This window comes from Cryptomeria japonica, chromosome 6 (genome assembly GCF_030272615.1).
Source record: "Cryptomeria japonica chromosome 6, Sugi_1.0, whole genome shotgun sequence".
Taxonomy (NCBI): Eukaryota; Viridiplantae; Streptophyta; class Pinopsida; order Cupressales; family Cupressaceae; genus Cryptomeria; species Cryptomeria japonica.
In genome coordinates, this window is record NC_081410.1 from 75,800,550 (window position 1) to 75,872,638 (window position 72,089).

General features: G+C 37.5%; 3 protein-coding genes across 3 annotated transcripts; all 3 read left to right on the forward strand.

Annotated features, from left to right (window-relative positions):
- Positions 1 to 21,525: 21,525 nt before the first annotated feature.
- LOC131064184 (GDSL esterase/lipase At4g10955) lies at positions 21,526 to 23,168 on the forward strand. The gene is made up of 2 exons (XM_057998216.2): positions 21,526 to 21,871; positions 21,968 to 23,168. Exons 1-2 carry the CDS (start codon positions 21,810 to 21,812, stop codon positions 22,947 to 22,949), a joined length of 1,044 nt encoding a protein of 347 aa, XP_057854199.2. The 5' UTR covers positions 21,526 to 21,809; the 3' UTR covers positions 22,950 to 23,168.
- A 6,664-nt stretch (positions 23,169 to 29,832) lies between these two features.
- LOC131064183 (probable receptor-like protein kinase At1g11050) lies at positions 29,833 to 32,807 on the forward strand. The gene has a single exon (XM_057998214.2). It carries the CDS (start codon positions 30,467 to 30,469, stop codon positions 32,429 to 32,431), a length of 1,965 nt encoding a protein of 654 aa, XP_057854197.1. The 5' UTR covers positions 29,833 to 30,466; the 3' UTR covers positions 32,432 to 32,807.
- Positions 32,808 to 59,921: 27,114 nt separating this feature from the next.
- On the forward strand, positions 59,922 to 62,550 carry LOC131064182 (probable receptor-like protein kinase At1g11050). The gene has a single exon (XM_057998213.2). It carries the CDS (start codon positions 60,415 to 60,417, stop codon positions 62,344 to 62,346), a length of 1,932 nt encoding a protein of 643 aa, XP_057854196.1. The 5' UTR covers positions 59,922 to 60,414; the 3' UTR covers positions 62,347 to 62,550.
- Positions 62,551 to 72,089: the final 9,539 nt, after the last annotated feature.

Sequence of the window (72,089 nt, forward strand, 5' to 3'; positions counted from 1 at the left end):
TCCTCACCCACTTGAAACCTTTAATGGTTTCCCTTAAAGTATTCAAACTTGATGGCTTTAAAGTCTTCAAACTTGATGGCTTCCTTCTATAGTCTTCTTAAAGACTTTAATGGTTTTCCTTAAAGTCTTCAAGCCTTTAATGGTTTCCCTCAAAGTCTTCAAGCATTTTAAATGCTTTATCTTCATTTTCTCATTTAAATAAATTAATATTTATTTGAATATTTATCCAAATGCAAATTACACCATTTAATTGAAATAAATGATTTTATTTTAATTGAAAATACCAAAATTTCTCCCACTTGCATTTTCCTACAAAATCCACTTGTATGCCTAAACCCCTTCTAGATTCTTCTAAACCCTTCCTAATTAGCCTAAATTCATCCCTTAAATATTGTCACATTCCTAAGCAAATTGGAGTCACTTCTCAAAGACTCCAAAGTCTTTGAAAAGCAATTAATGCTTTGTGTGTTCAACAAATTAACCCTCAAAGTCTTGGATAACCTTTGAAAGCTTCCAACCTTCAACCACTTAATCCCCAAAGTCTCCAATAACCATTAATGGTTACCTCAAACCCTCCCACATGGTTAAAACATTTGTTTTGACTCAACCTCTACCCAACCCAAAGGTCTCATCAAGCCTTTAATGCTTTGACCATGATTATCTCTTAAACATTTGCACAAAGGTTTATCCTTGGATTAACTCTTAATCCAATGGGTAATCTTAATTTAGACTTGACCCTTACCTTCTAGATAACCATGAGGTCTTCTCAGGCCTTTAATGCCTCCAACCTCTTCTCTCAACCCAATCCTATGTTGAAACTTGTCACCATTTTATTGGTGCCAATTGTGCACATGGATCCCCAACTTTCAATCCTAACCCTTGTTAAGATTGCTCAATCTTAACCCTTCATTTCCCTATTTCTTCTATAAATAGAACCCTTCTCCTCAAGCAAAAGGAGAAGCATTTTAGAGTATTGTTGTTATACTGGCATTAGCATAGAGCTTTTTCATAGCATCACTATCTACTCTTGCATAGTATTTGCTTATCATATTCAACCATCTTGAATCTCCATATGGCATCCATGGCTAGTGCTAAAAGCTGAGAGCTACACTCATTTGGGACTTGGAGAGGAGAGGAACAAGGGAGGAGCAACTATGAGCATCTTGATTAGCTATTTCATTCTATGTTTATATGCTTTCTATTTCATGCTTAATATCTCTCTTGATATGCCTGTTTAGGATAATCTTTTGTTGCTAACACTAACGTTTGTTTCTTGTGCTCTTATGTGTGTTGCCATCAAACAGATTTTCTAATCCTTTTTGCAGAGCATCATTTGGTGAACCCGACGTGAATCCAAACACCAAAAGGATCATTTTTTTTTTTTTTTAACCAATAACATGTTTGAATGTTGAAAATGTCACACAGGTTGCGATTTTGACACTGTTTTGGTGCGTTTGGCATTATTTTGGTGCTATTCCCCCTGTTTCAGTGCTTTTCCCTTCTCTGTCTTTCCCTTTCTTTTAATACGTTTGTGTTAAATAGTGCCTCTGTTCAAACGCAGACTAGCGCTATTGTAACAAAACGTTGTACAAATCACTTTGTAACCAAAAAAAAAAAAAAAACCAAAAAAAAAAAAAAATTTAGGCTTGTAGAAGCCCACCAAATAGGCGGATTTTACTAACTATTTTTCTCTTTTGTGCAGATTTAAATTAGATTAAAGAGTAGATTTATATTTTTTACTAACTTGTTTTTGAAGTTGGTTTTAAAAATGAATTCACTTTTTATTTCGGTTTAAAATTAACTTCACATTTCAAGTTTGGGCTTTTAAAAAAGAATCACACATTTGTTTGGGGCTCTTAAAAAGAATTTCATTGTTCAAAGGTAAAAAGAACCACAAACTTATACAAAAACAACTTTATTTTTTTTGCAAGTTAGAAAACAAACTTCGTTTTGGTGCTTAAAATCAACAAGGCAAATTTTATTTCTTGCATCAAGATAAAACTCACAATCCACACTTCCATTTTTGGTGCAAATAAAATTCACAATCAACTTGTCTCATTTTCAAAGCAATTTTCCTTCAAAGCAAAACGTGTTTTTCATTAAGTTGACCAGGATTTTCAAAATTCTAGATTACAAAACACATTGCCTTTGAAGTTAAAAAGAACACCATGACTGTTGGAGCAACATCTCCAAATAGTTAGATCATATTGCCATGATGGATTAAAAAGAACAAGTGAATTTCATGTTTGGCACGCTTGTGCACAAAAGTCAGTCGAGTGGACCTACTTCTAACACACACTATCCTCTCCCTTGGCTCTCGTGGTCCTAGGTGCAAGAGAAAAGTGTTAGTAACACTCAAAATTTTATTTTTTTTAAGAGAGGCCTGCCAAGGGATCGATACTCTTGGGAACGACCTCGAGCGGTAAATCCTTCGAGCCGCTATAGAAATCAGGTGAGAGCGAAAGCTGTAGCCTTGGGTATAGCTGTTCCTACAGTGTAACTGGCCGAAAGGACAAATGGGCCCCACCACCAGTTACAAGGCTCTTAAGTGAGTCACTGCAGAATGAACTTATGTCCAAAAACATCGAACATGACTAAACACCTTTAAGTAGTAGCCCACCCGTTCTATTGATTGAGGATATTTGAGGTATAATTTAGTGCAAGAGCATAGATGGTTTTGCTCCCAAGATACTCACCATACATATTTCCTTGAGTAGAAACATAGCTTTTTGAAAGGTCACTTGTGGCTTGATAAAAGTGGTGACTCCCCCATCATAGGGATCATCTATTTGTTATGCTCGTGCAAGACTTAGTATATCACATCCTTACCTGCCACGGCAGGATTGATAAGGTATGTAGTACCAAAGTCGAAGAAATATCAAGATGTGGGCTAAATTTATCACAACTGGCCATTTGACCTTAGGGATAAAGAGTGTTTGAAGTGTGTTCGTTTTACAGACCTAGTGCAAATTGAGCCGACTTCAGGCTTTGGAATTACACCTTAAAATAAATCTAAAGGAAGGGTCAAAAACAAGTCCAAGGATTGGGTTGATCTAGACCCATACTCATTTGTGCCTTTGAGGCTACAATCTTGTGTTTGTGTGCTTGCTTTGTTTTCTTGTCAAAGAAAAATCAGAAAATCAATCCCAAAAACAAAGTATTCATCCAACATCTGTCAACACAACCAAAAACATCAAAAACAAGGTACAAACAAACAAAGAATCAAAAATTTATGACCATTCTTCACATCTTGCGAAAGAAGAAGTGTCATCAGAATATCACCTTGAAAAGGAGACCACTAAGCTCAAAGGCTTTGATCAAAAGGAGGAAATTCTTCTATCTCAATAGACAAATCTTTGTCTCACATAGAGTCTTTCTACATCGCATGCGTCTCTATCTTCAAGGTAAAACAAACGAGTTTGATTCAGAATCACTGAACCGCAGAGCTTTTATGCAATATAGAGCTCTGAGTTATCACAAAAATCAAGGAGGAAAGATTAATCCCAACTTCTTCCCAAACATCTGTATCACCTACAACACAGCTCGAGAAGTGCCACCAACGCCTGAAAGGGAAGAGGTAGAGTTTGTCCCATCTGTGACACGGAGTTTTTATTGAAGTTGAAAACAAAAACATCCATCATCTCACTCATACATCATCACTTCATCATCAATCCATCCCAACTCTCAAAAACATTAAGAGGTTCTTGTCCCAAGTTCTCTTTTAGATATTGCTTGAAATCAAACACATCACATCACTTTTTAGATTGTTTCTACATCTAGGATAAGCTCATCCTAAGAGACACATCTACGCAGGTTAAAACTAGTTCATGAGTGAATCCTCTCATTGCTAGGTAGTTAAATTTGTAACACATCTCAGATTTCTCTGCACCTTATCACATCCAAACTTATCAAACAAACAAGCAAATCAAAGAAGGAATTTCGGTTACATCTACCTTAAAGTGCTAGAGATCCACATACAACACAAATCACCAATCATCAATCTTTCATTTCATCACCAACTCATCATCATCTTCAATCAACTTCAAAACAAACTTGCAAACAAAATGGCTCAAACCCGATCACGATCAAGGCAACGAGAAATAGAAATTGAGGAAGAAGAGGACAACCTCAATGAATTTCAAGAAGCACTTGGAGGAAATGTGAATGATGAAAACCCAAGTACTCCCACTCCTTCAACAATCGAAAGGGTTCAGCATAACCCTCATTTTAACAGATTATTTGATGAAATACTAAGGAGCAATGCGGATGCTCACTTCTTAAGACTTGCTCAAGAAGGAGCCAAACTCCCCTCAGACTTTGATCTTGCCCAATTAAGACAAGCATCAGAAAGACAAAGTCACCATGAGGAGGAAAGGCATAGAGATCACATTAGATATAACATTCCTCGAGGTAACCCACCACCTCCTCCTCCAAATGAAATAGAGATGTTGCGGCAACAAGTCGAGAATCTCGCCCAACAACTTCATAGTGGTGTTAAGACCAATCAATTCTCACTTAACGACATTTGTCCCTATCCTTTTGATAGGAATCTTTATATGCCACCCTTTCCACGCGGGTTCGAAACACCCAAATTTGAAAAATATAGAGGAAAGGGTGATCCCCGTGATCATGTCCGAGAATTTCATTCCGCTTGTCTTGAAGTGGCTTATGAGGACACATACCTAATGCGCCTTTTTCCCCAAAGCTTGGGAGGAACCACCACATCATGGTTTTCCCGATTACCAGGTGGCATTAGAACATTTGAGGAACTCATCCAGAAGTTCCTATCTCATTACTCTCATAATATTGAACGCGACATCACCATGGCTGATCTATGCAACACCAAACAAAAACCAGGTGAACTATTCTCAGTATTCCTGCAACGATGGCGCCAAATGTCTAGCAGACGTTCTCTTCAGTTACCTGAACGAGAACTAGTGGAAATTTTCATTTCCAACTTAAACGAAGAAATGGAATTTCACCTGGATGTCAAAGACACAGACTCTTTTAACGATATGATCACCAAGGGTATAAAATGTGAAAGGGCACTCATCAAAAAAGGACTCATCAAAATCTTTAATGAACCAAAAGATGCTCCTCGCCCGCGCTTCAATAGCGATAAACCGAACTTCTGGAACAAGAATAAGAACATCGTCAACGATGGAGTTGTGGATGCTCGGACTGTCCAAAATGCACAACCTGTGGTTCGGTTTGCAGGACAAAATCCTCCACCTCAAAATAACACAAATGTTCCTCTTAATCAAGGTCGCATCACATCTCATGATGAACCAAGACCTCGTCCACAAAAACAAAAACGCACATACACTCCCTTAGGGGAACCCATTGAAACAGTGTTGCGACAACTCCTCTCTCAGAATTTGATCACTCTACCTAAGTTATCGAATTATGAGCCTCAGGTCAAACCGGCATGGTGGAGAGATACTGAACATTGTGAATTCCATCAAGGAAGAGGACACAAAACAAGTAATTGTCACCGATTGAAAGATCTCATTCAGGATCTTATTGACCGAGGAGAAATTGAAATTGAAGGGCATGACCCAAAAACAACCAATAATGATCATCAGATGTTCAAGAATCCACTTCCATCACAAGATCAAAGGGTTCCTTCCACTTCCAGACGAGGTCCTGATACCACTGATTATACGCAAGCTGCGTATAACTACACTGTCAATCACCTGTATGATGCCAGTGAACAAATTGCAACTATCACCTTCAAAAATCCCACCTCAAATTGCAATGTTGTTACACGTCGTGGCAAGGTCACCATCAAGGCAGCTCCACAAGGCACCACCTCCAATCCAAAGCAGTACAATCTTGTGGAACAATTAGACAAAACCCCTGCGCTTATATCCATCTTGGAGCTTTTGCGTCTGTCACCCTCTCATAAAACAATCTTGGATCAAGCACTCCAAGAGGCGTCAGTCCCTGCAAACCTGAACACGGACCAATTTCAAGCCATGGTTGGAAGTCTAAAGTCATCACCTTGTCTCACTTTTTCCGAAAGTGATAACTCTTCCTTCCAGCAACCTCATAACGCCTCACTCCACATTGAAGGCTTTGTCAACCAACACAGGATCAAGCGAGTCTTGATTGATAATGGAGCAGGCCTAAACATTTGCACACTACAGTTGGTCACAGCATTGGGCTATGCAGTAGAATCAGTGGATCCTCGCAAGAAGATCACCATCAAGGCCTATGATGATGCAGAGCGTTCATCCAAAGGAGCTGTGGTACTACCAATCCGAGTAGGCCCTGTGGTAAAGCACATCATCTGTCAGGTTCTGGACCTTCCTCTGCCATATAATCTATTATTAGGGAGACCTTGGATACATGCCATGCAAGCCGTTCCATCTACCTACCATCAATGTATCAAGTTCCCACATAATGGTGCAGAGATCACAATCCTGGGCGATGCAAATCCCTTTGCATTTTGCCATAATATCAGCCATCAACCAGAAATTACTGTTCCTAATAATAGGGAAGCCATTTCCTCCACATCATATGTAAATCCCGCCTCTCTTGCTAGTTCAAACACCCCTATACCCAAGCAAGAAAAGCTTAAGATGAAAATCGCAGAGGAAGGTCCTGGAGAATACAACTTGAGTCAGCTCTTTTGTGTGGGACAAATGCCCACTTCTCCTAGAACACATGGTAAACCACAGCAGTTGCTCCAGCAACCACTAATCACGCCTCCATGTGCCTTAACGCCTTTCATCCTTGGAAAGAGTCAAGAGGAAGAGACACAAGATGAGGACCTAGCGGACTGGATCTACAAAGATCCCATCACCACTGACATACCGCGAGTTACACTTCCTACGGAACAATATGGCAAAGGCCTCCTTATTATGCAAAGAATGGGATATGATGGTCAGAGTGCTTTGGGATACTGCAAACAAGGACGACACGAACCGCTGCTACCAGAATTCAAGCCCAAAGGTAATACAGGCCTAGGTTTTGAAAAAGAGATTCTTCCTAAACTCAGATTCAAAGGAAAACCTAGCAAACCATTTTGCCCACCTACTGCAAAGAGGACACCTTTCATAATCAAAGCACCATCAAGCACTATCCCCACTGCCCCCTCAAGGCTCACAACTCCACCATCACCAATGTCACTCATCCCATCAAACGAACCAGTAATCCTATCAGCAACACCATTTGTAGCAGCAACTATATTGGAACCCGCAGCAGCATCTATGGCACCAGTAGTTCCAGCAGAAGCCACTGAGTCACCATTACCGATACTTCCAGTGACAAATCCATTAAACCCCATCACAATTCCTGCAACACCGATCACTACAAGGATACATAAACCAATCACACCTGTCGTGTTTAACTCCAAAGACATCCCAGTATGGTATAGCAATCGGATGCTGGAGAGTGATTCAGAGACCGACTCACATGAGTGGGAATTCGATTCAGTGCAACTTAACACTTCAGATGAGGAAGACACATCACCACCTCCACCCCGCAAAGACATCCCTGTTTACGGAGAAGCACAGATAAAGACCACTTGGGTACCTGAGCTGGAAACATCTTCCACAGACCCTACGTCTCATCCTACGCCTGATTCTGACAGGGAGAGTACCATCAACGACCTTCACCACACTGTCTTAACCCTCACTGATACATCTCCCGCACTTAACTTAATCGATGAAGTAATGCCCATTATCCACCCTGAACTCATTGAATGGAACCAACCAAATCCCCCATGTCTTGACGTCTTCCAGAACGATGAGGCTATCATTGACTTTTTGGAATTAAGGGATAATCTACCAAGCGGGGATCACAAAGCTGGATTCGCCATTGAACTTAATAGCGCAACATACTTCGGGGCGGATGCCAAATCCTTCAGCTGCAAAAATATAACAATAAAAAATGGATCTTCCAGTGAAAACCACACTGTGGCACTATTTGATCCGACAAAAGTAAAAAGAAAGAGCGTATCCAATGGTGAAAACCTCTTTGAGGCGCCTGAGGATGAAGGGTTTGACATCCTCCCTGCTAGTACACAACAGGAACGATCAATGATTCTTATCGAGGAAACCAAAGAATACAATGTGGGGACTCCTGAAAATCCTCATATCATACATCTGGCATCTCTTCTCACTCCAGAGGAACAGCCTCAATTTATAGAGTTCTTCCAACAGCGTCAGATCAACTTTGCATGGTCATATGCAGACATGCCTGGGCTTGATCCTGATTTAGTCATGCATCATCTCACAGTAGCAAAAGGAGCCAAACCTGTCAAGCAGAAGCTTCGTAAGATGCATCCTCAGATTGCCGTGCTAGTCAAAACAGAACTCAAGAAACTCCTGGATGTTGGTTTCATTAGACCAATTGATTATGCAGAATGGATCTCCAATATTGTGCCAGTTGGAAAACCAAAAGGGGGCATCCGCATTTGTACAGACTTCAGAGATCTAAATAAAGCATGTCCTAAGGATGACTTCCCTCTACCAAATATTGACATCATAGTAGATTTGACAGCAGGACATGCCATGCTTTCACTCATGGATGGCTTTTCAGGATACAATCAAATAAAGATCGCACCAGAGGACCAACATAAGACAGCCTTCACATGTCCATGGGGCACATACTGCTGGAATGTAATGCCTTTTGGTCTAAAGAATGCAGGAGCGACCTATCAAAGAGCAATGACCACCATCTTCCATGACATGATGCATACTATGATGGAAGATTATGTGGATGATTTACTAGCAAAATCACTTACTAGAGAAGGACATCTTCACATCTTAGATAAAATCTTTGATAGACTGGAACAATACCATGTTCGACTCAACCCAAAGAAATGTGTCTTCGGAGTGACCTCCGGGAAGCTTCTAGGATACATTGTCTCAAGCAAAGGTATTGAGGTCGATCCAGCAAAGGTTAAGGCAATCATGGACATGCCACCTCCAAGGAATATCAGTCAGCTAAGGACACTACAAGGACGGCTTCAATCCATCCGCAGATTCATTGCACAATTGGCTGATAAGTGTCACCCCTTCACACACCTGCTACACAAGAACATCCGCTTTCAGTGGGATGCCCGATGCCAGCAAGCATTTCAGGCGCTTAAAGACTATCTCATGAATCCACCATTGTTGATGCCACCAGATCCAAGTAGACCGTTGTTACTTTATATCTCAGCGACAAGTACAGCATTAGGTGTATTACTGGCACAACATAATGCAGAAGGCAAAGAGTGTGCTGTATACTACATCTCTCGTACACTGGTTGGCTATGAACTCAATTACACACCTATTGAGCGAGCTTGCCTAGCAGTAATCCTGGCAGCCACTAAATTGCGGCACTATCTATTAACACACAAGGTACAACTCATTGCAAAGATTGATCCACTCAAGTATTTACTCAGCAAAGCAGCATTGACAGGTCGCTTGGCCAAATGGGTAATGATTCTAAGTGAATTTGACATTGAGTATGTGGACCGTAAAGCTATCAAAGGTCAAGTTATTGCAGATCAGTTGGCTGATGCACCTCTCATAGGCGATCATCCTCTCATTTCCAATTTTCCAGATGAAGAGATATTCATGATTACAGAAGCACAGTCATGGAAATTATACTTTGATGGTTCATACACTAGGCACGGCTCGGGGGCAGGCATTCTGTTTATCACACCTCAAGGTGATAGCATCCCGAAGTCTTACAGGCTCACATTTCCATGCACAAACAACATAGCAGAGTATGAGGCCTTGATCACAGGACTCAGGTTAGCCGTACAATGGAAATTACAAGAACTACAAGTATATGGCGACTCACAACTGGTCATTCGACAAGCAACTAATGAATATCAGACCAAAGATGATAAACTCATGCCATACAAGCAAATGGTGGACAGTCTAAAGACATCATTTACTACTATCACTTTTGAGCAGATACCAAGAGATCAGAATCGAGCTGCTGACGCCATGGCTACCATCGCATCTCTACTAGATCTTCCACAGAATTCAACACGCTACGAGTTCTTGGTAGAACAGCTTTGGATTCCCGCTTACGATATCCCCGAATCCGAAACGATATGTCACCTTGTTGGTTCTGAATCCCCATGGTATGGTGAGTTCTACACCTATCTTCACGACCATACCCTTCCTCCCAACCAATCAAATAATCAACGTAAAACCTTCATTCGCCAAACTGCTCGATATACCATTATTGCCGAAACCCTATACCGACGCGGTCTTGATGGTACTCTCCTTCGATGTCTGGAACAAGGTGAGATAACAAAGGCTTTGGAAGAGGTACATGAAGGAATTTGCGGGACTCATTCAAGTGGTCCATCACTCGCCAAGAAACTCTTGCGAGCTGGATATTATTGGCCGTCTATGGAAAAGGATTCCTACTACTTTGTCAAAAAATGCAAGAAATGTCAAGTTCATGGTGACCTGATACATGCACCGGCCCAGGAACTGCAACCAATCACAACACCATGGCCTTTTTGTCAATGGGGCCTTGACCTTGTGGGTAAAATCCATCCATCTTCATCCAATGGCCATAAATTCATTATTACCGCCATCGAATATTTCACCAAGTGGATCGAAGCTGTTCCACTTACCCAAGTCACCGGCAAGCAGATCGCCTCATTCATCCTCAATTACATCATCTGTCGGTATGGTGTACCCATGTCCATTGTCACAGATAACGGTCTTCCTTTCAAAAATCAGGATGTTCGTGAGCTTTGTGAGAAATTTCATATCCAACACCGCTTTTCCACTCCCTATTACCCACAAGGCAATGGTCAGGCCGAAGCATCCAATAAAAACATATTGAGGATCCTAAAGAAGACAGTCAATGATGCCGGTCGTGATTGGCATGTTCAATTGAATCCAGCGCTATGGGCATATCGAACTAGCATTCGAACCCCTACAGGTGCAACTCCTTATTCATTGGTCTATGGTGCAGAAGCTATCTTGCCTATTGAGGTCGAGATACCATCCTTACGAGTTTCATTGCACAATCTCATCGATGATGAAGCATACAGAGTATCTCGTCTTCAGGACTTAGAGTTACTAGATGAGAAGCGACAAGTTGCATACAATCACCTCAAAGCCTATCAGCAGCGCATGAGTAGAAGCTACAATCACCGAGTTAGACCTCGTACATTTGAGGTAGGTGATCTTGTTCTTCGAGAGAATCCTCGCAACCAACCAAACAGAGAACATCAAGGCAAGTTTGAATCAAATTGGCTAGGCCCATATGTTGTCACTGCTGTATTTGGGTCCGGGGCATATCAGTTGGCTACATCAGACGGAGAACCGCTCGCAGATCCAATCAACAGCATGCACCTCAAACGGTTTTACACATAAGCTGTACAGAGCATCAGGCTCCCCTGCCTATCAGAAAATACCAAAAAACATTCAAAAAAATGTCCTGAAGAAAATATAAAAACATTCAAAAAAGTAAAGAAAAATCATGCATCCAAACGGTGAACAACCACTCCGGTGGCACCTTGGGTAAGAACGATGGTGAAAACCTGGCAAACAGGCGCCACTCGTAAAGGCTATGGCTCCATTATCTTTCAGACTTGTGGCGATCACATCTACTTCATACATACATCCATCCATCCATCAACCATGGCTTGTTATTCCTCTGCAATTATGATAGTACTCCATACATCTTGCATCCCGCTTTTTCATAGTCATGTCTAAAACTGGGGGCAATGCCTTTAACCTATTGATGGAAGTGGATTCTACATTGTCTTATGATTCATTAAGTTCTTCATTCAAACAATCATCAAAAATCCAAAAACATTCAAAAATATCTCGCAAAAATACCAAAAACATCGACAAAACCATTGAAAAATCACACAAAAACATGGCAACACCTTGTACATACTCATCCATGCAGATACCAAAACAAACATTGCGACAAACTACTCACACAATGACCATTTACCAAACAACCACACAATCCACATCAACAATCCAAAACTGTCTTTAAAACAAGGATGCATCCTTCCTTACCAAAACAAAGACAAGATGATGTTTTCTTTGACAAGAAAATTCTGTTAGGCTGTCAAATACTTGGTTGATTTGTGAGTAATTCATTTGTTTATCTGTATCGGGATCTTTTCAACATTGTTTTGTATCGTTTGTGCATTATTTCCGATGAAGTTCTGGGGCATGTACTAATGGTGTCTACGTGGGAAGTTCACCAAGCTACGTGATCTTATGCCAAATGCAGTCATAGATCACTACGGCTTGCTGACTACAGCGTATACCTCGACCATATGAGCATGAACCATTACCAAGGATCCATATTCTTTATTCTTTATGTATATACTGCTTGGTTACAGGTACAATGCTCATCCTTTGATTCCTCTTCCTCCAAACTGGATAAAATTTTTATCTCTTATTACGGTATGCACTTGTCTCAGGATATGATCAGTCTAAGATCAAGGAGGACGATCCAAGTCATGCATGAAAGGAGATAATCCTTGTCTGTTCCGCAAGCAATACTCAGGTCAACTTGATCCATTATATCAAGTTGCTTGTATTAACTTGCTATATCAAAATCCATGTAAGAAATACTCTGGTCATCTTGAATCTTTATGTCAAGTTGCTTGTATTTTCTTACAACATTTTAAAGCTCAATGATGAAAAATAAAGCACCATGGATAGTCATTCCATCTCATTTGTATATATTGCATTTCGTTGCATTCCACCCATCCATACATTCATAATAGCTGCATATCATGCATACGTAGTCATAATAATGCATACTCTATTTTACTCATCTTCTTCCATAGGACTCGATCCTAGTCCTCCATATCTTCTATCTAACATCAAATCCCCCCTCACCCTCCCTATCTTGATCATCAACATCATCCTAATCCCTTCATCGCTTCCCATCTTCACTCATCCACAAAATTAAGCCAGTTACCCTATCTACACAGATACATCGACTCCCACACACCTAGACTATCAACAGATACTCTGATCAAGTATCTTCGGGTCTCAACAGGTAATCAATTATGGTAATCCTAGACTACATCAGGCATTTATCACAATGACCTAGTCTCAATGGGGTTGCCATGATTCCCCACAACCATCCATCACACGCACATACTATCAATTGATTAGCCAATCAAACACAATCCAACGGACAATTACATCAATTGTCTACGTCTCAACGAGTATTTTGCTTCATATACCTTGACTTCATCGGGCAATTACATCAATTGTCTAAGTCACATCAGGTCACTTTGATTCACTTACTCAGACTTTATCATGTCCAAGCAACCAACTGACATCAACTGTCACGCTTTGACTTGACCGGGGCAATTAAACCGATTGCACCAGATTGTCCAAACAATTTTGATCAATTGTATAGCATCAATCCAAACCCCACACTACATCTGCTATGTATCTCTTGCATGACCTCAGGGTACTCGCTGGCTTGTTGTTTCTTCATATTCACTCCATTTTCTCCCATTCTTTCATCATTAGTTCTAATTTCTTCTATTCTACCTCCCCTCCACTTTTCATTCTTTTTCGAGAGATCGCCCGATTTTTCAAAAAAAAAAAAATCGGCCCATCCCTCGAGGGGGCATACCACCCATTAAATTTACATTTTATGGGGCATTTCTTCACACCTATTTTTCTTTCTTTGAAACGACGCGATAAACCGCACCGTCTCAAAGAGGGGCAAATGTAGTCACATAAATCTGTCCACTTAATTAAATGAATACTTAGTATTTATTTGATTATTTAACCATCAATTAATAATTAATTAAATTAATATTTAATTAATTCATCTTAACCCTATTCTCCTATTAATTAAATAAATTATTCAATTTATTTGATTTAATTCACTTAACCAAATTCAGACCATTAATTAAATAAATAAATCATATTTATTTAATTAAATCTTCTCTCACATTTAAATAAATTAATATTTATTTAAAACCCCCAAAATCCCACCTCTCACATTTAAATAAATAAATCATTTATTTAAATCACCTTTATCCTCCACCCACTTGCATTTTCCTACAAATGCAAGTTGCACAATTATTTTAAATAAATCATTTATTTAAATCACCTTTATCCTCCACCCACTTGCATTTTCCTACAAATGCAAGTTGCACAATTATTTTAAATAAATAATTTATTTAAATCACCTTTATCCTCCACCCACTTGTATTTTCCTACAAATACAAGTTGCACAATTATTTTAAATAAATAATTTATTTAAATCACCTTTATCCTCCACCCACTTGTATTTTCCTACAAAAGCAAGTTGCACAACTATTTTAAATAAATTATTTATTTAAAATCCTATTTATCCTCACCCACTTGAAACCTTTAATGGTTTCCCTTAAAGTATTCAAACTTGATGGCTTTAAAGTCTTCAAACTTGATGGCTTCCTTCTATAGTCTTCTTAAAGACTTTAATGGTTTTCCTTAAAGTCTTCAAGCCTTTAATGGTTTCCCTCAAAGTCTTCAAGCATTTTAAATGCTTTATCTTCATTTTCTCATTTAAATAAATTAATATTTATTTGAATATTTATCCAAATGCAAATTACACCATTTAATTGAAATAAATGATTTTATTTTAATTGAAAATACCAAAATTTCTCCCACTTGCATTTTCCTACAAAATCCACTTGTATGCCTAAACCCCTTCTAGATTCTTCTAAACCCTTCCTAATTAGCCTAAATTCATCCCTTAAATATTGTCACATTCCTAAGCAAATTGGAGTCACTTCTCAAAGACTCCAAAGTCTTTGAAAAGCAATTAATGCTTTGTGTGTTCAACAAATTAACCCTCAAAGTCTTGGATAACCTTTGAAAGCTTCCAACCTTCAACCACTTAATCCCCAAAGTCTCCAATAACCATTAATGGTTACCTCAAACCCTCCCACATGGTTAAAACATTTGTTTTGACTCAACCTCTACCCAACCCAAAGGTCTCATCAAGCCTTTAATGCTTTGACCATGATTATCTCTTAAACATTTGCACAAAGGTTTATCCTTGGATTAACTCTTAATCCAATGGGTAATCTTAATTTAGACTTGACCCTTACCTTCTAGATAACCATGAGGTCTTCTCAGGCCTTTAATGCCTCCAACCTCTTCTCTCAACCCAATCCTATGTTGAAACTTGTCACCATTTTATTGGTGCCAATTGTGCACATGGATCCCCAACTTTCAATCCTAACCCTTGTTAAGATTGCTCAATCTTAACCCTTCATTTCCCTATTTCTTCTATAAATAGAACCCTTCTCCTCAAGCAAAAGGAGAAGCATTTTAGAGTATTGTTGTTATACTGGCATTAGCATAGAGCTTTTTCATAGCATCACTATCTACTCTTGCATAGTATTTGCTTATCATATTCAACCATCTTGAATCTCCATATGGCATCCATGGCTAGTGCTAAAAGCTGAGAGCTACACTCATTTGGGACTTGGAGAGGAGAGGAACAAGGGAGGAGCAACTATGAGCATCTTGATTAGCTATTTCATTCTATGTTTATATGCTTTCTATTTCATGCTTAATATCTCTCTTGATATGCCTGTTTAGGATAATCTTTTGTTGCTAACACTAACGTTTGTTTCTTGTGCTCTTATGTGTGTTGCCATCAAACAGATTTTCTAATCCTTTTTGCAGAGCATCACTAACATATTCCAATTTGATCACATTTTTGTCTACCATGTCTCGCACATTATGGTATGGAATCTCAATATGCTTGGATCTGTCATGAAATACTGGATTTATAGAAAGATTTATGCAGCTCTGGTTGTCACAATGGATGACAGTGGGTTTCATAGGTTCACCAAATAGTCCCACAAGCAACTTCCTAAGCCATACTGCTTCTCGAGCAGCCATGGAAGCTGCAATGTACTTGGCCTTGGTGGAACTCTAGCTACAGAAGACTGTTTTCTGCTGATCCAAGATATCATGGTTGATCCCAAATTGAAGCAACACCCTGAAGTGCTTTTCCTGTTAGACACACTCCCAGCCCAATCTGAGTCTGTAGATTCGTGTAGGTCTAGATTGACTTTCTCATATTTGAGACCAAGGTTTAGAGTACCTTGTAAGTATCTCATAATGTGTTTCACTGCAATCAAGTGAATTTCCTTAGGCTCACACATAAACTGACTTAAGGCATTGACAACATAACAGATATCTGGCCTTGTATTCACTAGATACATCAGGGACCCAATCATCTGTCTGTAGAGTGTAGGATCAGTGGATTGTGACTCTATTGCTGCTTCTCTAAGTTTATGTAAATTTGTTTCCATAGGAGAGGTCATAGGTCTGCGGTTATGCATTCCAAATCTCTTCAAGATGTCCAAGGTATAATTTCTTTGGTTTAGTATAATATTGTTAGAATTCTGTCATACTTCCAATCCTAGGAAGTAATGAAGGAGTCCTAAGTCCTTCATATCCAATTCTTTGGATAGATCATTCTTGCATTGATCTATAGGTGTCAATTCTTTCATACTAGGCCCTGGGGGCCTGTTTAAGCCCATAGAGCTTTCTTGAGTCTGCACACATGAGACTCTGCATCATAAATTTCAAACCCTTCAGGTTGCTCTAGGTAGACTTCTTCTGAGATTTCACCATTTAGAAATGTTATCTTAACATCCATTTGGTGTACCTTCCTTCCTTTTGCTGCTGCAATGGCTAATACAACTCTTACTGATGTATACCTGGCAGCAGGTGCAAAAGTTTCTTCGTAGTCTATTCCCTCCCTTTGTGAGAAGCCTCTGGCCACAAATATGGCCTTGTGTTTCTCAATACTACTGTCTGCAGCATGTTTGATTTTGAATAACCATTTAGATGAAACCACAGATTTCTTGGTTGGCCTAGGAACAATTTCCCAAACATCATTTTTCATAATGGATTGATACTCTTCAGACATGGCATCCTTCCATACTTGATGTTTAAGTGCATCTGATACATTGTTTGGTTCATTTTTAGAGAGATCATTCATGAGAGCAACATAGCTAGTGAATTTATTAGGTCTTTTGCTTTCCCTAAAGGTTCCCGAAGGAGCAGCAAACTTCTGAGCTTCTGCTACAGTCTTGGTGGCCCATAGAGGTCTTTTCTTGAGGTTTTCTCTAGGTGGGATTGGAATTTCACCTATAGTTTCCTCAAGATTCTCCCTCTGAAGCTCAGGAGTAGGGTCTTCTTCTATGTTAGGAGTGGGGATATAGATTTCAGGCTCTATTGTACTTAAGGCTCTTTTGAAGGCTAAGTCTTCTTCGAAGATTACATCCCTACTAAGTTCAATATTTTTCTGACCATGTATATATATTCTATAGGCCTTGGATGTTTCACTATATCCTACAAGTATTCCCCATTTCCAGAAGGTTCTAGTTTTAGTCTTTTCTCTTTAGGTACATGTATATAGACAAGACACCCAAATATCCTAAGGTGGCTGATATCTAGTTTTAGTTTGGTAAATACTTCCTCAGGAGTTTTATCTTCAAGATGAGAGTGAGGACATCTGTTTTGTATATACACATTAGTGTTAGTTGCTTCTGCCCAAAGATTGATATTTAGATTCTGATCAAGAATCATGGCTTTGGCAGCTTCTACAATTGTCCTATTTTTCCTCTCAGCTACCCCATTTTGTTGAGGAATATAAGGTATTATTAACTCCCTCTTAATCCCTGAGTTTTTACAAAAATCTCTAAATAATTCTGATGTGTATTCCCCCCCCATTATCAGTCCTTAGGGTTTTGATTTTGCTACCTGTGTAGTTCTCTGTCAGTGATTTAAACTCTTTAAACCTACTAAGGATATCTTCTGATTCTTTGCACTTCAGAAAGTAGATCCAAGTTTTCCTAGAGTAGTCATCAACAAAAATTACATAATACAAACATCCTCCTAGAGAGGGAGTGGACATAGGTCCACATACATCAGAATGAACTAACTCTAATACTTTGCTTGTTTTCCTAGTACTATTATGGAAGGCACCCTTGATATTTTTACCTAGGGCACATCCCTTGCATGCCTCTGAATGATATTGTTGCAACTTAGGTAAACCTGTGACAAGGTTTTCTATAATTCAGGTGGCCTAGTCTTCTATGCCAGACCTCATTTGCATTTGCTGCTTCATGAATTAGGGCTAGGTTGGGCTCTGTGCACAACTCATACAAATAGCCTCGTCTTTGACCAATGACTTTAGCTTTCTTGATGGAAGAGTTTGTCGGCCAAGCCAACACTTTGTTCTCCATGAAGGTTGCTCTGTATCCGTTATCTTCTAGGGCTGATATGGAGACTAGATTTCTCTTGATGTCGGGGACATACAATACTCCTTCAAGTTGCAATGATACGCCTGTCTTTAGTTTGATGGTGCAGGAACCAATTCCTCTAACTGGATGTGAGGAGTCATCTCCGATGGTTACTTCCTCTTCATTATCCTCTATCATGGAGTCTAGCACTTCTCTAAACCCTGTAATGTGTCTGGATGAACCATTATCGATCACCCAGGAGTTAGATTTATTTGATGCATGGCTTGTAAGTGCTGAGTAGAGGACATAGTTCTGGGAGTCATCTTCTCTTTTAGATTTTCCTGCTCTGGCAAATGTGGCTTGTTTGGCTCTCTCTGGACATTTTGCAACAAAGTGTTCGAACTTATCGCACCTATAGCATTGAATATGTGATAGGTCTTTCTTTGAAGTGTTCTTGCCTTGATGACCCTTCCTCTTCCTAAATTGCTTCTTCTTGGTTGTCTTATTTGTGCTAGTATTTAGGACTTGAAGGTCTTCATCTATGTTCTTTTGTTTTATTCCCATCTTGTTCAATCTTGATTCTTCTTGAAGACAATCATCCCTTAATCTTTCAAACTTAGGATACTTGGACCTCACACTAATGTCTTGGATGAATGTACTCCATCCATTAGGCAACCCATCTAGAGCAATGAGTGTTAACTCTTTGCTTTGGATCTCGTAATCCAGAGTTGCTAGTTCATCTCTTAGAATTGATATCCGCATAAAGTAGGCATTGATTGTCTCCCCCTTGTTCATGGTGATATGATTTATTTCTTGTTTTAATGCCAGAGTTCGACTTGCATTTGATATCTCAAATGTGCTCTCAAGTGCTGTGAACATTTTATAGGCTATCTGATGTTTTCTTATGATGGGCATTATGTTGTTTCTCACCCCATCAACTATTATTTTGATTGCTTTTTCATTTCCTTCAATCCATGTGGTTTTGTCAGGTTCATTTTCAGGTTGATCATTTTTAGTTTGAACAAATGAATCCACTTTGTTCTCCTTTAAGATCATCTGGATTCTGAGCTTTCAGGCTGAAAAATCATCGCCACTTCCGAGTCTGTCTTCGAATTTGATTGCCCTGGCCATTGGAGGAATGTGATGTAGTATATAACCTTGTTCTTAAATTATTCACAAAATTGAATAGCCTCAAGTTCGATCAACTTGGCTCTGATACCATGTAAAGTTATATTCAATTGCAATAAAAGAACTATTATATATATGTGATAATATTGTCTAATATTTTATTGTTTTGTTTGCAGGTTGAAGGAGAGAGATCATTTACGTTTTTCTATGTCTTCTCCAAATGATTCATATCGGGCTTTATATGTTTAGAGGACCGGTCAATGGATGTCTTGACCGGTCATGTCATTTAGACATGACCGATCAAGGCACCCATTGATTGGTGCCTCTTCATAGCGCACATCCCAATCTATGTTATGTTTGATAACTAACATTAATAATTAAACTCTTGTTCGAAGCGGTGTTTAGTTAAGATGCTTTGTTAATGACCCAAATAGGTTTATGAACTAAACTCGATAACAACAACATTCTATATGCTATCGGGTTAATACCCCGATAGCATATTAATGTCGATCCATTTATGGATTGACATTAATGTGCTATTGGGTTACTAGCTCGATAGCATTAGATCGATGCTTAACTATGTTAAGCAAGTCATCGATCTAATCCTTCTTTTATCAATGTCAATATCATAATCATGATCAATGTTGTAATCCGATTAACATATTCAGTTCAGAAAGCATAATCAAAATAGAACAAAGGAGATTAATAGGTTAGAAGAGTCTTATCTTGCAGAAGCTACTAATGCATTAACAATTTTTAGGCAACAAAACCAAATGTGAGATTTGTATTGTCATTTTTTATATGATTTTCTCTAGGTTGTTGATTTAGAGTCTAAAAAGTGTAGAAGAGAGTGGATAACTTTGTTTGACACATGTGGTACTATAAAAATACTACAATTTGTAGTCATTCTTCATATTTTGCCAGCAATAGATTGATAGTGTTATTTGTAATGAAATTTATAGCAGTGGAAAAGTCAAAGCCTTAAGCTTGTCCACAAGCAAGTGTCGTGGGATTGTGTCAAATCACTTGTAAACTTTAACAAAATAACAATACTCTACACTTGGGTAATTTTGTCTCTAAATTTATTGTTAGGATGGTTGATATGGAAGTTCCAAGAATGTGAAAGTTTGTGAGTGGCCATATTATTAAATAGGTTAACATGGACTACTAGGACTTTGGGGTTGTGCTTAAATATTTTAGGTTCTCAACATCTTGAGATTTATTGGATTGAATTTTAAGGATAGTATTTGATGATAAAAAAGGGAAATGGCAATAGATAAGGTTTGGTTTGACTCAAATTCTTCCAAGTTAATTTAGAACATTATATATGCTAGAGGCTTAATCAAACCAAGTACATCTAGGTTAAATAGTATAGACATGAAATTTTTAAGGAAGAAAACTCCCAAAAAGTTTGGTCGTGGCTAAACTGGCTCCAAAAAGTGGTTATAAACTTCGTGTTATTGATTTTTCCGAAAAATCGAGATCTTTGATCGCGATCAGTAAAACAAGCCATGGCTTTGATTTTTCGAAAAAATCAATAACATGAAGTTTATAACCACTTTTTGGAGCTAGTTTCACTGTGTCCAAAAAGTTCAAGGGTGAACATAGGTTGATTGAGTATAGTTATATACTTGTTCAAGAGATAATTCCTTTTTTAATTTTTGAAAAGTAGCCCTTATATATTTTTTGTATATGCCTTAATTTGGAAAATCTACACATTATAATATATTTGATTACATAAACATTAATATCTTTATCTTTATATAGCAAATTATAACTTTTTGAGTGAGAATACATCTAAACTAGAAGTTGTCCTTTAACTAAGTTGCCTTGATTTAGCTTGTCAAAATCATTCGAAGGTCGAACCTAACTCAAAGCATCCTCCAAAATTTGAACTTTGATAGATAATGTAATCAATATATAATCAATTATAATATTTTTAAAATAAAAAATGTGTAGCTATGGACAACCAAATTCAATTGGACCATGTAAGTCATATTTTGAGAGAAGCCTTGTTATTACGAAAACAGCTATCCAACAAACTAAAATGCAACCCATGTGAAAGAAAACAGATAATTTTTTTTTTAAAAATCTCTCCTTCCTATAAATTAGGTTTTAGTTGGCTAGATAACGACTCCCTATAAAAAATGATGTACTCTTCATCAACATGATCGACAAAGTGGACCAGGTTGTATTCGCATTGGAATTAATGGGGGAAAATTCCAAGAACAACCTGAAAAAATGTTACCAGTCAACGAGAAATTTAGCAGAAGACAATGGCGAAATTGCCCCCACAACCAACGCGTTACACGCAATCTCGACATCCGCGGACATGGTCAGACGGCCGGCTGCTACAAGCAATTTTTTCGTCGTACTAAATACTGCACAGATCTCAAATGCAGCAAGTACGCATTTGATTTCTTTCAGAACAAATAACTGCAACGATTTGTACAATTGAATGGCAAGCGAGCGCGATAATTTCGATCTATCGGGACCCCGTAATCTTCACAATCTTGACTGGTAAATTCTCTGTTTCAAACCATCCCCTGTTTCAATCCCGAAATCCTTTATTTTGCAGCGTGAAAAACACGATTTTTGATTAATTTTGCTTCGCAGGAACGATCCTTCGCACAGACGAATCGTTGCGGGGGCTCTGGTGCAGGCAGTTTACGTTCTGGAAAGAGATCGCCAAGAGAAACGGCAGAGTCCGCAGGATGCCCTAGCTCCTGCCTGGTGGACATTTTTCCATTACAATCCCGTACAGATTATGGTTGACAAGGTCGAGGGTTCGATCTTCGGGGCCGTCTTTGAACGAGCGGAAAATGAAAAACACCAGACCAACATTCCGAGATCCGTCGTGGCCTTCAGAGGATCGATTTTAAAGCCCGAGACTTTGCGGACGGATCTGAAACTCGATCTGGTTCTGATAACCAACGGCCTGCACAAAACCCCTAGGTTTGATTTTGCCCTAGGCGCCGTCAGATCCGCCATTGCAAAGCACGGTCACTGTAAAGTTTGGGTTGCCGGCCATTCTTTGGGCGCCGCCTTTGCGATGCTGGCGGCGCGAAAACTGTGCGAAGATGAAGGTCTGGTTTTGGAAAGTTATCTGTTCAATCCTCCATTTGCCTCTGCGCCGCTCGAAAGAATAAAAAATGAGAAAGTGAAATTAGGGTTTCATGTCGCGCACAGCTTCGTGACGGCCGGTTTGGCTATGGCCGTCATAGGCAAGACACAAGATGGGTCTGATCGCGATGCTTTTGCTGCTCTGAGCAGCTGGACTCCTAATCTTTATGTGAATCCGGCTGATGATATTTGTTCTGGTTATGTTGGTTACTTCGGGAACAGGGAGAGAATTCATGGGATGGGTTTCGGAGTGGGCAGGATTGATGATTTTGCTGCCCGCCATTCGATTAATGAATCGATTATGGCTGCATTTGGGAAGGAATCCAAGGCCTCGTATTTGATTCCGTCGGCGAAATTGACGCTGAATTTGGGGCCGTCGCCTGATTTTAAGAGAGCTCATGGCATCCATCAATGGTGGTCGCCGGATCTGCAATTTCGATGCACGTTATTTAGACTGCCGGCATCTAAAACTTGACGACGTATTCATCCACCATTTTTTTATTATTATATCGTGTTCTGTGCATATTTTTTAATTACAGGCTTGTCGGAACGACCACTTCTGCAATTCCTCGATTTTTTTGTAAAAACGAATTTGAAACTGTCTACATGTAAATTATCTAGGGTAATTGAATATTCAATATATGCAAAGAATTGGCATACACTTAATTTAAATAAAATTCTGAGTTTGGATTTATGGTGAAAAGTCGTTGAAAATTAAATATTTAAATAAAATAAATTAAATGTGATATTTAGTTTGGTATATGATGATGGCAAATGTTGTGATAGATATTAGTAGTCGATTTGTCAATTGAAATTTTAAGGTTGATTCAAATCAAGATTTTAAATTTTGTCAATGATTGGGTTTTGCTTTGAACTATCCATGCAAGTGCAAATCTAATTTCTATGATTGTGGATCTAAAGTTGGCGATGAATACGAATCCGTAGGATCCAATCAACTACAAATTGTTGAAATTCACTTTAGTTCAATTTTTGTTGTTTGAATGTGTATAAGGACATGCAAAGCTTAGGAATACTTTTAGGAAATTTGTCAAATTATAAGGGTCGAGTTCTTAGTCAAACCCATACAAGATTAACTTTACAACTTTGAGGGAAAGATCAAAGGCAACAAGCAAGCATGCAATATACCTATGATGACGATTTGTGATACTACTTTGATAAATGTTTCTAGAGTGCTCTCATAAATGGTCCATAATAAGTCCTTACATAAACCCTAGGTTAGTCTCAAACATGATTTCACATGAGTAAATAAATATCATTAAATACAACAAATACACACACAAATTAAACAAGCATGCACTAAGTTGAATTACACAATCTAGGTCGGTACATTGTAAATTTAAATTTCAAAATATTCAAGGTTCAAACTTGTGACTATAGAAGTGACTTTGACTTGGACCAAGTATGTATTTGTGGATATAATCTATAGGGTGATTAGCAATAAATTTGGGGATCACGAACAAAGATCTACAAATTAGTGATAGAGGGTTGCAATATGTGATTTTTCATGAGTCAAATTCACTCAAGAATATGGGGTTAGCAAGCTCATTATACTATTGAGGACATTCTAATCAAAATGATTCCAAACTATAAGAGAAAAAGGGTATATGTATGCAATTTTCACCACTACATTTCATCTCCAGCTTGATTGTAGGTAAACTACTAGGTAGATGCATGTCAAAGTAAAATAAATAGTTACATATGAATTAAATGGGTTAAATTTTTAATAATGTTTCAACTTTTAATAAAGGAAAGAGACACCAATGGTTTAGCTTTTTAGCCTGAAGCACTTGAAATCAACATATATATTTTAATTTTGAATTGATGTAAGCTAATAAAATGCTAATTTTTAGTGTACTTAATGATCTTGACAAAACATTATAATTATGAAACACAATGCACATAGATGCATCATAAAGTATGTTACATAGAAACATAATAAGTTATAATATGCCGAAACATAAATGTCAATGGAAAGTTGAGAAAGAACATAGGCAAGCATAGGAGCTACACATGACCTATAAGAAAATATTATTTTTAGATGGGAAAGGTGTCCCTATATGGGGAAACAAAGTACAAAACATAATATATAGAAGAAGACATGCAAAACAAACATGACATAAAAAAAGGATGAAGTAAAAACATGCAAGAAAGGTAAATGTTATGAATGTAAATATATAAATATTTATAAAGCACAAGAATTCTCAATGTCACATGGACCATAAGAAGGATCTCCCTCCAAGAGGTTATCCTCAATGGTATGGTTTCTTATTTCAATTATATGAGTTTCTTCTTCATAAGATGTCACTCTTTGCAACAATACTATCAATAGGTGCAATTATAGGAATATCATTCTTCACCCATTTTTCTTTCTTCTTTTAAGGTGGCTAGTTAAAAGGATTTTACATTCATCAACCAATAAATATTTATATTTCCATTCATGAATAAGAAGAGTTCTTAGCTTGAAAAACAAGTTTCAGAAACATAGTTCTTTTATCCTTAGATTAGGTGGAGGAGGAGGTAAAACATGCTTAGAATGCTCACATGTTGATTGAAGTTTATATCCCTCATGTTAGTTCTTCTAAATATTTTTGATATATATCATAAGGATTCTTTTTAATTTTATAAGACCAAGTTCCTTGGGGAGATGTCTTCAAGTAGAGTGTGTACCAAAATGGTGTACTAAAGGTGGCCAATATGCCAAAAATAAAGAAAACGCAAGCATATTTTTGAGAAAATCACAAAACACACTTGTGTTATGACTTGGTAATACCACAATAATCTGAGCACATTTTGTGGCTTCCATAATGCACTCATGTTAAGTTTTTTGCAAAACTCGTTCACATTTTGGAAAGATGAAAACAAAAAATAAAGAAGTCATGCCCTCATTTGAAACTCATGGCCTCAACTTCTAACTCACCCTCTTTGCCTTCTACTCTCTAAAATGTGATTGTGCTTTACAAATTTTACAAGGATCCGGAGAGCCACAATTCCATGCCATCGAAGAGGTACTTGCATTAACTTTTAATGTATTCTAGAATCATATTTGGTTTGCATTTAAAAAATTAATTGCTATTGATAAATTTTATTTTTTAAAATTCTTTATAGCAAATCTTATAAACCTTGATTTGGAGCTAAATTTGAATGATGAAATGCTTGAAGACGACCCTACAATACTTTACTCTCCTCCAACACTCCCGACAACAACACTAAAGAGAGATTCAACATGTTGCACTTACACAACAACGTGCACACAAGTGTTGCATGAAACACAATGACACAAAGAAAATAACAACAAGAACAACCTCTCCACTACATAAGAAAATAGGCACCAACAAAAGACTAAATAATCATAATACAAATCTATGACATTGATCTTACAAGAGAGGGGTCAACACCCAACAACAATTAGGTACAACCCATGATTTTATTTTGAAGTTGCTTGTGATTAGATGCTTTTGTAACCTCTCTATCTATCTCCATTTCTTTGCCAATGTGTTGCGACCCCAAACTTCACACCCGTATAACACTATTAGTACAAACAACAACCCAAAAATAGTTTTCTTAGTTTTCCAGTCCCACAATTTAGCTCTTGTAATGAGTATAATGCTTTCCATCCTTCTTGTATCCTTTTGTTCTACATGGAGAACCTCCCAATTGAGCTTTTTATGGAAATCAAGGCCAAGATATTATAATCATTAACCACTTACAAGGGGCTACCTTTGAACTTCGAAGAAAAAATCCATATGAGTCTTCTTTCTCTTCAAGATAAAGATCTCACGACCTTAGTTTTACTAGTGTTTACCTACATCCCAACATTCTGACAAAACAATTCAAAAGCCTTCAAGTGTTCCCTGAAATCATGCTTTGTTTTTGCCATTAAAATAAGATAATCTACAACAACCTTTTTAAATAGCTAGTAATATGCACACCTCCAACACCAAGCTTGTCTATCCACTCCTCTAATTTGTCAATGTACAACCCAAATAGCATGGGAGATAAAGGGCAACCTTGCTTGACTTCAATATCACCCCCCCCAGAAAAAATGGTAGTCCTTGCTTGGTCATAATTTTGCCCCGAGTTACCTTCCTTGGTTCTAATTTTGGCCTGAACTCAGTCATATAACCTATCAATAACAACCCTATACTTGTCTAGAATTTTTAACTCTTTCAGTCTATCCATAGTTTGCTTAGGACTAGTGTCAAAACCTTTCTTGAAGTCAATGAAACAATAAAAGGCCTATCCTCACTGTTTATCTCAAACTTTTTCAGTTTGGTGTCTGAGGGTAATGCAATGATCAATGGTTCCCTCCTTTTTTCCCAAATATTGATTCAATGTTCTATCATGCTCTCAAAGAATTTTTTGAAGAGAGAGTTTATCATTATAGTGCAGCAATTTGATGGGGTAGTTGAAATTACCATTTTTAAGCAAAGGGATGACAACATTAATTGTCCACTTTATCAAAAAACCATTTTGAATGACCCTATTATATATGTTTTTGATATGTTATACACCCCAATTTTATGTAGGCTTCTTGTAATCACCTATGTCTCGTGCTTTACTCACTGCAAACTTTTTATTTTTAAGAAGAATTTAGCCATTTAATTGATGATTGGAGGGAAGTGGTTATCTGGAACTCTCCCAAACAACAGTTTTGCATATTCCAGCCATTATAAATTTGTGATATTGTTCTCTTTAATTGTGATATTTTGAGCTTGATGTATCAGCAGGGTGGTAATTCACTTGTCGGGTAGAGGCCAATATCATAACGACAAATCTGTACCTCACGTCACTACAGACATAAAATAATTAGACCATCGATGGTCCTGTCATCCGCTCGCCGGTCATGTTCAGATTATAACATCACTTAAAGTTGTTCATACGAATCAAATTATCTTGCTTTGTGAGGATTCAACTGTGAATTTTAATCCTGATATTGATAAAACAACAGTACTTCCTCTCACATTCTCAAAAAGTTGAACTGAAGTGTGCCACAAAACTCATTCAAAAGCTGCGATTCAGAAACAGTTCACAGATAAGATTTGTCTGAAATGCAACATCATGTGGAATGAATTGGGATTGGGATCTGATCAGGTTTGAATGTAACAGTTTTGATTTGACCTGAATCTGTCAGTGCCACCCACAAACAAATAAATCTCAATCTCTTCAAAGTTCAACCTGCCTACTCTTTTTCAATAATAGCAGGAGGCCAACAATGCTCCATCCGCTCTTCTCACCATACAATATGTACAAATACTAGATGATTGTCACCATACGCAAGGCTCGTTTTCTCTTCTCTGCAGTTATTTGTGTGAAAGTCTCTATCACCTGCCTTTCTCAGGCTACTTTTGTTTCACAGAGCCTGCAGATTCATTCCATAGAGTTCCAAGTGCATGTACAATATTTGAAAAATTGCCTACCTTTACCTAATGAAAGACTATTTAAGCTACCATCTCCACTTCATCACTCTTCTCAATTAACTGGCTACTCACCTTTCAATTAAACATGTACATTACTTCTCACCGTCAATTGAGCATGTATATTAGTTTTCTTGCTTAAAAAAAGGTTTGGCTAATAGTTGTATAACAAGAATCAATAGTTGTGCATTAAATCATGTTTTGTTGCTGCGTCAATGTAACATCACATCGTTCGCTACTTTTTGGATCTAATAGATACATTTTATTTATTTGGTATTATATGGTCTTCAACTATCATGTCTTCTCTAACAACTAATAGTACTATACTATAAAATACATTGGATATTAAATTTACAAGTACTATCACAATTATCAGTTGCTATCCAACTATTGGGTCTTCTCTCATTAAGCTTTAAATGTTCAATTACTATCACAACTAACAATACCCAACCAACCATTGGGCCCTCTCCATCTATTTGAAAAAATTGTGTTTTACGAAGCCTTGTAGAAAATATACACAAGAAGCCTACTACTATGCTAATATCATTAATATCATTGTTACTTGTCAATTAGGAAATATTGTAGAAACAAGTGAAATTTACTTTAACAAACAATATAATTTATTAATATTTTTGTCACTTTTGTGTAAGCAATTTTTTAAAATATAAATGTTCAATTACTATCACAACTAACAATACCCAACCAACCATTGGGCCCTCTCCATCTATTTGAAAAAATTGTGTTTTACGAAGCCTTGTAGAAAATATACACAAGAAGCCTACTACTATGCTAATATCATTAATATCATTGTTACTTGTCAATTAGGAAATATTGTAGAAACAAGTGAAATTTACTTTAACAAACAATATAATTTATTAATATTTTTGTCACTCTTGTGTAAGCAATTTTTTAAAATATATGAATAGGGGAGAAGATCCAATACTTGACCAAGTATAGGTAGTTGTGATTGTAATTTTATATTTAAAACTTGTGTATGACATTGGCACACCAATAAAACATGATTTTATATTTTTGAACTACCTTACTTGACCAAGCATAGGTAGTTCAAAAATAACCTTTTATTTAATTATAATACCAGATTTCTTGTCTTGATATAAACCAAATAAAATAAATTTTTATTTTGTTTAGTGTGATTTTTTTTTATTCTTTATTATATGACAACTACAACAACTAATATTCACTAGTTCTTTAATTGATTACTATCAATCATGTTGCAACTTTTCTATCATAGTAAGGTAATTATAATAATTAATATTTGGTTGTCTTCAAATGATTGCAATCAACTATTTTCTCTTGTAGCTCTCTCATTCCGATGATGGATCATGGAGTGTGATCCGAAACGTTGACACAAACAAAAATCATACACAATAAAATCTAGAAACAAAGCAATACTCGTTATAGACGTAGAAATCTAATCCATCTTACTCATACCATTCACGAGAGAGAATTATACTGCAAAACAAAACTATTTGATCTGCTTAAGATCAACCATATTTTCAATCATATTGTAACAATAGATATTAGTTGCTATGCGACCTTTCCCCATTTTATTATCATTATTCTTATTATCTTGTAGATCTACAGTATATCCATAATATTACAATCTTATGAAAAACAATTAAATAAAACATGTTAATTATTAGAATTCATTTCTTTGTCTTGATGATTGATCATTATAGTTATATGTTACCAATACAATTGAATCTAAAATCTCTCATAATTATTTTTCATGGACTGAAAAAACACTCATTTCATACAATTAGGTTGAAATTGTGTTAAATATAAGCAATTTCTTGGTAGGGCTTCACATCGATCTTTCCTTTACCTGTACTTCAGAAAGAGTTTATTATAATTCTCATTTTAAGCTGATATCGATCACTACTTGACACCTTCCTTCAATGTCGTCACAATTGTCCTTGCCAGTTGCAATTTATTAATTACTATTTGGTATCTTAGTACTAAAATGTCATGGAATTTGGGTGTACAGTACAGTGGATGCTTTGTATTGTAGCATCTTCTTTATATTTAAAGATTCAAGCTCGTTAATGGCACCTTTGTCAGCAGGTTTAGGTGGTGGATTGGGCAGCTTTATTTTGTATTATCTGTTCATAATATAATTTGTTTATACAGATGCCTTCTGACTGTCATTTGTTTTGCGCGCTTCAAGCTTTGCCTTTCCAATGGCGAACATGTGCGACTATTCTTGTCGACCTTGTGGGAAATACAATCCGAGTGGATTTCAATTTTTAATTCTCAGCTTTATCCGTTTTGCTCCGCAACTTGAAATTAAACAATTTAATCTATGAAATATCTATTTTTTCTTGCGGAAGTGAGGATGCCTGCCATGTGAATTCTGATTCCAATGAAGCCCAAATAAGTATTCTTGTATTTCCAAAAGGAATGGCTGTTCCCTGTGTGGATGATTTGCTGTAAGGCATTAGCTGAATGCTAGGAAACTTCCCAACTAAACAAGAGCAAACTGTAATTAAAAGCAGTGTTTGTGCTAAAATGTTTGCAGACTGATTTAGGGGAAGCCATGTGTGAGATTACCTTGATTTGTTTTCTGATATTGTTGTTAGGTTCCGCTGGCGCGAATCAGATCTCGGCGGCGGCGGCGGCGGAAACCCTACAGGGAAATTGTCCATTAAATGTGAGTTACTTGTCTTCTCATCCATGGATCGTACAGAAATGTAAGGAAGGAACGCACTGCTGCGAGGCCATTGATGTTTTAATGCGGATCCTGCTTTTTTCATGGATGCACAGAACCGGCTCATTTCTTTTACAGGACATTCAGACTTCCAGAGCATGCATGGCCGCCATACAAAGCCAAATGGAGTCCCAAGGAGTGGCCAGACAAAATAATGTGTTCAATGGCTGCAAAATTCAGCCGCAAGATTATGTCAATGGCCCTACACCCTGTCACAGTATTCAGAACAAAAATTCCTTTGAAAATGCCGTCAATACTTCCGAAATCAAGAGATCCTGCGACGGTGACAAGAACCGATTTTTCTGTCACGTCTGCCTACGAGCCATGGTGAGAGTTCTCCGTCAATTGATGGAAAAAGACGGAAAGGCGACGAATAACTGCGAGCTCTTTGTGATTATTTATGTTGGGGGCGCCATTAATGGCTACGAAGGTCTTGGCCCGGATGCAGCTTATTGTCTTCTCAGCGCGCAGCATTTGCCGGATTTGGCATCCGTGGGCGCAGGTGCATCCATGGGCGCAGGTTCGAATCCCAGGGAGAGAAGTTCCCGCAGCAAGAAGAAAATAACCCTAGCGCTTAAGGTTTTACTTCCGGCGGCGGCTATCTTAACATTCATCAGTCTCTATATCGCAAAGCGTAAATTTTGCGGCGGCAGACTGAAACGACTTGTTCTGAGTCGCAGAGAATCGCAGCTGCTGCGGGAGAGTGTCGATCTCACGACCGGTCTGCTGTTCTTCCGCTACTCCGATCTCCGGCAATCGACGGGAAATTTCGCGGCAGCTAACGTGATCGGCGAAGGCGGTTTCGGAACGGTTTTCCGGGGAACTCTTCCCGACGGCTCACAGATCGCCGTGAAAAGATTCAACGACCTGACGACCGCCGGCGACGAGGTGTTTAAACACGAGGCCCACGTCATCAGCAGCGTAAAGCACCGGAACTTGCTGCCCCTCAAGGGCTACTGCATCCACGTCAGCACCCGTGGGCACGGGCACCAACATTTTCTGGTCTACGACCTCATGCCCAACGGGAGCCTGGCAGATTATTTGTTCCGACGTGGCGGAAATAAGCCCCTGCTGACGTGGCCTCAACGGCACCGGATCGCTATCGGAATTGCACGTGGGCTCGCTTATTTGCACGGCGACGCAAAGCCGGCGATAATTCACCGGGACGTGAAAGCCGCAAATGTACTGCTGGACGCTGATCTGAATGCCCTCGTGGCAGATTTTGGGTTAGCCAGATTTAAGGAAGAGGAATCAAATAAGACGCATTATACTACAAGGGCTGTGGGAACACTGGGCTACGTGGCACCTGAATATGCTCTGTATGGTCATTTGACAGATAAGAGTGATGTTTATAGCTTTGGGATTTTGCTGCTTGAGCTGCTGAGTGGGCGCAGGGCTTTGGATATAGCTGGCCCGGAAAGCCACGTGTTGTCCGAGTGGGCGTATGAGCTGGCACAGGGGGGACGCGTGGAGGAGGTGATTGAGGAGACAATACGAGAGGAGGAGAGCGAGGGGAAAGAGATGATGGAGCGGGTGGTTTTTCTGGCATTGCAGTGTGCTGATGCCAGGTCAGCATGTAGGCCGTCGATTCAGCAGGCTTTGTCCATGTTGGAGTCCACTGATCGTCCAGATCATCCTCTGGTTTTGCCAAACACTCCCTCTGCTTTTTCTAGCATGCTAAGCCGATGGGATTCGCTTGCATCTTCTGTTGGAACAGAGAGGACCTCTAATGGAGGAAGTGGGTCAATGGCAGTTTCGAGTATATCCACCAATTCCTACCAGACTGGAAGGTAAGGGTAGATTGGGGAGCATAGAGGATCAAAACTCGCAGCGGAAGATCTGATCTTGAGAGGAGATTATAAAATTTAATAAGGTTTTGGCGATGAGGGTTGTATGTGGCACTTGGATCCCAAAACTTGTTTTGAACTTGTAGACATTATTAAAGATCTTTCTTTCATTCATTCAATCCTCCCATCCTCTAGTGTGTCGTCCTTGGATCCTATAAGTTCTTTTGAACTTGTGGATGTTATTAAAGATCTTTCATTGATTCTTTCAATCCTCTCATCCTCAACATTGCAGGTTGGAATGGGATGGTGTGTCAATTTCTTTGGCGAAACATGGTACTTGAGCTCATCTAAAAACAATTAATGGACCATGCATTTGAACTGTATGGTGGGTGTTGTGGGCATTTCAGGTTGTGGAAGTTATATGTATGTATGTGAATAAATCACATTTTTTAGATGAATAGTTTGATTAATTATTTAGATATATGAGTTAGGATAATAGTAAGATGAACTGATTGGTTAATTAATTTAGATATATGAGTTAGGATAATAGTAAAGTTAAATGTAGAATTTAAATTAGTTAAATATGATATCTAGTTGGATTTTGAAGAGGGGAAAATGTTGTTTTAAGGCGGTGGGAACTTGGTGATTGTTGTGATGGAATTTTAAGGCTTGGTAAGACAAATACTTCAAAATCTAAAGTTAATCGTACTCTACCTTGGTTTAGATCTACACTTGAATAATTGATTTCCACACACTTGTAGAAGTGAGCTAGTGTGTGGTATTAAACTTGTACCCTTGGAAATGAACTTACCAAATTTGATAATTGAAATTCATTCACTTTTGTGTTTGTGATTCGAGTTTGGAAAAATGGTGTTTATGAATTTATGAATATAGTTTGCGAATCTACTCAACAAGGGTTTTGTTCTCCTCACTCAAGCCCCTACCTACACTAATAAAATGACTTTGGAGCAATTATAAAACAAAATAAACAAGCATGTAGAGATGTCTATAATGATGTATATTGATATAATGATTTAATAGTGTTGCTATGAATGATATTGTTGAGATATGTTCTAATTTGATCTAGGTGGTGAATTAGAGATATAGAGACTAAAATTAGTTTTTAATATTGATGTGTGATGATGTGATTAGAATATGATAATGCCTTAAGAAAAATTCATGTAAGATTATGCCACTTCTAAAATTGATATTACATAAAAGACACTCTAATTGAAGTGGGGCCTAAACATAAGGATAAATTTGGCATGGTTATGCAATTGTCACCATACAATCCCCCAACACTCCCATTTTCATATGAATGTAATTTTTTATTGTGAGGATGCAAGCCAAAATAAAAAGGGAGTCCATGGAAGATTAAAAATCTTTTTAAACATTCAAATGATATTGATATGCTCAAAAGACATTAAATACATTTAACCATTTTTGAATTATGCTTGTGATGAGTGTTTAAAATATACTCTAAAGTGGGGCTTGTGATGGAGGGAATTTGCCACCTCAAGGTATCCTTGAAGACAAATTGTCCTTCTAATTACCTTTGTGAACTGGCGCTAAGATGACCCAGGGGATAACATAATTATGCAAGAAGTGTCAGACACCCGAGAAGCATCTTTGGATGGATTTGCAGAGTCTCTGTCATCGGGACGAGTGTGCGGAGCTGGGACACCAGCGCAACGCGTTGTCGTCCTATACGGATGGAGCACAGAATGCAAACAGAGTCTAGGATGTACTAACATAATTTGCAAAATGACTAAACAATGCTAAAATGATCGAAAAACACGAATCACGAAATAGGATTGGAAAATACTAAGGAGTAATAAAATCTCACAATAGGTCCATGCTATGAAGCCCCCCCGCAACTCGATGTCCTCCTCACGATGATATTCCTACACACATACAAGAGAGGAAAATATTAGGGTTGTGTTTTGGAGTATGCCTAAGTCAGACTCCCATTTTGGTGTTTCCACCTCCACGGACAACCCAAGAAGCCACGGGAAAAGAGAAATGATAAAGACAATAGATAATGCAATACATGATTGGAAATAAAGATTGGAAAGTAAAAAAGAGAGGTTTGAGTAGACTCCCCTTCCATGAATGATCGTTGGAGTGCTAGAGTGAAGTGCTTGAAATGCTTGAAGTGTTGTAACGATGGTGGTGGTCTCCAAAATAATCTCCAAGAGCTCAAATTGCAAGAAGGAATACGAAAAGTGCTAAAAAGAATCCCCTCAAATGCCTCTAACATGAAAGATAAAGGCCTGAGAAGGAATTCGGGCATCGGTGGGCACATGCAAAGGCGTTACAATTCCTTCCGAGCGTAGGCGTAACACTCAAATGGCCACCTGCGGACTATCAGATTTGCGAGACGCTAGCGCATTGCGCGAACGTCTCCGCCCCGCGCATGTGTCCCCGAAGGTGACAAGTTGGCAGGGTGGCAATGCTTCGACCAGAGCTGCCATGGATGGTCTAAGTGGACAAAAGGACATGATGGCAGATCCTGACCTCCAATGACATGGAAGAAAAGCACCATTTGTCATATTAATTACAAGGGATAATATTTTTGATATTACATTTTGCCTCCACTTTAGCGAGCATGCCTTTGCCGAAGGATACAAAGTTAAAGTAGAGGAAGATACAGGGAAAGAACAATCGCGATAGGGAGGCAGATTATCCTTGATCAAATGAGGTTGCCCCCAGCGAGATGATGTCGAGATTTGGTACAAATGTTATTTGGTACATCTCAAACACACTAGTTGCGGACTAGCGTGATGGATGATAAGATTCAGTTTGAAAAATAGTTGGAGGAGGTTGTGTTCATTTGGGAGATACCTTTAAAGGCCCCAAACACCGAAGGATGTATGTTGGTTGATTTGGAAAGGAAATTGAAGCATCAAGAACTTTTGGAAACTCATAGAACTGTCTAATTTTTGTTGATTGCATACTGAAGGTGGATTGGCAAGAATGCTCATGGCATAGTTCCTGTAACTAGATCATTTTACCTTTGTTTTTCTTTCAGGGTGAAGTCTTGAAGTGATCACTGCCCCATTCTACAAGCAAATCTCTACTAGGTAGCTTAAAACCCCTAAAACCCTAAGGTTTGACTGCAATAATGGGTTTTGGCCTATCAATCCTTAACTGAACACTCTGTCATTATAGGAGATGATAGGCCACTATATCATATGTTAGTTCCAAAATCCATTAAGAGGATACAACAAAATGTAGAGGATGGAGAACTAACCCTAGGTCTAGCATCTCTATGTGACAGACCGGTTTGATGAGTGTAGTGCATGAAAATTGAGTGGTAGAGCACTGGAAAGGGGTTTGAATGTGGTAGAAGAGTACTTTGGAGGTTTACATAACATTTCATGGTCATTTATTGTCACCCATTAGGAGAACCAAACTAGTTTGTGGAAGACGTTCAATCAAATAGGTCTAATACCCCTATTAGGTCTGTCAGTGCATTATTGGTTGGGATATCTGCAAGTTGGTCCTGTTGGCAGTTGACACTCATTGGATTCATTTTGTTGTCATTTATGGCAACAAGATTCTATATGGAAACAAGATTTGGTAGGAATCATTTACCGACAGACACTAGCTTTGGAGCATTCAAGGCTACATCGACACCGACACCGACATCTCACACTTCAGGAAGCCGACATCAAGAATATTTATTTAGAAAATCATTTTGTAATTATTGTATAAGTCCGACATTGTATATCCTTTGTAATGCATTGTAAGTCGACATAAGGCATATTGTTTGTAATGGGTATATATAGGTCAGTATGTTAGGACATTATTATATATAGATGCGATATGAAATTATTAAGGGTTATGAGAGGGTAGAACTTGTAAGGATTATGGAATGCGAAGATCATTTGTATGCGAATGTTTTATCATGCAATGATCTGTAAATGTTTTGTAAGACATTCGTGGAGGGAAGGTAATACCAGTAGTAGTGTTCAAGGTTTATGAATCAGTACAGAGCAGAGCTATAACCAGAACTCTATTTGGCATGTTGTGAGTTCACTTTCATTGTTTTACTTCAGTAGAAGCTTGTAGTCAGTGAGGCTCTTTAGTGATGAGCAATGTGCTCTGGGCAGTGTGCCTTCCTGCATGTGCAGGCGCCCATTATATGTAATATCTTTCATATGGCCAATGAATTGATATTGTGGGTTACAAATCCCATCGTGGTTTTTCCTCTTTGAGGTTTTCCATGTATAAATTATGTGTGTTATGGTGTTCATTCATGTGGATTGTTTATTTGCTTCTAGTTATATGTTTATTTGTTTACTGGTTATATGTGTTTGTTATAAAAGCATAAGATCTTATCTTACCAGTAGAACACTGATTCACCCCCCCTCTCAGTGTTCTTGGATCCCAACATGTCTAGTATCAGAAACTGAGATATTGTTGAGAACTCCCAAAAGGGTATTTGAAAATATAATTTGTTTTCCTAGATCCTCAGGGTGTCAAAAGTTATCACCCAATTCCTTCAAATGGAGGCCTAATAGCAACCGGTTCAGTTTGTGGGCGAGTGAGTCAAAATTAATGTTTTGATGGATCTAAACCATGAAAACCTATTTCATTTGTGTTAAGGTGTTGTGATAACACCCCTCCAAGGATCGTTGTATTGAATTGGTCAAGTGGGTCATTCAAACCCTAAAGCCTAGTAGTAGCCCACTCATGTATGTAAGGGTGTGGGTAGTCACACAAGAACTTGAGAAGTGTTAGTTGTTTGTAAGTGGAAATAGTGGAGCCTTTGGGTCTTCCAAGGTGTTGTTTGGTGTCATTGAACCATTGCTTGACTTGGTATTGTGTAAGGATATTTGGAATTAGGGATTTTGGTTGAGTTTGTGAGCCTTAAAGGTTGGTTGGTTCAAGGTTATCCTTCTGGTCTGTTGCCTCCTCATCACTTCTCAATCATACAAACAAAAACAGGCAAACCTGCAAGCACCGAGATAGGCAAAGGAAGGGATGAAGAACATATCTACGAAGACTTGCACCGTCGGAACTCCAGAACAAGGCCCTACTCAAACTTACGTTTACACGGGATAGGAGTGTTAGGCTTCCTATCAACCGTAGCAAGTTGAAGAACCCCAGGAAAACTCAGATGCTATAGTGGTGGCAAAGCAGGTGGGGCAAACAAATTTGTAGTAGGCATGACCTGTGTATGTGACATGTTAAGGGGCCGAGACACGGGGCAACGAATGGCAAAGAAGTGATAAGAGGCGGCTCCAAATTAGGAGCAATGAAAACCTGCACTCATTTAGAGGGAGGTTGATTGAAAGCCCCTGAAGCAGTAGGAAGCGAGACTAAAATAGGTGCAGAGATGGAAGAAACCAATGTAATGCTCTCGAGCTCGGGCCCGTCAAAAGTGTTTACGCTCACGCGCACGCTGATTCTGACAGAGGTGAGGACCACCAATTGGATCTAGAGAGGATTTAGGAGCATCGTGATCCATAGAAGATGCCTTTGGAATTGTGTCAAGGATGGGAGAAGGCCCAACCGATGAAACAAGAGGTGCATCCTAGAGAGGCACCACATCCACATCAACGGGCGCCCGACCTTGTTTCGCTCAAGGAGCGACCAGAGGAACAAAGAGTGCCGACATAGGCAGTGATGAAGGGACACGAGAAGAGTTCTTATTTTTCTCATAATGAGAGGGCCAAGGAATATCAACCATGATCGACAACTCCAAGGGAGGGCAGGCCACAAATTTTGACAACATGGGTGCCTTTCCCTTGGCTGCGCTGGGTGCAATCACAGGAACAATAGACATCACTGGAGGTTGTGCGGTCCTAGGAAGACACAAAGGTCTATTTGAGGGAGCAAGCTTAGCCTCAGCCCTCGATGATGAGAGGAACTATGCGATCTAAGACCGAAATCGATGGAGGGGTCAATGCAGGAGGTGGCAACGAAACACTAGGCTACACAAAATTAGGGGCCGACTCCCTCATTTTATATTGATAATAAGTGATACATTAAATCACCGCGGGGAAGCATGGACCCCACCAGAGCAAGCCAAAAGTGGTCCAACAAAAATCCCCACAAGCGATGGGGGGTTGGTATCCAGTGTCCTAGATGACATGCATCATGCCCTCATGGGGAAACTTGAGACATTTGTGCACAACCAAGGGGACCGCTTCCATAGCAATCAACCAAGGAATGTCAAGCTTAACTTAGAAGAGGTCTAATTCGAGAATGATGGCAGACATATAGTACATTACCTTAGGCCCTACGAGGACTGTCAAGGTGAGACTACCCAAGGGGTGGATAGAGAACCCATCATGCGTCCTCAAAGTTGTGCGACATTCATCATACGTCGGTCTATGCCAGTCATTCACAAAGAGAGTCTCCTTTGTGATAACATCGACTTTGCTAGAGGGGTCAACCATCACACCTATGATAGTTTGACCGTTCAACTTGGTAGGGGCATGAAGAGGAGAAGGCTCTCTACAATACGTGGCATCCAAAGGGGTAAATGACAAGGATAGATCAAATACCTTCCCCTTTTTGGTTGGAGGTGAGCTGATGGGGGTGATGGTGACTATGTTCACATATGGACCATCACTCGAAGAAGGATCTGATGCAGAGATAAAGTTTACTGAATGTAGAGGGAAAGGGTCAGTATAAATCTGCAAGTCGTTGGTTTTATCAACAGACTTGTTTGATTTGTGCTTCTGTGCATCCACCTTGATTGCACCACTTTTGATGTGGTCTTGGGAAACATATCGAAGATGATAACATCGATCAGTGTCATGACCAAGCACATGATGATAATGACAAAACTTCAAACCATCATACTAACGCAGATAAAGCCCACTATCAAAGAACGGTTTGATTTTCGGAAGGGTAATAAGGTTGTCTTTCAATAACCACTGCATTATGCTCAAGTAGGAGTCATTCAATTTATTGAAGACTATTTTTTTGTGGGGCTTGCATATTAGCCATCAGAGGAATAGCTGCAACATTAGCGACAACCCTATTTTTTCGGGACCCATCTGTGGACGTGCCTGCAAAAGACCCACCACGAGGGTTCAAAGGAGCATCTCCGAACTGTGACATAGTGTGTTGGTAATCAGTGATAGCAAATAACATGTTAGCGAAGTTCTAATATTGGTTAAGAGATAGTTTCTCCCTCAATGCTAGTTGTAGATTATCGATAAACATCCTCTGCAGATCACTATCTAGCAGGGAAAAGGGGATCTTGGTGGAGATAGCTTGATATCTCGAAATGAAATTAGTGATCTTTTCATTGGGATTCTATTTACAATGAACAAGGTTAGCGATAGTGACCCTACTACCAATGTTCGTTTGAAACTGATTTTGGAAAAGGTTCATAAGCTGATCAAAGGTACAAATAGAGTGGTCAGGTAAGGAGTTATACCATTCTAACACTATCCCCTTGAGGGAACGCGAGATCAGTTTCAACAAAACAAAATCTAGACTATGGTAGTCACTACACATAGTCATGAAGGAATCTATATGCACGTTCGGGTCCCCATCACCTTTGAACCTATCAAACTTCAAGGATTCAACGACAGTCGAAAGGATGGTATTTAGGATGATGATATCAAGGGGACTCTTCTTGTTGTACACAGGCAAGGATGACTGATCGGAAGCAGAAGCTAGGTTTGAGCTACAATTGCAACTGACCCATATTCTCCAAAATAGTGTTCAAAATAGGATTAGGAGGTGGAGGTGTGCTGCCACCTCCACCAGATCCTCTAGCAGAAAACAAGATACTTGCAGATGTAGTGCCAGCGCTGATTACTGAAATTTGAGTAGTGGTGGAGGTCAAACTACTAGCCATGCCTGTGTAGCCCAAGGGAGTGAGTGAAGCACTAACACTAGGTATGGTGGAGTCCACCATGTGCACTCTCAGCCTTGAAATGCTAACACTAACTTGGGAATTGAAGGGATCATATTGATTGTCCATAGGGGCATCTGCTAAGGTCACATGGCTTTTAACAATCATGGACAAAACCCTCAACATCTCCAAGCCTCTCCTGTCGCCTATTGGAGACTAACATGTCTCTCATGGTACTCATGACATTCCTAGCCTGGGGGAGGACATTCTCTCTATTCAAGAAACCCTCAAAGTCTCCTAGATTCTGCTCCAACATATTGATCTTCTCAAAGTCTATAGTGATCACAAAATCGTGATCGACCACAAGAGAGGAAGACGGGGTAGAACTCCTAGGAGAGTTAGGTTACGAATTAGAAGGAGAAGAACCCCAGTCAAGACATATTTCAGACCGTGAGAGGCTAAGAATTTATTGGGATCGGGTAATTTCTCACCCTGCATGGTGCCGTGTAAAGGAGGGCTGTAGCGATCAGGGGGAAAACTCCACCTAGACGACCTCCTGACTACAACTCTTATTGCAGTTTGAGTCATAAAGGTCATAGACAAGCCACACGACGTTTAGGACCACACTACAAGGACATCGAATGCTAAATTTGGTTTTAAATGATAAATGAAAAATGTAGAAATTTAAAATAAATGCGAATGAAAGTTTTTTTGTTTTTTTTTCTTTAGATTGTTTTTTCAGATTTTTAAACTTTTGAAAATTTAAAGGACTAAATGCACCTAAATAAAGCAGAAACAAAGTAATGCAAAGATAATCCTGTTTCATGTCGGGTTCACCAAAATGTAATGGAAGGAATTTGCCACCTCAAGGATGATGCATCCTTGAGGTCATATTGTCCTTCTAATTACCTTTGCAAACTGGTGCTAAGATGAGCCAGGGGATAACAAAATTATGCAAGAAGTGTCTGACACTCGAGAAGAATCTTTGGATGACTCTATAGAGCCTCTGTCATTCGGATGAGAGCGCAGAGTTGGGACACCAATGCGACGCACTGCCATCTTGTAAGGACGGAGCGCATAATGCAGACAAAGTCTAGGATGTACTAACAAAATTTGCAAAACAGCTAAACAACGCTAAAATGACCGAAAACCACGAATCATGAAATAAGATAAGAAAATACTAAAGGAGTAATAAAATCTCACAACAAGTCCATGTTATGAAGCCTCCTGCAACTCAATGTCCTCTTCACAATGATATTCCTATGCACATACAAGAGAGGAAAATGTTGGGGTTGTGTTTTGGAGTCTGTCTAAGTTAGACCCCCGTTTTGGTGTTTCCACCTCCACAGACAACCCAAGAAGCCACGAGAAAAGAGAAATGATAAAGATAATAGATAATGCAATACAAGATTGGAAATAAAGATTAGAAAGTGAAAAAGAGAGGTTTAAGTAGACTCCCCTTCCATGAACGATTGTTGGAGTGCTGGTGTGAAGTGCTTGAAATGATTGAAGTGTTATAACAATGTTGGTGTTCTCCAAAATATTCTCCAAGAGCTCAACCTACAAGAAGGAATACCAAAAATGCCAAAAAGAATCCCCTCAAATGCCTCTAACATGAAAGATAAAGGCTTGAGAAGGAATTCGAGCGTCAGTGGGCGCATGCAGAGGCGTTACGATTCCTTATGGGTGTGGGCATAACACTAAAATGGCCACTTGCAGACTATTAGATTCATGGGATGCTAGCATGTCGCGCGGACTTTTCTGCGCGACGCATGTGTCCCCGAAGGTGACAGGTTGGCAGGGTTGGTAACGTTTCGAGCAGAGCTGACATGGATGGTCTAAGTGGACAAAAGGACATGATGACAGATTCTAACCTCTGATGACAAGGAAGAAAAGCACCATTTGTCACATTAATTACAAGGGATAATATTTTTGATATTATAGGGCCTAAAACATAGAGATAAATTTGACATGAGTAGGCAATTGTCACCTTTACAATTCCTCCCCCACCAACTTTATTGTGATTATATTTTTTTATTTTGAGATTTGGAGGATGCATGCCAAAATAAAAATGAGGAGTCAATATGGAAATTAAATGGCCTTTCAGACATTCAAATGACATTGATAAGGAATTAAATATAATTGACCACTCTTGAATTCTCCTTGTGATGAGTGCTTAAAAGACACTCTAATTGAAGTGGGGCCTAGAACATAAGGATAAATTTGACATGGGTATGCAATTGTCATGATTGCAATTGGTCCCCCCATTTTGATGAAATATAATTTTTTATTTTGAGGATGCATGGCAAAATAAAAATAAGTCAGCATGGAAATTAAATGAGGGCTATCCCACATTAATGGTTCCCACTTTTGCCAATGAAGGAAATTGGCGAAGGTGGAGAATTTTGTTTGGGTGGTGGGGGGCGGGGGGTTTGAACGAACTAGGGATGTTCGAGCGAGCCCCCCCTTAGGGTTTGATCGAACCCCCCATTCGATCAACCCATTTTTAATTTTTTTTTCAAACTTCTATAAATACCGAAAACGACAGTTAAACTGTCATTTTCAAACTTGTATTTTTCTGTGTCCAGAGGGGGTTAGAGCGAACCCGACGTCAGCACCACGTCACCGTGCCCTGTCTGTAGTAGCCAACGCGTCTCACCTTTCAACTTTCAATCTACATTATTTCAGGTGCACAAAATAACCCTTTTTTTGTTTAATAATGTCTTTTTTTATTAAATTTATTTAAAAATTAATAAATAATTTGTTTGTTAATTTATTTTTTTAATTAAATAATTGTATATTATTGTTTTTCATCATTTTAGAAAAATGTTTGAAAATTTAATGTTTTGATTTAAATTTTGTCAATTTGTTTTAAAAATTACATAGCTGTATATGTATTATTTTTTTCAAGTTTTTTTAAAAATGTTATGAAAAACTTAGAAAACTAAGGTAGTAAATTAGAACTTAGAAAAACATTAGCAAAAAAAGAAAATAGAAAAATGTTACAAATCTAAATATAATAAATTAAAATGTTAGAAAAATTAATAAATTTAAATTTAAAAAAACATTATAAAACTTAAATAACAAATTTAAACAAATTAGACAAAATAAATCCTGTACAATATGACCCCTTTTCACATCCTATTACACACACAACATGACCCCTTAAGACCACATATGCCCCTGATGACACTATACGTCCCCTTAAGACCATAGAGGATCACACAGTGGACCCTAAGGGGTCATATGTGGTCCTAAGGGGTCACGCATGTGTTCTAACACATGCATGACCCCTTACGACCGCATGTGACCCCTTATAAAAGCCTAGTGTGTACGACATACCCCTTAGTCCATTACATAGTGTCTTAAGGGGTCATATGTGGTCCTAAGGGGTCACACATGTGTTAACAAATGTGTGACCCCTTAGGACCACATATGACCCTTTATAACATCCTAATGTGTACGACATACCCCTTAGGATCACATAGTCTCCTAAGGGGTCATATGTGGTCCTAAGTGGTCACACATGTGTTCTAACACATGCGTGACCCCTTAAAATCGTATATGACCCCTTACAAAATCCTAGTGTGAATGACATACCCCTTAGTCTATCACATAGTCTTAAGGGGTCATATGTGGTCCTAAGGGGTCACACATGTGTTAACACATGTGTGACCCGTTAGAACCACATATGACCCCTTATAACATCCTATTGTATACAACGTGTACCCCTTAGGATCACATAGTGTCCTAGAGGGGGTCATGCACATGTGTTCTAACACTGTACATGTGTGAGCCCTTAGGACTGGACATATGACCCCTTATACCATCCTAGTGTCTACAACATACAATCCCTTAAGATCATATGTACAGTGTCCTAAGGGGTTGAATATGTGGTCCTAAGGGGTCACACATGTTTTCTAACACATGCGTGACCCCTTAGGAGCACATATGACCCCTTATAACATCCTGGTGTACATACGACATTCCCCTTAGGATCACATAGTGTTCTAAGGGGTCATATGTGGTCCTAAGGGGTCACACATGTGTTCTAACACATGTGTGATCCCTTAGAACCGCATATGACCCCTTATAAAATCCTAGTGTGAACGACATATCCCTTAGTCCATCACATAGTGTCCTAAGGGGTCATATGTGATCCTAAGGGGTCACACATGCGTTAACACATGTGTGACCCGTTAGGACCATATATGACACCCCTTAGGATCACATAGTATCCTAGAAAGGGTCATATGTCCAGACATAAGGGGTCATGCATGTGTGTTCTAACACTGTACATGTGTGACCCCTTATAACATCCTAGTGTCTACAACATACGATCCCTTAAGATCACATGTATAGTGTCCTAAGGGGTTGAATATGTGGTCCTAAGGGGTCACACATGTGTTCTAACACACGTGTGACCTCTTAGGACCATATATGACCCCTTATAACATCCTAGTGGACATACGACATTCCCCTTAGGATCACATATTACAGATTTAATAATTTTATAATCATATTGCCCATTACAAAAATACAATGACCTCTATTTTTTTGAGATATGGAGTTCAATAACAAACAATGTCAAAAAATTTAGAGAAGTTACATTCCATTTTGTATCAATGCCCATGTTTTAGTGAACAAAAAAATTAATTTTGATATACACAAAAATATTTATACATTACAATAAAATATAGGTCTAATTTTTTGTTATTGACTTATAAAAACTATATATCATGTTCTTGAATTTTTTATGTATTTGATTTAAATGACAAATTTATATATGTTTTAATTTAGTAAAGTTGTATGTATATATCTTTAATGATCTCTCTCCCTCTCTCTCCCTCTCTCTTTCTCTCTCTCTAAAATTAATGTTAGATCTCTATCTAGATGTCATGCTTTAAATGATCTCCCTCTCTCTCAAATTAATGTTTTAATAATTTAAAATGTATGTATGCGATCTATATATAGATAAATTTATATATGTTTTAATTTAGTACATGATGTATATATATCTTTAATGATCTCTCTCTCTCTCTCTCTCTGTCATGAAAATGATCTCCCTCTCTCTCTCATTAATGTTTTAATAATTTAATATATATATATATATTATGTGATAACTTCACATGTGTACATTTTAATTATGTATATATATTAATTATGTGATAACTTCATGTGTGTGTGCTTACGTATTTATTTTAGCTTTATGACCTACCTAGATAGATGGCGTCCCAAGATCCACCTACACAGGCTCCTGATCAGGAGCCACACATTGATGATATAGATCCTCGACACCAAGATCCCTCATTGCCCGACATTGCTACCATTTTCCAGTACAGTGATCGTGAGCTACATAGGTTGAGGGTCATATTAGATGAGCCCCGTACTGATGGCGTGTACAAGAGTACATGCACATCCATTTTTGATAGTTTGTAGACATTGAGGGACCGCTTCATTTCTCACACCTCATTCTCAGCTGAGGTTATAGAGGATATTTATAGACAGTTGAGGAGTGAGGTGAGGGGTCCCGATTCTTTTGCTGATGTGGTGAGGGTGGTCTTGAAGGAGACCATCAAGGAGAGATGTTTTCCATAGTATTAGGAGAAGAGTAAGGTGAGAGGATATCAGGTCACGAGATGTATAGATCCTTGGGTTGCATCGTTGATTTACCCATGCTTCTTAGCTGCCCATGGTCGTTATCCTAATAATAACTAGATACTGTTATACTTTGCATAACAGATATTTGTTGAGGTTCATTGTCAGATGAAACCAAAGTACCTTGATATTCCAGCATATTATGGACAGGGGAGGGGAAAGATTGTTGATAGAGATGCATAGCGTAGGCGTGATAGAGCTCCGCCTAGACATAGGAACCTTGTTGGTGAGAGATTTTCGATAGAGTCCCAGACCTTGCCCCCATAGCAGATCACGTTGCGATTTCTTCTCAGAGAGAAGCAATTGATAGGATTGGATAGATTTCATCAACAACAACCACCATATCATCTGACAAGCTAGGCAGATATATGATGAGTCGACCACGTTCAAGATCATCCATAGATCATGCATTTTCTAGTCACGGGGTGGCTTCAAATTCAGATGATCAGTATATTACTGCTGGCATCCCCTCCCCAGATGAGGTAGTGGCTATAGTAGGAGGTGGTAGACATGTACATATGTCACAGTATTTAGCCAAGGACCTGCTACATTCTTACCATTTTATTTCATCTCGACTTAGGATACCATTGGCTACTGTTAGAGAGGAGACTCTCAGAGATGGGTAGGCTACTGCTGCATCGACACATACCCCAAGACAATCACATCATTCTCATCACTCTATGCATGCTCCGGGGACTGACCCACCTACAAATCACTCTATTGTTGCAGAGGAGGAGATACGAGCTGATCGGGTCCATATCACAGATGAGGGCTTGGATTCATTTGAGGAGTAGTTGCGAGGTTTGAGCCATACTCGGTTTATGGATATGCTACTATAGTCAGACACTTCATCCACGATGCCTAGTCATCTAGTTAGCCCCTTACACTCCTTAGTCATACGTACAACTAGAGAGAGATATGCAGGCACAAGTGATGTGGTTGATATGATCACAGGACATGATCAAACTATACAACCTACTCCTAATACACAGGTATGTATATGTGCGTTTGAATTTTTACAAGATGTATATGTTGTAATGTACGCGATAAATCTATATATCGATCATTTAATAAATAATAGAAGTTAATTTGTATCATTTAAATTGTTCCTGGACTAATCCTTAAATACATACATATATACATATGTATATGTCTGACAATTAGCTCATGTCATTCCTAGCTTGAGCTATAAGCATGTACGTAGGAGAGATTCTTTCAATGCTACACAGGTTGTTAGTGGATAGGTTAGTTATGGTTTTTTGTATATATGTACATGTATGTATGTGCACGTTACAATTTATATTTTAATTTAAATTTAACTATTCGGATTTGATTATTTTTAAAAATATGCACATGTATGTATATATGTGTCTAGAGATCTATATTTAATATTTAAATAAATTCTACTTTTGCAGGGGTCTATTGGACATCTAGACTCTCACCAGGACTCTCCCTCAGATGGTCGCTCTATTCGTGGTTGGCATGATGCATCTTGATTTGTTGGACTTTATAGCTCATTTGTTTATCTTTTTATATACATGTACATTTAAGACTTTCATATTATATATTCATGCATGTATGAAGTTTAGACTGGATTATACTTTATATAGTTTGTGTTTGATCAGATTATATATTTCATGCATGTATGTTAGATTATGTACTTTATACAGTTTGTGCTTGATCCTGGATTACATATATCATGTGCATGTATGGTTAGATTATACTTTATATATGTCTAGTTTGTACATTTGATCCTGGATTATATATCGCATCATTTGTATTCAGATTACATATGATTATGCACACATGTTAGATTACTTACACACTTCATATATATGATCATGCACATGTTCTCTAAAACTTTCAAATTTATATATATCTGTGATTGAATTTGTGTACATGTAGATAGATTAAAAAAATATTGACCATGTTTGTAATTTAAATTTTAAATTTTAAATTTTACTACATATAACATGCATATGTAGATATGCATTAATTTAAAAGAATTTTTGAACAATATATATCCACTCTGGACTGTGCAAGCCATGAACAATATAAAAATCACACTTGTTCATATCAAATGAACAAACTCAAGTTAAAGAACATATTCAATAATTTAAATTCTAGGTGTACTAAATAGTTCACACCATGTACTTCTAGGTACATACTAAATAGTTCACAACACATCACTTAGTGGCTCAGACCGCTCTTCAATTATTACACACACATGTCCTAATTTAATATCAAATTTACACATACATTCTAATTTAATATGCATTTTTTATTAAATTTACACATACATGCATTTTTAATTAAATAAATACATGTCCTAATTTACTTTACATACATGCTAAATTATTTAAATAACAACTTACAAATTACATATGTGCATACATGCATTTAGAATTAGATAGACTATACATCCTAATCAAGTGCATACATAGGGCCTTAACACATTGTCAACTCATCCACATGTCCCAATTTACTTTACATACATGCACGTAAGTATTATTTAACATACATGCATTAACTTCATACATCCTAATCTAATATAATTGAAAATTTCATATTTAACTAAACAATATATGGTCCACACAAGCCACACACACACACACACACACACACACACACACACATTAAATTCAAACACTTTAATGTACATAAATAATAACTTATCCAAATTTCAAAACAAGTTAAGTTCTAATTTATCAAGTATTAATTCAACTCATGGGTTGAACCACATGTACTTTGGTTTACTAAATTATAGTTCATACCACATCAAGTGGTTCAGACCGCTCTTCAATAACACTTAATATTTTCTCATGATCTTCACTATCTAGTCTCCACTTTTGAGACCGCCCGCGACGTGGAACTGTATGAAGAATTAGGCCAACAACAATGACCAAGTGGCTATACTGATATACCTTGTTGTCAATTTGGTATTTAGTGAAATGAATCCCATGTTGAACAATTTTAACTTGTTTGAAATATGTCCCTTGCAATACAACTGAGCCTGCATGTACATGTATATAAGAAACGAGAAATTAAAAATTTGCACGTAAGCGATCTATGTACATATAAAAATGAAAACATGTGCAGATGTGTGCATGTTTAAAATAAATTTATTTAAAATAATTTAAACGTAGATTGAATCAGTTCAAACCTGTGGGAAATGACATTCCATCGCTCATTTCAGATTTTGTTAAACTTCTTTCTCTCTTCTGTGCAACGCAATAAATAATAACTAACACCTTCTATATTTCCATCTTCTGCTATGACTATAAAAATATCTCCTACAATTTGAAACAAGTTAAATAAATTTAAAACATCATGTACTCGATTTAAAACTTATATATAATTTATTTACATGTGTACGCAACCTCGTATGTGTCAGAAACATCTAGTGGCACCAATTTCCATTCACTAACATATCCAAGCTCTTGGTTCTTGCAATCAACATAGTTTTCCAAAATGCAATCAGAACAAAAACATGAATAATCCCTAGTGTACAATGTCCATGGGCGATTATCTATACTCATGACACAATGCAAAGATCTTGTCCTCTCCACGCTCTTGCATCCAGGCATTGATCTTCTATCCACATCTGCAAAATATACATGTGTACACGAACATATATGTAGATCAAGTTGTTAAATTAAAACATTTGAACTAGGAACATTTAAATTTTTTATAAAAAACATTTAAATAAAACACTAAAAGAGAACATGTACCGATTATCTCCCAAAACATTCTATATGGAATGGGTTTGTATGTTCTCGATGATGATTCACTAGGATAATTAGGTTGCTCAAAGTGTTTCTTACACCATTCAACAATGTCATGTGCATTGTCTATATGATCTACTATATAATTTATTTGATGCTTTCGTAGAGCACGTTTGATACAAGCTCCTGCACCATCATGTTCACCATTTCCATGACCACTCTAAAAAAAACTCCAAACATGTGGTATTTTGTCATTTCGATGATATATACATAGTGCATAAAATGGCCTCGAATATTTGAATTTTGCCGCACATCCATAAGACCAAACAAAATGTTTTACTATTGTTATGCCTCTGTCTTTCAAATATTCAAAAAACTTCTTAAAGCAATGTTATACAAAAAGTGTGTCATGCTCCTTATCATCACTGATATAGAAGTGGTACTCTTTCTTAATGACACGATTTTCAAATGTACTATCAAAACCATCCAAATCCATCTGTGCATGTCGATAACACACATGCACCATAATAGTGATTTTCTTTGAAAAGTAATACTCGGATTGAATCTCTTTTTGATGTGCAAAAGAGTAATTTTCTGCGAAGTCCATTATGGATAGGATAGTTCCATGTGGGAAAGTGTCTCTTAATCGTTTAAATTGTTCTACTTGCCACTTGGCAAAAAAACCATGGCATATGTATTGTTTTATCAACTTATGAAAATTTTCCATAAATGTTCCAATAGGTATTTCCTCTTCTACATAATCTAACCTTGTAGATTCCTTTCCAAAATTTGTTTCAAATTTTTTGTACTTGTAGCTCTTGCAATTTACTATCTTCCCCATGTCAGTATCTTCATCTCTCAAAGGCAATTTAGCCAAATCCCCACATGTTCCACAAATTCCTTTTATGCAATTTATTTGAACAGTTGCATTATCATTTGATTTATCACATAAGATGGATTCTATGAATTGACTTGTTCGTTTAGGAGGAGATTTTTCATAATCATCACTATCTCCTCTAATCTTTCAAAACACCTGATAATATAGATCAAATTCGATGTGATAAGGACAACAACAAGTTTCGAAGACTTTGTTTACCTTCACATAATATGGCCTTAACCATTCAAACATGGTTTGTCCAATCTTTATATGAGGGTTTGTTTTAGTAAACAACACATACAATTCATGTTTTGTTGTGTCTAACCAATGTTAACATGGAGATCATAATGATCAAGGCCAATACTTTGCTTGATAACATCTCTACTATTTGATGAAGGATGAGTATTATCAATCCAAAAACTTGTCACAAAGTTCCTAACAACATCTTCAATTCTATCAGAACTAGGAGCTCTACACATAATTGCCCAATTCCCTTCTGAGGTAGTATCATCCAAACTCTTTCTCCTTTTAACATATTTTGATATTATCCTTCAACTAAAACCAAACTCAGATGACAATGAAGAGATTTGTCTTTTTTGAGGCAATCTTTCATTTACTAAAGATGTCAACATCACTCTTCTTGAAATGGTCTTATCTATTGTTCGAGATTTTTTACCAATGTTCACCAAACCTTTCTTAACATTATCAACAATAGATTTTTGTAGCTAAGAAGTTTTCCTCTTTTGACTTCTTGTATCTATACCCAACAAATTCAGTGGATCTATTAAGTCTTTACGAGTAAGTACAATTGACAACAATTGAGCTTTCTCTAGTGTAGTATCAAGATTGTAGAAATGAGACATTATTTCTTTTGCATTTTTATTCATTGACCTCCTTTTAGTATGTCTAGGTTCTTCACTGAGACATTTCAACTCATCCACATCCATTTCAAGTAAATGATCTAAATTTTTATAAGAAATATTTCTCTTCACCTGTTTAGCTAGATCCATAATATGCTCATCCATACCAATGGTAGGAGGTAAGGAGACTGACCCCTCTCCTTCAACCTTTGTTGGTTCAACTTGGGCAAGCTCCTCCCTATGTTCATCAACTATATTGTGTTCTTCAATAGGTTCATTTGCCTCGACTCCCGCTTCAGAACTCCCTTCTTCTCGAGCCCGTTCTGCACATAATTTAAGATGACAAAGAATATTTTCAATGCAATGAAATTCCAAGTTTAATTTGAAACCAAAATTTTCAAGACATTTAGTAAGACCTAAAAATTATGTCATAACAAGTGGACTATTATGTCATTTTTAAGACCTATTATTGCATAATAGACCTCCTAATATCACATGTAATAGGTCCTAATATGACCTGCATAATATAGTTCTTAAGGGGACTCTTGAGTATAATGTGAAATGCTTTTGCATATGTCAAGTCATATAAATAGAACCTATTATGACATAATAGGTTCTAAATTTATGTCACATTGTGCAATGCTTTTAATCTCCTTCAGCTTCCCAAAACTTGTACTGTTAATGATAACCGTTTTCTCTCCTTTGTTTGGAATGATGGAAGTCCGATTGGGAACCTAAAACCTATCTCTATTTATAAAACTATCTCCTCTAACTTCAGCATCCTTAACCATCTCAACTCTATTTGGTATTTTGACCTCTCGCATGCTCAATGGAGCATTATTCTTAAGGCTTTCTGGGGTTCTCCACTTTCTCCAAGGAAGAAAGCCTTCAGATGGATTTTACTACTTGATAAGCTCCCTGTCAGATCTGATTATATGAAAGAGGATTTGTGCTCTATTTGTAAAGTCAAGGAATCCAATAGACACATCTTTTTTGACTGCATTATTGCTAAGGAAATTTGGCTTATGTTTGGTTTTACTCTTCCATTGTATATTTGTATTCTTGATGTTGTTAATGGGTGCATTAAAGGCCTTAAGAAAGATACTAATATGTTATGGAATTTACTTTTTGGTGATATCCTTTGGTATTTATGGAAAGTTAGGAATTTAGAAAAGTTTCAAGGGCAAGAAAGGGCCCTTACTAAGTCTTTTAGAAGTCTCACCCTCCACTCTGTCTGCTTGCAGGTTACCATGGTTTTCAGACTAAACAAAGAGAAGTTCTGAAGATTCCTATCAAATGGACACACTATAGTATTCATATTCGAGCTATCACATGGTTACACATGGGGAAGAACCAATGCCGAGAGAACTCCATTTGTGAACACCCTAGATGCTCTCATGGAAGAAATCAGGGGAAATGGCCATCTGGTGCGACATCAGATGATCCAATCTGCCAGGATGTTGGATGATCGCAGACTAGTATGGATGGAAGGAATTGCAGGATGGATCACTTGGATTTAGTCTAGGCATTTACCATGGATAGTCTTTTTTGTAATTAGACATCCTTAGTTTTGTTATTAAACAACCGTTGTTCATAACCCAATCATTAGTCAGACATGTATTTTATGCAAAAAACTTGTTTTGACGTAGTATGTACAGGAAGATCTTATTTTACACAGTTATGATATACTGATAAATCTGTAACTCTCATTTTTGTACCTCAGTTTATTCGCTATTATTAATACAATTTTTTTTATGTCACATTTAAGACCTATAATCACATAATAAGTCATAATATCACATAATAGGCCTTATTATTACTTAATATGGCCACATATGCAAAAACATTTCACATTAATATACTTGACTCCCCTTAAGACATATATATTATGTGATATTAAAGGACCTGTCACATGAAATTAAGTAGGTCTTAAATATGATATACTTGTTAGAACCTAAACTATGACATAATAGGTCTTATTAATTTTATGACTTAATACATGACCACATATGCAAAAACATTTCACATTATACTTGACTCCTCTTAAGACTTATATTATGCAAATATTAGGACCTATTATGTATGTGATATTAGGACCTAAATTATGCGATAATATGTCATTAATTTAAATCACATGTACATAATAGGCCCTAATATATATCATAAATATAGGTCTTAAGGCCCGGACTCAAGTATATAATGTGAAATGTTTTTACATACGTGATCATGTTATTAAGACACAAGATCTAGGTATTATCGCAGATAATAGGTCTTAATATCACATAATAGGTCCTAGTATCACATAATATAGGTTTTAAGGGGACTCAAGTATAATGTGAAATATTTTTGCATACAATTGAAAACAAAGAAGACACAATTTTTGTTTGTTTGAAAGTGTTCAAGATTGTTTTGATCATGCAAGCACAAATCCTAGGGCTGGACGAGACAGTAGTTGTTGAATCTCACTTGGGGGGTTACCCCAAGCTACACAATTCAGAGCGGATACTTAGGTGCTTGACCCCACTGGCTCTCCTCCACGAAAGTCACTTCTCTGGGGCAGCCAAGCACTAGTCCCCATGAAAACTCCTCGTGGCTAACTTTGTATCTCTACTAAGAACCATAAGAATGTGAGCCGCTTTAGAGGTCAGACCTCCTACGCCAACAACTAGAAGGTTTTTGGCTTCTAACACAAAATGTGTCTAGTAAGGGCATTCGTTCAGGTGGCTATAATCAGCAGCGTGTTACACTTCGTTAAATGGAAGGCCTCCTAGCCTATAGAGGTTGCGTTCTATAGGGTTTATGGGGAGTCATAACACTGTTATAACAACATGTAACACCTGTTGCTTGCAACTTTCGTCACAAACACATTTATTTATAGTAGCTTGGAAGAGCTTGGCTTTAGCTTGTTACCACTTTGGGTAGTTCCCTCTCACCGAGCCTTAAGGGCTACTCAAGAGGCAGGCCCCTTTCTAAGGATAAAACAAAAAGAGCCTATTGCTAAAGACACAAAAGACAAGTTTGTTAATTTTAGAGCACCAATTGAAGTGTTTGCTAAACTATAAAGACACATGGTTTCAAAATCTAAATTAAATTATATATTTATGGACTATCTAAATTAAATTATAAATTATAAATAATAAATGGGAAAGAGAGGGGTCCTAAAGATCTAAATTTTAAATTAAAACTATGATCTATTATAAATGGACTTAAGGGGGGGGGGGGGGGGTTGTTAGAAAATGTCAATTACACAACAAGCAAGTTAATGGAATTTGAAATTTGCAATACACATATTATTTCAAATTAAAGCATAATTAATTTTAATTAAAATGAGATTATTTTTAATCCTACTATTTCCAATTAATTTAATAAAAATAACATCATTTAGAATTAATTAAGATAGAATTATTATATAAATTAAGTTAATTTAATTAATTAATTAAATTACTATTATTTAAAATAATTTTTATTAAAAATATTAGATAAAAAATATTTAACTAATACTAACAAATAAACACAATTTTTGGTACGTAATACATATAAAATCAAATAGAAATAGAAATAAAAATACATACTTGCATCATGATATCTTTACCTTCTTTGTTCTCGATATCTTTGTTCCGTTTCAGGAGAATAATTCCTTGAAGTCTTATTTTATCTTCTCTTCTTGTTCCCCATGCTTTTAAAATAACCTTCAAATATCTTCAAATTATTGCCCTCAAAATAATTTTCAAATGTCTTCTTTCATCCAAAAATGCGAATTGTTTTAATCATTTGTGTGTAAAAAAATGAAAAAAAAAAAGTATATTTATACGACTCTACTAAAATGTAAAAAAATAAAAAATTGGGTTGGCCTGGGTTCGAATGAATGTCGACAGTTACAAAAGGTCGGGTTCGTTCGAACTCTACCTTTATATGAATGTGCGTGTCATAATTTTTCCTAGGGGGTTCGTGCGAAGGGGGGTCCGATCGAAACCCTTAGGGTTTGATCAGAGCCCCCTTCGCTCGAACTAGTGTTCATTCGAACCTGCTTGTTAGAGGTCTCTCACCAAATTTTTTAGAGTTCTGAGAAATTTTTGCCTTTGGACCTTTGGTTCAAGGCACAAATGAAATAATCTTGATAACCCAAAAATATAAGATGGTAGTACTCGAAGCAAGCTTTCCAACGAGTATAATTTTATTACATTGTGAATTTATTATGTTCTTATTTTTTTAATTTTATGGAATATTGGTTTTTCACCGAACATGAACTTCTTTGTTCAATGCATTGGGAAAAATAGGAAACTAATTCAAAAAAATTCTGAAAAATATCTATGCCCCAGGTATTGATGTCTTCTTTCTAACAAAAAAAATATTGAATTTCGATATATATAGAACAAGTTATGCATTCAAACTTAAACCTATGTCTGAATTATGACTAGTCGAACTTCAAAACTTAATAAAATGAAAAATATTCAACATATCACTATCAAACCAACTGTAAGTCCTGGATATTGATGTTACAAACCCAAATTCGAAAGAATTGAGTTTTTATCATTTATAGAAAAAAAGTTATGCGTTTCGGGAGGCACATTACTCTTAAAAAATGTAGTTTGTTGTAAAAAACTGCTTTTTGAGGGAGATGGAAATTTTTTTTAAAAATCCTTCAAAAAAATTTGAAAAAAATAAAATATAGAATCTACAGACAAAATGCTACAAATCACTAATTCACATCATCTTCAAATTCTTAATAGTTTAAAAGTTATAGTTCTCGGAAGTTGAAGATTATTTTAAAAATGTTCATCTCAGTGTCAAAAGTGGCAAAAAAGTGGGAACCATTATTGTAAGTTCACCCTTGACTCTTCAAACGTTCAATTGATATTAATATACTCAAAAGGAATTCAAATATAGTTGACCATTCTTGAATTCTCCTTGTGATGAGTGCTCCATTGAAATCCTATAAAACAAAAATAGGCATATGCAATGTGTAGCATTTGTCACATATTTAAAATAAGCAACAAATAGAACTTGCTTAAAACAAGGTATCTTAAAAAATTAAAAAAATAAAGTGGATAATGGTAAGAGATTAAGTTTGAGCAAAAAATGTTAAAACTTTGGCTAAGCAGAAGAGTGGTGAGATTCCAACAAGGAAAAAGTAGATAAAGATCCCTTCATTATAAAATATAATTAACAAAAGAATGTTAAATAAATATATATATCCCCTTCTAATTGTTTGCATATAAAAAATGCAAAGAATTAGAAGAAAATCTATAATCGTAGTAAAATATATATCATCATGTGAGTGATAAACATGTAAAGTTATAGGTGCATGAAATCACACATAATAAGGGAAAGGTAAAGTGTTCTCAATTCTGCCGCCAATGAAGAAAAACAACAAGGTAGTGATAGATGTATATGTTACATAAGGATCATCCAAGAGGCTATCCTTAATCCCAACAAGTAGCATCAAGTTATTTCTCCTTATATTAGTTGATTTAATCTTGATAATAAGTGGAATTATTGGAGAAAAAATTAGAAATATGTGTAATTGTAAAAACATTATTGTTCATCCAACATTCTTACTTTTTTGGGGGGCATCTCAATGCATGGATCTCTCATTTTCTTAATGACAACAATTTTCTTAGATACCCATGAAGTAGTCCCTCTATATTTAATTGTGGGATTTTGAAACATAATGATTTAATATCTAGGTGAACTAGTGAATGGTCTTATGGATCAACTGAATTAATGTAATAAGATTATTACTTGACTTAGGATTGGTTTAATCATTCCTTCCTAATTACTTATTTTTGTATTAAAATTTATTAATAAAACATCAAACACATATACTTTGTAAGTCACTCCTTTTTCTAACTTAGTTTATCCCACATTTTTGGGAGGTAGTACTTTCCTTTTTGTAGAAGTATAAATAATGAGTTTGACTATAAAGTGGGTCATCCATGAATATATTGTATTGAACATTGCAAATGAGGTTGCATCCTCAAACGGGCTCATGATATTTAAGTACGATTTCATGAAATCAACACTATCATTTATGTGGTTTCCATTTAAAATTTATCTTTTGTATTTCATGATTCTTGCTAATCTGTTGTAGGGAGGAACATCATGTTTTGTATTAGAGCTATTTTTAGATCTATGTTCTATATTTTTTCATTTAGTGCCTTATATGATTACCCATTGTATGCTCTCAACATGCCCTCTTAGAACCCTAGTGACTAAAAAGTTGCTTTAGAAGTAAAAAAGCCATATTTTACCGAAAATTATTTCCCTTTTGTCCTCTCCTATAGTTATTTTTCTATTTTCAAGGTGGGAACCTTCTATTAGAGGTTTTCAATATGACACAAGTTTTATTATTTTAAGATATTAAACTAAATTCCCCATATAACTTCTATTGAAGAGCAAAGGTGTTTCCCTCCAAAAGTATGCCATCAACCAACCTTTATATATTATCTTGAGCTACCAAATACTCCATAATTTATTTTAAAAAAATACCTATTAACGTATACAATTTTGTTTGATTTAAATATCTATTAAGGTATATAATTTTGTTTGATATAATTACCTATTAAGGTATACCCCTCAGAGCACCCTCTTGAGTCTAAGCTAAAGCTCGAAGCATAAGAGAGATAACCCACTCTTGTAGATTTGACCATTAACCCTCCATGTTTTGTTGATGAATGGATTTCATTTGCATGGCGAGAACTCTAGCCTTGTGAGTTGAACTTCACTCTAGTAAGGGGAGTAGTAGTTTTGGGGCCCAAAAAGTAGCATAGTTATTACAAATTTCACCATTCTAAACATTAAAATTGTGTGAAATGTGTATAACTAGCAATTGTACTTTCGCATATAAAGAGTATGCCTAAGAGGTTTCAAAATTGAATTACCATGACCTTGAGCAAATGATGTGTGGACATGTTTCATCTTTAGATTATTTGTGCAAAATAGCTAAGTGAAAGATAATCACTTTGAGTTTAGACACCAAGCACCACTACTTAGTTGGAGGTTAACAATATGTAGACCATTTGGTGTCACTTTAAGTAGCACCAGATTCACACTATAAAACTTCTTGACTTGTCTAAAAATTAATAGAAAAAATCTTTTATGTATGTCATTTGAAGCTTGTAAGTATATAAGTCTATTCACAGAGAGATATGTGGATCAATTAGTAGCAGACACATTATCAAAGACATAAACATAAGTCAGTATGTAGATATGGTGGTTATATGTTTGATAGATCCTAGACCAATAGCAATAATCTAGTGAAATGTGAGTTATTTTTAATTGACATACATGTCTTCCGATACCTTATTATTGTTATTTGATAGATGTGTGTGGCTACACACATTAGAATGTGAAATGGTATTCAAATGAGAGGAATGTGAAAAACATTTTATATATAAGAGTTCCAAAGTATTTTTATATATGTCATTAGACTAACAACCAATGCTCATCTCCTCTATTGTATAGATGGATTTTTTGACCAATACAATGTATATACATATACCATATGCCAACATGTGCTTTTATAACACTTGTTTTTGAATTATGTAATTTCTTTCCTTGTAAAACCACATATAAGATGGTGATCCATTCCTTTATCTTGCATCATTCCTTTGAAGTCTAGGTTTCATCCATATTGAGGCGCTAAATGTAAGCACCTTGAGTAATCTATTTGAAGAAGAAAAGATACCAAGAGTTGCAAATTCCCTGATCAAGATACACAATAGAAGATCCAAGATGCAGAAGGAAAAGAGATTTAGTAGGTGCAATGTTTTGGGATTTGCATCTACTGATAGGTTGGATCATAGACTGTTTGACCTCATAATCGTTATTAAAAAATTCATTCATTCATATGCCATTCTCATTGAGGAAAACACCTCAAACACAAAAACATGACTAATGTATAAAACAAAAGTATTAAAAATTTGAGTTCCTAAATTGAAGGAAGCTAATGATCCCATGAACAATGCAATTCAATTTAAAAATTTTAGCTCCTAAATTTGGAAATTAATTGTATCTATTTTTGTAATGTGCAATAGAACACAGGGTCCTCCCATGAGACCCGCTTATTCCTTGCGTTCACTAAAGAAGCTCAAATTCTCGGACGTGTGACGTTTAAGGTGCGTATTGATTAGGAGGAGTTTGGATTGCACACTCTACTCTGAGTGCCTGGACACTATGGGACCCACTACCTATCTATGTCTCACGTGTTAAACGCTTTCTCTCGCCCTTTTCGCTCACACGTGCCAAAGTTTCATTGTCTTCTTTTCTGAGGGAATATAAATATGCTCCTTTCGGTGATATAGAATATTTTTAATTCCTAACAAATGCGTTAATGCGCCACATTATTTCCGTGGGAGAGAACAACAATCGAGTACTCTTATTCAAAACCAGAACATACTTTACACGGGGATTTCTTGAATTGGTATTTGCAATCGTAAAAGTAATTTAAATTTGATAGCCGTATGACCATATTTACGGCCATGATCGAAATATGGTCATGATCCATATTAAAAAAAAAATAATTCCGATCAAAATCTGTGATTCATTCGTTTAATCTAAAAATAAATCAAAATCAAATTATGGGTTGTTGAGAACTAAATCAAATTATGATTGTTGAAAACTTAGTGGATTGTGATCAGAATTTGAGCAAGAAAGTGTAGTGCTTTAATTATCAGCCATGTGATCTCAGTTTATTTTTCTGGTATTTTCCTTTTCTAGACTGCCTACCCTGTGACCCACAGAAAATGAAAGAGGCCGGATCTTAAAATTTGATGTAACGAGAAACCTTCACTGTTACTACTCGGAAACATCCGCTGATGTGATAGTGAATCGGCTTTTCTTAAAATTCAGTCAAATTTAGCCTACCATTTTTATGTGTGAATGAACTGTGAAGTGATTGCTAGAAAACTAGTTTTGGAACTGGGCAGAGCACAGAGAAAACTTTACTTAACAAATCCAGTGAAATTTCCGACACATCGCAGACTAAGCTGTACTTAAAAGGAAAGTTCTGCTGTAAGAGAAGTGAAGAAAGATTTCAGGGAAGCCATGAGTAGGATTGTCTTGATTTGTTCGTTAATATACTTATTCCACCAGGTTTGGGCGTATCAGATCTCTCCAGCGGCGGCGCCAGAGGCGGGAAATTGCCCGTTAAATGTAAGCTGCCTGTCTTCTTATCCATGGATTGTTCAAAAATGCAAAGAGGGCAAGCACTGCTGCGAAGCCCTAAATGATTTGATGAGGATCTTGCTCTTCTCATCGATGCATCACACCAATTCATTTCTTCTACACGATATTGAAACTTCTAGGGTTTGCTTGAACGCAATCCAGCGGCAAATGGAGTTGCAGGGGGTAAGTGCAGAGGATAATGTATTCCATAGCTGCAAGATGCAGGCGCTGGATTTCGTCAACGGGCCAAGGCACTGCCATCAAATTCAGAACAGATTCTCCTTCGAAAATGCCGTCAACACGTCGGAAATCAAAAGTTTCTGCGACGGTAACAGGTCTTCATTTGCCTGTCACGCCTGCATGAGGGCCATGGTGAGGGCTGTCAGCCAGTTGATAGAGAAAAACGGAACGGATAAAAATAACTGCGAGCTGTTTGTCATAGTCTATGTCGGAGGCGTAATCAATTCGTATGAAGATTTAGGTACCGGAGCAGCTTACTGTATTCTCAGTGCGGAGAATTTGACGGAGATGATAGCGCTCCCGCCATTAAATACTGAAAAGAAAGCAGGCAGCAGAAATAGGAAAATTGCAGAAGCCCTTGGGGTTTCGCTTCCGGCTGCAGCGATTTTAATCTTCATCGGCATCTATGCATCGAGGCGTAAGTTTCATGGCGGCAGATTGGAAGGGCTAGCTATGAATTTCAGAGACTCGAATCTGGTGCGGGAGAGCGTCGACCTCGCGACCGGTGTCCTGTTTTTCCGTTACGCTGATCTCAGTAAAGCGACGGGAAATTTCGCGTCATCTAACGTGATCGGCGAAGGCGGTTTCGGGACAGTTTTCCGGGGGGCTCTTCCCGACGGCTCACAGATCGCCGTGAAGAGAATTAACGATTCGACGCCGAAAGGCGACGAAGTGTTGAAGCACGAGGTCCACGTCATCAGCGGTGTAAAGCACCGGAATTTGCTGTCCCTTAAGGGTTACTGCCTCCACGTCAGCTCCCACGGGCAGGGGCACCAACATTTTCTGGTCTATGACCTGATGCCCAACGGCAGCCTAGCGGATTATCTTTTCCGGCTGGGTGTAGACAAGCCGTTGCTGACGTGGCCCCAGCGTCACCGGATTGCGGTGGGAATTGCACGTGGGCTCGCTTATTTGAACGGCGACGCAAAGCCGACGATTATTCACCGGGACGTGAAAGCGGCGAATGTTTTGCTGGACGGGCAGCTGAATGCCCTCGTGGCAGACTTCGGGCTGGCGAGGATTAAGGAAGAGGGCTGCAGTAAGACTCATACGGTCACCCGGGCAGTCGGGACGATGGGTTACGTGGCACCTGAGTATGCTCTCTACGGCCACCTCACCGATAAAAGCGATGTTTACAGCTTTGGGGTTGTTTTGCTTGAGCTGATGACTGGACGCCGGGCATTGGATCCGCTCGACGTGGAATACCCTGTGCTATCTGACTGGGCGTATGAGCTGGCGCACTGTGGACACGTGGAACGAGTCTTGGACCAGAGACTTCTTGAGGATGGAATGAATGCTGAGTGTAAGCAGATGATGGAAAGAGTTGTTTTCCTTGCGCTGCATTGTACCAATGCCAAGGCGGCTTGCAGACCGTCTATTCACCATGCTTTGCTGGTTTTGGAGTCAATTGATCGGCCGGATCATTATCCTGCTTTGCCGGAATTGATGTCTTTTTTTAGTGTAAGTGACAGATCGGATGCCTCGAGCCGGTTTTTGGTTACAAAGGAGATGGGGAGCATGTCGGTGGCGGTTTCCAGTGTGTCTACAGATTCTTACCAGACTGGAAGGTGATGACTCGATGAGTGATGGTGATGATTCTCATGACATGTAGAGCTCTCTGTACATTAAAGCCATAACTTCTGCAGTCTATAATGATATGAATTCGATATTTTTAAAAATTTATTTGCAAAAGATTTTTATCATCAGATCATTTTTATGATCTTTTGTCATATTAAAATGACTAGAAAGAGATGATTAAATCTAAAAATTTATCAATCAGATCTGTCTGTACGTTTTGTGTTTTATGTGAAATTGTCTTCACTAAAATAATTTCATGATTCACCAATCATATTTCATGATCTGTTATCAGAATGAAATAATTACAGAAATGATTAAGTATTACACACAGTTAAAGCCAAAAATATTTCAAATCTGTGTTGTACATTCTGTTTTATGTGGAATTGTAGAGCAGCATGTACATCAGTAATTCTCAAGACATGTGAAGCAGTCTGTAAGTCTAAAATAATATAAATCTGATATATTTTTAAATTTATTTGTACAAGATTTTCCATTGTCAAATCAGATTTTATCATAATGAAATAATTAGAGAAGGAAAAGATATTGTACAATTAAATCTAATTGTGTTTTATATAGAATTTTCTTCACCTAAATAATTCAGCGTTGAAATTTTTTATCATCAATGTCATGATCTATTATTACAATGAAATAATTACAGAAATGAAAAAAAATTCACATTTAAATTAAAAAAATATCAAATCTCTCCGTAGAGTCTGTTTAATGTGGAACTGTTTTTCACCTTCAGATCAAAAAAATATCAAATCAGTCTGTACATTCTGTTTTATGTGGACCTGTCTATCATTCACCTGAATAATTAAGTAAAGAAGATGAACCAAATTTGGAGAATATGTACGTGAAATAAAAGAGTACAATTTAATTAGAATCTTTTTTGAGTAAATTGTGGATGATCGTTGAAGCATCATATTTCTGAAATAACAGAGTAAATTATAAAGAAAATAAATCTGTTTTATGTGGAACTGTCTTTCACCTTCAAATCCAACAATTAATATCAAATCTGTCTGTACATTCTATTTTATGTGGAACTGTCTATCTTCACCTGAATAATTAGGTAAAGAAGATGAACCAGATTTGGAGAATATGTACGTGAAATAAAAGAGTACAAGTTGATTAGAATATTTTTTGAGTAAATTGTGGATGATCGTTCAAGCATCATATTTCTGAAAAACCAGAGTAAATTATAAAGAAAATAAGTCTGTTTTATGGGAAATTGTCTTTCACCTTTAGATAAAAAATAAATATCAAATCTGTCTGTACATTCTATTTTATGTGGAACTGTCTATCATTCACCTGAATAATTAAGTAAAGAAGATGAACCAGATTTGGAGAATATGTACGTTAAATAAAAGAGTACAAGTTGATTAGAATCTTTTTTGAGTAAATTGTGGATGATCGTTCAAGCATCATATATCTGAAATAACAGGGTAAATTATAAAGAAAATAAGTCTGTTTTATTTGGAACTGTCTATCAGTCATCTGAATAATTAAGTAAAGAAGATGAACCAGATTTGGAGAATAAGTACGTGAAATAAAAGAGTACAAGTTAGAATCTTTTTTGAGTAAATTGTGGATGATCGTTCAACCATCAGACCATCAGATCGCTTAAAAAATGTAATAATGTATTATGGAAAGTCGATTAACATGAAGTTATGGATGCATTATTGACCGATAGTGAAAGCTATAGCTGTGATTTTTTGGAGGAGTCAATAACACGAACGATTTTAGAACCAGAATAGAACCAGAGTAGCTGCAAGCATCATATCTTTTCTGAAATAACAAAATTATAAAGAAAATAAATGATAATGGATGTTTCATTGCTTTGAAAGACCTATTTGGCTGGCAACAAAAAAATTTGCGAAGACTGGGAACAATTTGTGAAGGTTAATCAAACCCTAAGAAATTCCAAAGGCAAAGAGTTGTCGGGCTTCGATGTAATTCACTTCGAATCTGTTACGCCGTCACACAAGTACCCGATCTCATTGGCTTTGGAACAATTTACTCCTACATAGTTGCAGATCTCACTAGAAACTTTGCCGAGCCTCAAACCCTAACTTGCAGAGGGTTTCGACCCATCGCCTGCAACGAGTTATCGGCGAGGTGAAATTTTTCCCTTGTAAGCTTACCATGTCAGCACCAGTGTCTACATGCTGTGGAGAGAAAGAGTCCATGTGATTATCAACGGCATGGACGAAGGGCTCTTCAAGCCGGATGAATTCATTGGGAAATCTTCCGTCACACGTACTTGCCCCATAGAATGCAGATCTACCGTTCGACTTGGCTGGGCTACTCGCTGGTTTTGGAGGGCGCTACAAACCCTAATCGGGAGCCATCATTCTTGAAACCCTAATTTTTTATTTTACTTGCAGGTGACAGGACAGGCACTGGGCGATAGATACCAGGGAATTGGGGCAGAGTGCCATGTTTATTGGGCCACTCCACGCGGATTAGCTGGGAGATTTTTATAATGCCTTGGATGTTTTTCTGAACCCTATTTTGAGATCCAAAGACTCGACCACAGGACCATTGAGGCCATGATTTGTCAGAAAGGGGTTACTGTGTCGCACTTGCAAATGTGGTTAGTGTGTTTGATTGTGAGTGAGGATCTCTTCAGTTTTCAGATGCAGCCATTCCATTATCTTTTGGGGTTCTCCATACTCGTGAATCCCTCCATATAATAACCAAAACAAAGCCATTTTGCCAAAGATCAGTTGTCTGCAATAGATATGAGATTGAACGAGTGCGCTCTTCTAAAGAGGGATGTAAAGTGGCTAGAGTGGATTACGTAGCGAATGAATGAATGAATGAGTGACTTTTAATGATGTTAATGAGGTCGATCAAGAGTAGTATCATTAATAATTTTCAAGTTGTTTTCATTGTTAGTTCTTTTGTTGTAGATCTTGATCAATAAGCGAGTGTCATTGAATCTGATTCTCTAGTACAGTATATTTCTTTGGTTAGTATAATTAGCATTTACATTAAAGGAAGGTGCAGGGGTTATGTCTATAGAAAATTATATGTTAATTATTATCTTATTCATTATAATATGTTGGCATTCTTCTTATAGAACATATTTATATCTAAATTAGAATACTTCAACAACTCATTATTGTATAAATATAAAGACAACAAAGAGCTTTATTTAAGTATTTGTTCGAGATATTTTTAAGAATTATTTTTGGAATCTTTAAGACTAAATTATAGCGATCATATATTAAAATGATTTCTTATATCAAACCATTTTACTTATGTTAAAATATAAAATTTCATGATTAAATATCCTTTCTATTTGTTTGCACTTTTAGAATGTTCTCTTGTAGTCATTGGGCACTATGTGCTATTTTATATCTGGTAGTATTATGTTAACAACTACATCCGTTGATGACTACTTAGTTTTGGAATCTTTAAGACTAAATTATAGCGATCATATATTAAAATGATTTCTTATATTAAACCATTTTACTTATGTTAAAATATAAAATTTCATGATTAAATTTCATTTCTATTTGTTTGCACTTTTAGAATGTTCTCTTGTAGTCATTGGGCACTATGTGCTATTTTATATCTGGTGATATTATGTTAACAACTACATCCGTTGATGACTACAACTATGTTTGTCGATGACTACAACTACATTGTAAGTAATAGTATATGCAAACATTTATAAACACATGATAAGAAATTCCCGACTAAGGTATTTTTCTTACACCCTTAAGATAAGTACTTTAACTTTATAGTAATCTTCATTTTGTTATGGCAATAGTTATGGATCAGTCCAAAGACTAGGTAAATCAAGAGAGGCTTTGAACCCTTACAAAACAACCTACCAAGTGGAAAGAGGGAGGATCTCACAAGCTACGAGACAACAAAAACCAAAAAAGAGAAAACCCTTTTTAGAATGAGAGGCCTTTGACCAGAGCATCAAACTGGTGAGAACAAGGGTCCCGACCATACATTAGAATAAATTTTTTAATTTAGAGGGGTTTAGGTAAGAACCCTGAATCAAATTCTAGAATAAAACTATTGAGTTGAGACAAAAGCAGCCAAGGGAAGAGTCAACAACCACTAGGTTTTGAAAGGCTCCTCGAAACCTCTTACTTGTAGGACCACCTTGAACAAAGAATCTCTTAGACAAGGAAAGGGACCACCAAGATCTCAAAAATAATTGGTTTTAGGAAGGGAACAACCACCTAGCTATTCTTAGAAAAAACTAAACATAACAAAAAATATAGTCAAAGAATGAACTAGAATAGAAAAGAGCATCAAGTTTTGAAAGGCGCCTTTGATGGTATGATGAAAGAATAAGTATCCGGTCAACTACTAAGAGGGAGAGGCGGGGGGGGGGGTGAATAAGTAGATAGAAAAACTGATACAAACTTCACCAATCTCAAAAATCAATCTCTCAAAGCAAACTTAGAACTAACAATGTAATACCTCTGTCAAGATAAAAACTCATAACATAAACCAGTTGACTGTTACAACAAATTAACAGTAAACAAATTCTTCATTTCTCAATGCTTCCGGTTACCATGACTTATCAAAGTGGTTAAGTAAATCAATCACAAGAACATAACCACAAAAACATTCACCACTTGACACAAATATTTTTGACGTGGAAACCCAAATGGGAAAAACCACGGTGAGACGAGACTCACAAGATAACTATCTGAACTCTTCTGAAGTTCACCTTGTTAGGAGCCTAGCTTGTTAAAGCTTTACAAAAGTCCTGTTAAGAACTGACCCTGTTAGGAATCACCCGATTAAGGGATTTACTACAATCCCTTGTTAGAAGCAATACCCTGTAAGGAGTAACCTCGGTAGAGGATTTGAAAATCCAAGCTAATGGATCACCTTGTTAGAGGATTTGAATAGTATCAAGCTTGTTAGAGCTTAGCCGGTTAGGGGATTTCAATTATGCTGTAATTGCTCAAAAATAATAGGAGTTTGCTGATCTGTTTGAATAGCACTACACTTGCTTGTTTAGATCCATTTCATGCTCCTATTTGCCTTGACTCAAACTGCAGATACATCATCCGATTCGGCAACCACACACTCAACTGATCTGTGCGAGCACACTTTGCCAACTCTCAAACTAAACAACTTCATCGACCTTATAAATAAATCAATTAGGTTGGTAACACAACAAAAACCTAATTCCCAAAGGGATTACAAACAAATCAATTCAAGTATGACCATTGGATTACATAGCAATCTCTGCACATCAATCAAGAAAACCTTGATCGCTCCTTGATCATCGCTTCATCGAACTTAGTAACTCATCACGCGCTTTGTATTAGATGCAATACATTTTCTCATTCCCTAGACAAAAACCGTTACAACAACTCGCCAAATCTCTTCAAATTGTCTTCATACAATAATCATACGCGTCATAATCATTGCCGCTCATCATCAGATCATAAACCAATATAACCAATTCATCAAACTTAATCAGTTAGGGTTTATCAAAAACAACAGGTAGGGTTTATCGGTTACATCAATAGATAAGGTTTACACCGATTACCTGTTCTCCTCACAAATTCTTCCTACAGGTTACAGTAACAATATTACAACAATATCATTACCAGTTAATTGACATCAATGACAACATAACATATCATTAATGCAATCTTCATGCAAATGCCAACAACCTCTAGACCTTCTACTAGTATAAACCCTTGCAAACACAGTAAATAGATCCACAAGAGCAAGGCAAACCACATAGCCCGCCTCAATAGGACCAGGGTCACCAAAACTGGCAGAAGCCACCTCAATAGGACTTGTAAAATTGACCTCAACAGTAGGAACCATAAGCCCTATAGGAGAGAACACAAGGGAAGAGGCCCCCTCCAAAAATACAGATCAATGAATACCTACTTCCAACTGACTTTGAATGGGAGACCCAATGAGAACCACCTCAATAGGACTCATAGGGGGAGGAGGGAAGAAAGAGGCAAACACAGAGACCCTAGAAGAAAACAATGCCAACCAAAAGAAGCCAGAGGCCACTACAAAAACAAGCACAAAGGAAGCATACTCCACTTTGATAATTCCAATGCAAGGCAACTAGTCCCCAACACACAACCAATGCCAAACAACTACTACCGAAACCCCAACTCCAACAAGGATGCCATCATCCTTAGAATCTTGTGCAACCATAGAAGCCCACGATCTTCCTCTTCTAAAGCAGATAAGAAAGGTGAGAAATAGAGTCGAAAGGTCCACATAGACCATTCTAACTGGAACACCATGCTTGGTAATGTTCGCCTCCCCATCTCCTTCACCTTTCACTTCAAAAACCCTAGCCTCCAAGAGAAGCTCACCACCATGCATAGTAGCAAGCCCAAACTAGAACCAAAGGGGAACCGAAGGAGAAAAGAGAGCACCTAACTCAGAGTCAAACAAAGCCATACTCACCATAGCCACAATGTAGGGACTAGGTAGATTTCAGAAAAAGAACTCCACCAAAAACCACCCAAAGTTGAGCACAGTTACAACATGGAGAAAAGACAGAACCACTATGGAAAAGACAAGCCACCACATTCTTTCCCAGGAAACTAATCCTAGAGCATACAATCGTAGCTAGGTGAACACCCTCTCCAAACAGGGCATCTAGAGCAATGCCTTAGTAGCACAAGGTAGCTAGAAATGAAGCATATCATGGTCACACCTACTCTCAAGGAAGGAGAAAAGAACCACTGCTTAGCCCACTCCAGCACGAAGCCATCACTCGTCACCATTGTCATCATCTTCCCCATCTCCACCATTGCATAGGGTTTCAATGCCTCCCTCTCCCACTCTTGTTCCCTCTATTCTTTTATGAACACATTTGTTATAATTGTTGGTGTAAATAATTATTCATCCTGGATATTATTACACCTTACTTAAGTTTACTTAGGAAATGCATTTCATAGTAGTTTGGGTATGAGACACTTGGGTGTTTGTGCCACATTGGGATAGTGTGTGTAGGAGAATTTTCACCTTTTATGGTGTTGATTTTGTTACTACTCTATCATATCCACTTATTGTGGAGTGATAATTCCACCTTCGGTGGGTGATCCACCTCATGTAGAATATTTTATTGTTTCTCCTACCTACCACACCTATTTCCTACCTACCCTTGTTTCTTATTGAGCCACATGTCATGTTTGTGTGCTCACATATCCATATAGCCTTGCCTATATATGCAGGCTCATATTCATTGTATGAACAACTATTGATCATTGTTCTATTGATGAGAGTATAGTTTATTCTTATCCTATATTTTGTCTCTCTTTTGCAATTTTCATTGAGCTCTTGATCTTGGCAAAATCTCACATGGTATCAGAGCCATTAGGGCGTCATTGATTCGTCTTTGAGAGGCATTATTGCGGTGTCAAGAGGCAAATCTGAGGAGGAGCATCTTTTGGAGGTGTCCTAGACCAGATTCGACCTTGCCATTGTGTCCAGATGGTCGTTTCCATGAATTTTGACTATAAGTTCGCCTATATTGGGTGAAAGTCAAATTTGGGGCTTGGAGAAAATTTTTGCCCAATTTGGGCGGTACAATACAAATTTTTTTTAAAAAAAAGGCGTAAGTAATTTTTTTTTTTTAAACAGGGTTCTCCCCCATCGACCATCATACTGCAAAATTATTTTTGGCAGGGACTGTATCGCCGCCACCCCGGCTGGCCCTCGCAGTCCTTCGGCTCTTGTTTTTTCCTGCTCGTGGTGGTTGCTTCGTCTTTGGTCCGCAGCGCCACCGACCATGTTCTCCCTTCTGCAGCGTCGCCAATTGTGTTCTCTTGCCAGCCGACTACGCTATCTCACCGCTAATAGCCTTTGCATCCGGTGCACCTACCGACGCCAACCTCCAGGCTGCCACGTCATCAACTGGTCCCGTTGCCATGCGACCCCTCCAGTCGGCCGCCACGTGGGCCCCCTACCACGCAATCTCCCCCACGTCAGCGCTTAGTCAGTGCCTAGTCTGCGCGTGCCACATCAGCGCCCAGTTGGTGCCACTCATTAGCACACGTCAGCGCCACCATACATACATGCCATATGTTGTATGCCACATGTCACCTTCTGATTGTGCCACGTCAACAGTTTGTACTATACAGACACCTAGTCAGCAGGGAGGTGAAGTTTTCGTGACGGCTAGAAGACCATCAAATTTAGCATCGTGTTTTTCTGAAGTCATCAATTTTTTTGAAAAATTGGCAGGCCCCCTCTGTTGAGCTTTTTGATTTTGTAGTTCAACTTCAAATGGCCATATCTTGCTCATTTTTGCTCCTTTTTAGGTGTAATTTTTTTTGAAATGGGCCAATTTTTCATGTACTTTCTCGTGGTGGAATTATTTTCTGATTTTGATGGACAATTTTTTTTTAGAAATCTTAGTTTTTGGTGACTGTACCTGTCCAATCCCCATTTTTGCAACTTCCTGGACTCCATTTGGGCTCATACGGACTCCTTTTCAGGTGTCGTTTTTATTGAAAGTGCATAATTTTTTGTCTACTCTCATAATATACTATTATTTTGCAGTGATTTTGGGTATAACTTGTACTTTCAACATATGGTCTTGTTTGGCCAATTTGGCACTTGTATTGCATAGATTTATCTTGTTGGTCTTTTGGATTGTAGTTCTCAGCCTATTGGGGCAGTTGTAAAACAAAATCAGAAGTCAACCTTTCCATTGTTTGCAAGTGGCCTATTGTACATGCACTACATATAAAGTGCCAAAAACATCATTTTTTTTTTTAGGGGGGGGGGGGTACTTTGATTGATTAAATTTGGGGGGGGGTGTCTCTTGTTATTTTGTGTACTTGTGTTCTTTCATTTTTCTGCTATGTGTTCTCCTAAGTTTCCTCTCTTAACTGCTCATAATTATGCTACTTGGAAAATTGATGCATGGAGTAAACTTATGGAAAAATGACTAACTCATTATATTGATGGAACTATTGTTGCTCCCGCTGATCCTAAGGCTGATCCTGTTGGTCACTTGGATTGGCTCACTAAAAATATCATGGCAATTGTTACCTTAAGAAAGTATGTATCAAAGGATCTCATTTTTCATATTGAGAAATGTACTCTAATCAAGGATGCTTGGCAAAAGTTTCAAGACTTGTATGGTCAAGTTGATGAGATTAGGGGATATCAGATTGATAGTGATCTCACCATGTTATATCCCAAGAACTTTGATACTATACAAGATTATGTCACTAAGGCAAAAGAGTTGAGGGCACAACTCAAGGATTGTGGCATTGATAAGAAGGATACTCAATTGATCTTCAATTTGATGGGCAAACTTCCACAAGAATATGCAACATATGTTTCTAGTTTCCAAACCCATAGGATGACAATGGGTTTAAGCTACACAATGCCTACATTTGATGCTTTCGTTGAAATGCTGATGATGGAACAAACTAAGTTGATAAGCATGGGCATTCTTAAGGCTTCTAAGTCTCAAGAATTAGTGGCAAATCAAGGGAACAAAGGAAATCAAGGAAGGGACAACTCAAACAAGAAGAAATGGCAATCAAATCCTAAGGACAAAGCACCATCTTCTCCACAACAGGGAGATTCATCCTCTTCCAAGAGGGACAATTCACCAAAGAGGTAGAGACCTACTTGTGCCTATTGTAAAAAGTTTGGTCATGAGGAGCGTCGTTGCCATTCTAAGAAGATTGATGAGCTCACACACATCCTCAAAAAGAATAACATTGATTTGCCTAATGTCTACAAGAAGG

Bases quoted from the DNA above. Each gene is read 5' to 3' on its own strand.
- LOC131064184 (XM_057998216.2), top strand. From the start codon at position 21,810: ATGGCAAGCGAGCGCGATAATTTCGATCTATCGGGACCCCGTAATCTT. The intron at 21,872-21,967 runs GTAAATTCTCTG...TTTGCTTCGCAG, and splicing joins AATCTTCACAATCTTGACTG to GAACGATCCTTCGCACAGAC.
- LOC131064183 (XM_057998214.2), top strand. From the start codon at position 30,467: ATGTGTGAGATTACCTTGATTTGTTTTCTGATATTGTTGTTAGGTTCC.
- LOC131064182 (XM_057998213.2), top strand. From the start codon at position 60,415: ATGAGTAGGATTGTCTTGATTTGTTCGTTAATATACTTATTCCACCAG.